Genomic DNA, 72,089 nt, shown 5'->3' on the forward strand with positions numbered 1-72,089 from the left:
GGTCTTCGCCGGTCTGACATAGAAGACGTGGGGCTGCACATTGCAGTTTGGAAATGGAACCTGTAACCCAATAAAGACTCTTTTAACGTGAACGCTGGCTAACGTGGTCCTATGTGAGCTGGGACTGGGTAGCAGCCCTGACAGCCATGATAACTGAGGCTGATCATCTGGAGTGAACCATAATGCTTACCCCCATCCTATGCTGTATTTTGCTATGGTTGTTGGGAGTGGGGGGGAAAGGGCTATTCTTATACCTTGAAATACTGTTAACTTTCACAATAGGTTTATACAGCTCTGGGATCTTCCTCTCGATCATTGGTCTGAGGTTCTCTTTCAACTTCTTGTAGTTCCTTTTTCAATTCTTGTTGATATTCCCTTTGGTCAGCAGTAAGCAGGCACTTATTTTTCCCCATTGCTTCACCACATCTGTTCCCAAAAAATGAAGAAAACAATTCACACTGATAAATTTCACCACGGTATTGGACCATAAAGTTTTGTTTTTGTCTGGCACCAAGCGTGACTTAGGTGGGGCAAGTGAAGGAAAAGCCATCAAAATTTAGAGGGTGGATGTGGAATTCAACTTGTTCAAATGCTTTCAATTTCCATTTTCCTCCTTCTTTAATTACCAATTCACCATATGTACCCCAATTACCTCTCATATTAATTTTCTTAACACTCATTACCTCCAGCGGAGATAGCCAATAAGGGACTTTTGGCTCCAATATATTTTTGTATCTATCCCATACTTCTATTAAAGAACTCCTGAAAATGTGGTTTCCCGCTCAGGCTTGTGCGATTTTGAATATGACACCTGAAGCTGGAGGATGCCCCACGGTGATTGGTGGAGCTGCAGTTTGCAGTGCTAATCAGCTTGAAGCATGCTACAAGTCTTTCATAACATTATTGATATAAGTAAAGAAACATCTCATGTGGGAAAAATAGACACAATGTTTCCTTAAGAATTAAAAATTCCAGCACTCTCCATATGCAGCAGAATGAGGTGGCCAAATGGACCATACTACTTCAAGATACAGGTGGGGAATAACACTTCTATGCGTAAAAACCAAAGCCTAGCACATCATAGAGAAGGTACTTGTCAATTAAAAAAGCTAGCCTTTCCCCTGCTTTGCTGGCTTTCTAGTTGCAGGGAACTTTTAGTGTGTGAAAGCAATTTTCCATAAACTCTTGCAGTTTATTGGACAGTTTCAGATGTCTTTGTGTTGTTGTAAACAAAATCTGCCCTTATTCCTTTATTGGAGAACCTTGTAGGTTCTCCATCGGCAGGAGAAAATAACAGAGGCCAACCAGAGAATATTGAGAAGCAAAGCAGCTAGTAAGCCTGATCTTTATTAAACTGTTGCAACAGGGTGCTCCTCTCACACGCAGGAGAGGGGAGGAGGACCGCGAACAGTGTGTGCTTGCCATTTTGAAATTCCCTGCCCTGGAGCTCAAGACCACCCCCACAAACATCATACCTACATCACAGAAAAGGGAAATTTCTACAATAGAAATTTGAATGTTGTTTTTCCTGTCTGCCAAGTTATCTGATAATGCCTTATCTGATTGCCTTTCCTGGTAGTCTGGCCATTCCTTTGAGATGGTAATTACCCAATTCCTGAGACAATGGGAAGCAAAGACAGACCACTGAATACATAACAGTGAAAATACATTATTCCTTTCCACTTGGGATAATCTTGCCATAAATGCCCAAAACTAGCCTGACTAAGGAGTAGTGGAGAGGTATACTTCTGAATATTCAATAATTCTATCAGATTGAGGTCTGCTGCTTCACATCAACAAGCTGAAAGGATTTACTCTATGACTTTATACTTTCCTTAATGGCAAATATTAAGTAGGGTAGACAAATTGCAGTATTGAACTACTGTAGTTCCCATGCCAATATTGTGTTGTTTAGTCGTTTAGTCGTGTCCGGCTCTTCGTGACCCCATGGACCAGAGCACCCCAGGCACTCCTGTCTTTCGCCATTTAAAATTCCTTCTTGCTCCCTGTCAGTGGAGGCTCATCCTTAAGGGGGACTGGGGCACTGCTCCACCAAGCTCAATTGCTTCTCTGCTGTCCTCCAACAGCCTGCTTCTTTCTTACATCCTCTCTAGGGTTGGCATGAGCAGTGAGCTCTTTCCTCCTCAGTCTCAGGCTGCCTTTGCAGAACTCAACGAGGGGAGAGGGGCATGCCCCACATGTCCAGGGGAGGAGAGGGGCAGGGAAGCTGCTGCTCAGGCTCCTTGAGTGCGCCAGGTCAGACGTGACCCGGAGGCGGAGCTGCTGCTGTGACTGGGAGCGAGGTGCACTGCGGCCACCCACCCTCCTGCTCTCTTCCCTGGGTCAGGCCTAACATAAGGACAGAACTCTGGCCAGCAGAAGCAAAGCAGCTTAGGTCAGCTCCTTCTCACACAGAGCCAGGCACCAATGAGGGAGCCTGCTTTAGGGGCACCTGTTTGTGCCCCCTGCCACAAATTTGTGCCCCCACGGCCCACACATGCTACACTGTAGTTGGCTTCATCCATGGGCGTAGCCAGCATTTTTGTTAGTGGGGGCAGGCCTTTTGTTAGGGGCTCAGAACCTCAGTTAGCTATGTATTTTTATTTATTTTTATTTAGTTGGCCCCCCTTGGCCACATCCATGGCTCCATCTATCATAACATTTTGGAAATGCCCTGACCCACCCACCCCAACACTGATGTTGATTTTCTGAGATATCAGGCGCTCAAGCACAAGATTCCACCTAAACATTAGGAAGAACTTCCTGACAGTAAGAGCTGTTTGACAGTGGAATTTGCTGCCAAGGAGTGTGGTGGAGTCTCCTTCTTTGGAGGTCTTTAAGCAGAGGCTTGACAACCATATGTCAGGAGTGCTCTGATGGTGTTTCCTGCTTGGCAGGGGGTTGGACTCGATGGCCCTTGTGGTCTCTTCCAACTCTATGATTCTATGATTCTAAGTCAAACATAAAGAATCGCTGCTGTTTCTTTTTGTGTAGCCTGTTTAGACTGGAAATTTGCCTCAGTTTTTTATTCTCTAAGGAAGGTTCTGTAAAGTGCAGGATAATGTAGTAGCTCACAGCATGGCAGGATGATCCCAAGAAGCTCAGTTAGTTGGGGACATGGGCATAACCAGGGGGTGAAGCGGCCACCCCTAAATCAAGTAAATAAATAAAAATACAGAGAGTCTGATATTCCAGATGCAATCACACCTCTTCCTTAGGGCAGCCTCCTATTCATTTATTTCTTGTTGAAAGATAAAGAAGTGTTTTGCAGAAACTAGCAACAACCTTATATATCAAGAAGACACATGTAGTTCATAGTAACTGTCTTTCAGGGCAGTTTGTCTAGGAACAAAATCAAGTGTTGCTATGAACAGTGACTAGTCACTAGAATAATAAAATGAAAGCTGGAGGTGGGGTTCGGGGTGGGGTTAGTCTTTCTTTAAACAAACATGTAAGTATGGATGCCAAGCAGAAGAAGAAGTAAGACAAGCGTTTCTGTGGGGGAGGGAGTTTATTGACTGCTCAGATATAAGACTCACAACATCATTTTATAACCAAAGAAAGTGCCTTTATGTGACCATTAAAACAAATCAACTGGAATTAATGGTATATTCACAGAAAGCCTTTAGCAGAATCATTTCCTGTCCTCGGAATCCAGCTGGAAGTGTTGGGCGAGCCGACTGCATAATCAAAAAGGCCAGTAAGTTACTGTGAGACAAACAGAGGAAGCTGTGTTCCTTTTCAAATCTGTCTGTCAACAGTCACACACACCAAGCAAAAGCCACCTATAACAGACGTTTTCCTTGATAAATGGGAGAACTGTCTGATAATCAACAACCATATCATTTTATCCAGTAGTATTAGTTTGATCTGACGGAAACTGCACATTTCCCGAGAAGCACTGAAAGAATGCTTCATTTAACTACAAAACCCCAAATCTGGGATCCCATCACAACTGATGTTTGGTAAAAGTTTTGCAGCAAAACCCCCACATTTTGTAACACCCCATAGAGTAATTGATACATCAAACCGGGGTTCATAATTAATATCCAAAACCCAACATTGTCCGGTTCACTCCAAACTGGTGCCAAAGTCTGGCAAAAGTTTTGTAGCATTTTGCCAGACATTGTAGAATTTTTTTAGCATTTTGCCCGACAAACCAAGTAAGTGACAGGGGTCATAAGGTCACCCCAAGACCCAACATTGCCTGATTCACTCCAAATCAAGGCCAAAGTCTGGCAAAATGTTTGCAGTAAAAACCACATGTTTTGCAGTGCCCCCCAAACGGAGTGGTTCCTAGCACATCAGGAGGAAGAGTCAAGACAACCAAAAGTGGTTGTATTTATTAAATATAACAACTTGAGGATCAGCAAAACTAGTCAGATTCGACCAATGTAACCAAATCAAATTACTGGTAAGTCTGGGCAGGTGTGCTTGTTCACCTCCACCCACAAACACGCAAGTGCTCAAACAGAGCTCTTTGCAGATCCTTAAGAATCATGTCACAACCCAAATCAGAAAGATGCATACCACCAGGTCTATACAACTGTGGGGCACAGAACATAATTCTGCCATGAGGGATATAAGCACCCACATTTTCAAACACAAACATTGTTGTAGAATGATTAGCTTTATGCCTTGCCCATCCACCTTCTTAGGAAGGCTGCCCCCACTCCATAAGCACCTCTACAACATTCCAAACCAAACTATGATAAACTCAGGGATGAGGAAGCACAGCTGATATTTAGTGATCTCAACTGAATTTACCTCACCAGATTGTTATCCCCAAGATGGATGACCAGAATATCAGGGTTAGGGTTAGGGCTAGGGCAGGGGATAGGTGGACGTTCAGGGTTAGGGTTAGTGCCTGGGGTTTTTCCCCCCATGCTTTTTAAGCTTCTAATGATATTGCTTCATTTTTATGAGACTGGATAATTCCAAAAAGTAAGCAAACTACCTGAAACGTAGCAAAACTAAGAGAAATGTGAAAACCAAAAGTGAGATACCAGAAACCCAACAAGGAAGGAATTCATGAAAAAGGAAAATTGCCAGACAGAGACTTTAATCAAATCATTACCAAATTCACCAGAATCCCAAAACCAATTGAAAAGAAGCAGAAATGTGAGAAGCAGAAGAAATACCACCAGAAACCCCCCAAAAGAGGGGGAAAGTAAATTGCGCAGAAACCCCAAAGCCAGTTAAACCCTAGTTTTGCATGGTGTGGGGGTGATTTTGCTTTTCCCTGAGATGTTTACTGCGTGAGTTTCTTGAATTTCTATTCAATTGGTTTTCTCATCTTTGGTGGATGCGGTTTGTTTCTGTTGTTTCTGGTTTGTTTTTGGGATTATGTTGGATTTTTTCTGTGGTTTTCGTTTCATAGATTCTTTTATATAAATTACAATTGTGAAATATACTCAGAGTCTTGTATGTATTTCATGCTCTTTATTGCCCCCCCCCCAACCTCAGGCTTTTATATACATTATTTACACAATGAGTCCCGTCTGACTGGCTAACTCTGCTTCCCTCCTGGAGCCTGATTGGCCTGCAGGAAAAGACCAATCAGTTGTTGCCTTCTAGGATCCAAGGTTAGTACATAACAGATTGGGTGCTGGATTTATGGTGAGTTTGCTTCATTTCTAGGTTTTTTGGGTTTTGCACCTTTGAGAATATTAATTTGTATGAGATCTGATAATCCCAAGAATAAAAGGAAAACCACCAGAAATGAAGCAAAACCACCAGAAATGTCTAATGACCATTCCAACAATGACGTCAACCACTAAAAACACAAAAACCTACTGAAAAGAAGCAGAAGAACCATGTAAAAGCAACATCAATGGAAACTGACAAAGAAGCCAACCAACCCCAAACAAAGCAGATTCACCAGAAACCCCCAAAGCATTCAAAAGTATTACCACCAGAATGCAAAAACAAGAAAACTTCTCAAAAGAAGCAATAAAGCAAAAGTCCAAAAAACAAGCTAAACCAATGGAAAAGAAATGAAGCCAGCTGCAAACGAAGCACATTCACCAGAAACCCAAGACTAAGTGAAAACTAGTATGCTGTGTTGGTTAATTTCTGTTGCTTGAAGTGCTTTTGGACTCCCACAAATTGCATGCTTGTTGAGTTTCTGGTTTTGCTTTTTAAAAACTGATTTCCAGTTTCTTGTGGCATTGCTTTGTAATTGGTGGCTTTACTGCTTTTTTGTTTTCTGCTGATTTGTTTAATTTGGGGTGGTTTTGCTTGTTTTTTGCATTTAATTGTTTTGCTTCTTTTACTTTGAATGGTTCTGCGGTTTTGGGTGAGATTGTTTCTTTTCCATTGATTTGGCTTGGTTTTCATGTCTCCTGGTTTTGCCTCATTTTGGGAATATTTCTTGGTTTTTGTGCTTCTGGTGGTATGTCTTCAATTTTTTGGCATAACCAAGCCAAAACACCAGAAACACAAATCATAAAGAAGCAGAGCTACCAGAAATCCAAAGCAAATTAATCAGAAATCCAAACAACCTATGAAGATGATGCAATACCAAAAGAAACACAAAAGCCAATTAAAAAACTGCTAAATGAAGCAACACCACAAGAAACAAAGAAAGCCTCATGACCTACGAAATGAAGCAATAACACAAAACACCACAAAAAGAAGCAAAGCGTTTAGGATTAGGTTTGGGTAAAGGTTAGGGTTACAGTGAGAGTTGGGTTTGAGTTGGATTAGGATTAGGAGTTAAAGTTGGGGTTGAGTTACGGTAAGAGAAGAACAGCAGAAGGAGAAATATAATTTTATTACTTAGGGTTAGGGTTAAATTAGGCTTAGGTTTAGACTGAGGCTTAGGTTTGGGTTAAGTTTAGGGTTAGAGTGAGGATTAGGTTTGAGTGAGGGTGAGCATTCGGGTTAAGGTTTGGTATTGGGTTGGATGTGAGTTAGGGTAAGAGAAGAACAGCAGCAGGAGCAATATAATTTTATTATTTATACTCCACCCAAGTCACTTGTGGCCGCTTTCAATAAAAGGTAAAAACATGAGCGCACTCCAAGTGAATGCTCATGAATGTAGAAACTCTTACTTCCCATAGAATTCCCAAAGAAGACCTGGGAATTGTAGCTCTGAGCTTCTTTGCAGAGGGTTGGACTAGATGACCCTTGGGTTCCCCTTCCATCTCTACTAGGATGCTCCCTGTCTCACTCTCACTCACTCACTCACTCACTCACACACACACTCCTCCTCTCCTTTTCCTGGCAGTTTCACCTTTTTCTGCACTCCTAGCTCGGAAGGGCAGAAGAGGCTGTGCTACCGCCATGTTGGGCGAGAGCAGGGATACCGGAAGGAGGTGCCACCGTAGGAGAGGCAAGAGGACAGGAAGGGGAGGGAAACGGGCGGAAGAGCCTGTGCTGCCGCCATCTTGGGCGAGGGCAGGGATACCGGAAGGAGGTGCCACCGTAGGAGAGGCAAGAGGACAGGAAGGGGAGAGAAACGGGCGGAAGAGGCTGTGCTGCCGCCATCTTGGGAGAGGGCAGGGGTACCGGAAGGAGGTGCCACCGGAGGAGAGGCAAGAGGACAGGAAGGGGAGGGAAACGGGCGGAAGAGCCTGTGCTGCCGCCATCTTGGGCGAGGGCAGGGGTACCGGAAGGAGGTGCCACCGTAGGAGAGGCAAGAGGACAGGAAGGGGAGAGAAACGGGCGGAAGAGGCTGTGCTGCCGCCATCTTGGGAGAGGGCAGGGGTACCGGAAGGAGGTGCCACCGGAGGAGAGGCAAGAGGACAGGAAGGGGAGGGAAACGGGCGGAAGAGCCTGTGCTGCCGCCATCTTGGGCGAGGGCAGGGGTACCGGAAGGAGGTGCCACCGTAGGAGAGGCAAGAGGACAGGAAGGGGAGAGAAACGGGCGGAAGAGGCTGTGCTGCCGCCATCTTGGGAGAGGGCAGGGGTACCGGAAGGAGGTGCCACCGTAGGAGAGGCAAGAGGACAGGAAGGGGAGGGAAAAGGGCGGAAGAGCCTGTGCTGCCGCCATCTTGGGCGAGGGCAGGGGTACCGGAAGGAGGTGCCACCGGAGGAGAGGCAAGAGGACAGGAAGGGGAGGGAAACGGGCGGAAGAGCCTGTGCTGCCGCCATCTTGGGCGAGGGCAGGGGTACCGGAAGGAGGTGCCACCGGAGGAGAGGCAAGAGGACAGGAAGGGGAGGGAAACGGGCGGAAGAGCCTGTGTTGCCGCCATCTTGGGCGAGGGCAGGGGTACCGGAAGGAGGTGCCACCGTAGGAGAGGCAAGAGGACAGGAAGGGGAGGGAAACGGGCGGAAGAGCCTGTGCTGCCGCCATCTTGGGCGAGGGCAGGGGTACCGGAAGGAGGTGCCACCGGAGGAGAGGCAAGAGGACAGGAAGGGGAGGGAAACCGGCGGAAGAGCCTGTGCTGCCGCCATCTTGGGCGAGGGCAGGGGTACCGGAAGGAGGTGCCACCGGAGGAGAGGCAAGAGGACAGGAAGGGGAGGGAAACGGGCGGAAGAGGCGCTGCGACGTTGGGCCAGCCGAGACGTGCCGAGCCAGGCTGGCCCTCTCTCTCTCTCCCGCCCACTCTCTCTCGACCCCGCTCTCCCCAGGGGGCAGCCCCGCCCCCCGCCCCGCCCTCACCTGCCTTTCTCCCCCCGTGGCCTTCCTCTCGTGCCCCTTGGCGGAGGGATGGGGCGGGGGGGCCGCGGAAGTTTATATACAAGAATATACATACCTAGATATCGGTGTCCGTTTGTAAATATATAAAAATAAAACGTATATATGTATATGTGTGTGTATATATGCGGTGCTTCTTTTCTAAAAAAAATGATTGGGGGTACTCTCATTTTGACTCAAGAAAATCGCCATTTTTTAGTTCAAACCGGGAAAAATAAATACAGTAAATGGACAAAAGTACATTTACAAAATGTTTTATGCATTCCTCGGTGCCCCCCCCCCCAGAAATTAGCGTGGTGTTTTTTGGGTGTGCACCAGAATCACCTAACCAAAGCAAAAAGGTGTTCTGGGTTCAATCTACGTAAAAAGAAGATGATAACGCTCTCATTGGGCTTATTTCAAATTGGTGTTTTCTGGGTTAGAATGCACATTCAACCAAACATCGCAGAGTGAAATGTTTGCTATCAAAGAACACTTTGCGATTTTTGGTTGAATGTGCATTGTAACTCCAAAAACACTTATTTGAAATAAGCCCAATCAGAGCGTTTTCATCTTCTTCCTATGTAGATGGAATCCAGAAGACCTTTCTGCTTTGGTAGTGTGATTCTGGTGCAAACCCAAAAAACACCACGCTAATTCCAACTATATGATTCTATGATTTTATGAATTGAAATAATCCCAATCGAAGCTTATTCGTCTTCTTTCTACGGATAAGGAATCGGAAATATGCCGTTTTGTTCTCATTACATACACTTTGCGATTTCTGGGTAAATGTGCATAACTCCAAAGAACACGACTTTGAAATAAGCGAAATCCAAGATTCTTCTTTCAATGTAGATGGAACCGAAAACAACCTGTTTTGCGTTGTTTATGCTTATGACACTTCGCTTTGCAGCTTGTGGGAGAATGAACACCGAAAGAGCAATCCAAGCTTATTTGTCCTCTTTCTATTGAGATTAACTAAAACACCTATGCTTGATTTGGGCTGATAACAAACATTTCACTCTGCGATTTTTGGTTGAATGTGCATTCTAACCCAGAAAACACCAATTTGAAATAAGCCCAATGAGAGCGTTATCATCTTCTTTTTATGTAGATTGAACCCAGAACACCTTTTTGCTTTGGTTAGGTGATTCTGGTGCACACCTTAAAAACACCACGCTAATTCCAACTCTATTCTATGATTCTATATGAATTGAAATAAGCTCAATCGAAGCTTATTCGTCTTCTTTCTACTCATATGGAAGCGGAAATATTTCGTTTTGTTATTTTGGTCTCATTACATACACTGCGATTTCTGGGTAAATGTGCATTAACTCCAAAGAACACGATTTTGAAATAAGCGAAATCCAAGATTTTTCTTTCTATGTAGATGGAAACCAAAACAACCTGTTTTGCGTTGTTTATGCTTATGACACTTCGCTTTGCAGCTTGTGGGAGAATGAACACTGAAAGAGCAATCCAAGCTTATTTGTCCTCTTTCTATTGAGATTAACTAAAACACCTATGCTTGATTTGGGCTGCTAACAAACATTTCGCTCTGTGATTTTTGGTTGAATGTGCATTCTAACCCCAAAAACAGCTATTTGAAATAAGCCCAATCAGAGCGTTTTCATCTTCTTTCTACTTGGATGGAACGCAAAACCCCTTTTACTTTGTTTGGGGGTGATTCTGGTGCTCACCCAAAAAACACCATGTAAATTCCAACTATGATTCTATGATTCTATGGATTGAAATAAGCCCAATCGAAGCTTATTCGTCTTCTTTCTACGCATATGTACGCGGAAATATGGCATTTTGATATTTTGGTGTCATTACATACACTTTGCGATTTCTGGATAAAAGTGTATTAATACCAAAGAACACGACTGAAATAAGCGCAAACCAAGATATGGTATCCAAAACAACCTGTTTTGCTTTGTTTATGCTTATGACACTTCGATTTGCAGTTTGTGGGTATATGAACTGAAATGCAATCCAAGCATTCGTCCTCTTTCGATTGAGATTAATTTAAACAACCTATGTTTGATTTTGGCTGATAATAAACATTTCACTGCGATTTTGGGTTGAATGTACATTCTTTTTGCTTTGGTTGTGTGATTCTAGTGCAAACCCAAAAAACACCATGCAAATTCAAATAAGCCCTCTCGAAGCTTATTCGACTTCTGCAAGAAGCATATGGAATAGGAAATATGGTGTTTCTTTATTTTGGTCGCATTACATTCACTGTGATTTTTGAGTAAATGTGCATTAACACCAAAGAACACTACTTTTTAATAAGCGAAATCCAAGATTCTTCTTTTATGCAGATGTTAGCCAAAAGACTAACTGATTGTGTGATTCTGGTGCACACCCAAAAAACACCACGCTAATTCCCACTATGATTCTATGATTCTATGAATTGAAATAAGCCCAATCGAAGCTTATTCGTCTTCTTGCTACGCAAATTGAAGCGGAAATAGGGCGTTTTGTTATTTTGGTCTCATTACATACACTTTGCTATTTCAGGGTAAATGTGCATTAACACCAAAGAACACGACTTTGAAATCCAAGATTCTTCTTTCTATGTATATGGAACCGAAAACAACCTGTTTTGCTTTCTTTAGGCTTATTAGACTTTGCTTTGTTATTTGTGGGTGAATGAACACCGAAAAAGCAATCCAAGCTTATTCGTCCTCTTTCTATTGAGATTAACTAAAACACCTATGCTTGATTTGGGCTGATACATTTGGGCTGATACATAACAAACATTTCACTCTGCGATTTTTGGTTGAATGTGCATTCTAACCCAGAAAACACCAATTTGAAATAAGCCCAATGAGAGCGTTATCATCTTCTGTTTATGTAGATTGAACCCAGAACACCTTTTTGCTTTGGTTAGGTGATTCTGGTGCACACCCAAAAAACATTACGCTAATTCCAACTATGATTCTATGATTTTATGAATTGAAATAATCCCAATCGAAGCTTATTCGTCTTCTTTCTACGGATAAGGAATCGGAAATATGCCGTTTTGTTCTCATTACATACACTTTGCGATTTCTGGGTAAATGTGCATAACTCCAAAGAACACGACTTTGAAATAAGCGAAATCCAAGATTCTTCTTTCAATGTAGATGGAACCGAAAACAACCTGTTTTGCGTTGTTTATGCTTATGACACTTCGCTTTGCAGCTTGTGGGAGAATGAACACCGAAAGAGCAATCCAAGCTTATTTGTCCTCTTTCTATTGAGATTAACTAAAACACCTATGCTTGATTTGGGCTGATAACAAACATTTCACTCTGCGATTTTTGGTTGAATGTGCATTCTAACCCAGAAAACACCAATTTGAAATAAGCCCAATGAGAGCGTTATCATCTTCTTTTTATGTAGATTGAACCCAGAACACCTTTTTGCTTTGGTTAGGTGATTCTGGTGCACACCTTAAAAACACCACGCTAATTCCAACTCTATTCTATGATTCTATATGAATTGAAATAAGCTCAATCGAAGCTTATTCGTCTTCTTTCTACTCATATGGAAGCGGAAATATTTCGTTTTGTTATTTTGGTCTCATTACATACACTGCGATTTCTGGGTAAATGTGCATTAACTCCAAAGAACACGATTTTGAAATAAGCGAAATCCAAGATTTTTCTTTCTATGTAGATGGAAACCAAAACAACCTGTTTTGCGTTGTTTATGCTAATGACACTTCGCTTTGCAGCTTGTGGGAGAATGAACACTGAAAGAGCAATCCAAGCTTATTTGTCCTCTTTCTATTGAGATTAACTAAAACACCTATGCTTGATTTGGGCTGCTAACAAACATTTCGCTCTGTGATTTTTGGTTGAATGTGCATTCTAACCCCAAAAACAGCTATTTGAAATAAGCCCAATCAGAGCGTTTTCATCTTCTTTCTACTTGGATGGAACGCAAAACCCCTTTTACTTTGTTTGGGGGTGATTCTGGTGCTCACCCAAAAAACACCATGTAAATTCCAACTATGATTCTATGATTCTATGGATTGAAATAAGCCCAATCGAAGCTTATTCGTCTTCTTTCTACGCATATGTACGCGGAAATATGGCATTTTGATATTTTGGTGTCATTACATACACTTTGCGATTTCTGGATAAAAGTGTATTAATACCAAAGAACACGACTGAAATAAGCGCAAACCAAGATATGGTATCCAAAACAACCTGTTTTGCTTTGTTTATGCTTATGACACTTCGATTTGCAGTTTGTGGGTATATGAACTGAAATGCAATCCAAGCATTCGTCCTCTTTCGATTGAGATTAATTTAAACAACCTATGTTTGATTTTGGCTGATAATAAACATTTCACTGCGATTTTGGGTTGAATGTACATTCTTTTTGCTTTGGTTGTGTGATTCTAGTGCAAACCCAAAAAACACCATGCAAATTCAAATAAGCCCTCTCGAAGCTTATTCGACTTCTGCAAGAAGCATATGGAATAGGAAATATGGTGTTTCTTTATTTTGGTCGCATTACATTCACTGTGATTTTTGAGTAAATGTGCATTAACACCAAAGAACACTACTTTTTAATAAGCGAAATCCAAGATTCTTCTTTTATGCAGATGTTAGCCAAAAGACTAACTGATTGTGTGATTCTGGTGCACACCCAAAAAACACCACGCTAATTCCCACTATGATTCTATGATTCTATGAATTGAAATAAGCCCAATCGAAGCTTATTCGTCTTCTTGCTACGCAAATTGAAGCGGAAATAGGGCGTTTTGTTATTTTGGTCTCATTACATACACTTTGCTATTTCAGGGTAAATGTGCATTAACACCAAAGAACACGACTTTGAAATCCAAGATTCTTCTTTCTATGTAGATGGAACCGAAAACAACCTGTTTTGCTTTCTTTAGGCTTATTAGACTTTGCTTTGTTATTTGTGGGTGAATGAACACCGAAAAAGCAATCCAAGCTTATTCGTCCTCTTTCTATTGAGATTAACTAAAACACCTATGCTTGATTTGGGCTGATACATTTGGGCTGATACATAACAAACATTTCACTCTGCGATTTTTGGTTGAATGTGCATTCTAACCCAGAAAACACCAATTTGAAATAAGCCCAATGAGAGCGTTATCATCTTCTGTTTATGTAGATTGAACCCAGAACACCTTTTTGCTTTGGTTAGGTGATTCTGGTGCACACCCAAAAAACATTACGCTAATTCCAACTATGATTCTATGATTCTATGGATTGAAATAAGCCTAATCGAAGCTTATTCGTCTTCTTTCTACGCATATGGACGCGGAGATATGGCGTTTTGATATTTTGCTCTCATTACATACACTGCGATTTCTGGGTAAATGAGCATTAACTCCAAAGAACATGATTTTGAAATAAGCGAAATCCAAGATTCTTCTTTCTATGTAGATGGAAACCGAAACAACTTGTTTTTCGTTGTTTATGCTTATGACACTTCGCTTTGCAGCTTGTGGGAGAATGAACACTGAAAGAGCAATCCAAGCTTATTTGTCCTCTTTCTATTGAGATTAACTAAAACACCTATGCTTGATTTGGGCTGATAACACACATTTCGCTCAGTGATATTTGGTTGAATGTGCATCTAACCCAAAAAACACCAATTTGAAATAACCCCAATGAGAGCGTTATCATCTTCTTTTTATTTAGATGGAACCCAAAACACCTTTTTGCTTTGGTTAGGTGATTCTGGTGCACACCCAAAAATCACCACACAAATTCCAACTATGATTCTATGATTCTATTGATTGAAATAAGCCCAATCGAAGCTTATTTGTCTTCTTTCTACGCATATGGACGCGGAAATATGGCGTTTTGTTATTTTGGTCTCATTACATCCACTTTGCGATTTCTGGGTAAATGCGCATTAACACCAAAGAACACGACTTTGAAATCCAAGATTCTTCTTTCTATGTAGATGGAACCGAAAACAACCTGTTTTGCTTTCTTTAGGCTTATTACACTTTGCTTTGTTATTTGTGGGTGAATGAACACCGAAAAAGCAATCCAAACTTATTCGTCCTCTTTCTATTGAGATTAACTGAAACACCTATGCTTGATTTGGGCTGATACATAACAAACATTTCACTCTGCGATTTTTTGATTGAATGTGCATTCTAACCCAGAAAACACCAATTTGAAATAAGCCCAATGAGAGCGTTATCATCTTCTGTTTATGTAGATTGAACCCAGAACACCTTTTTGCTTTGGTTAGGTGATTCTGGTGCACACCCAAAAAACACCACGCTAATTCCAACTCTATGATTCTATGATTCTATGAATTGAAAGAAGCTCAATCGAAGCTTATTCGTCTTCTTTCTACTCATATGGAAGCGGAAATATTTCGTTTTGTTATTTTGGTCTCATTACATACACTGCGATTTCTGGGTAAATGTGCATTAACTCCAAAGAACACGATTTTGAAATAAGCGAAATCCAAGATTTTTCATTCTATGTAGATGGAAACCGAAACAACCTGTTTTGTGTTGTTTATGCGTTGTTTAATACGAGAGTTCTGAGGCAGATCCTGAGGGTGACCCCTCCGGGGAACGCGTTTCCAAAGTGTCGGTTCCTCGTCCGAGTCGAACCCCATGAACGTGCTGGCGGAAAGCATGGGTGTGAAAAGCATGGGTGTTGGATTTCGCTTATTTCAAAGTCGTGTTCTTCAATCCATAGAATCATAGAATCATAGTTGGAATTTACATGGTGTTTTTTGGGTGAGCACCAGAAACACCCCCAAACAAAGCAAAAAGGTGTTTTTTTTCATCCACGTAAAAAGGTGTTATTTGTTCCATCCACGTAGAAAGAAGATGAAAACGCTCTGATTGGGCTTATTTCAAATAGCTGTTTTTGGGGTTAGAATGCACATTCAACCAAAAATCACAGAGCGAAATGTTTGCGTAGCAAGAAGACGAATAAGCTTCGATTGGGCTTATTTCAATTCATAGAATCATAGAGTTGGAATTAGCGTGGTGTTTTTTGGGTGTGCACCAGAATCACACAAACAAAGCAAAAAGGTCTTTTGGCTAACATCTGCATAAAAGAAGAATCTTGGATTTCGCTTATTAAAAAGTAGGGTTCTTTGGTGTTAATGCACATTTACCCAAAAATCACAAAGTGAATGTAATGCGACCAAAATAAAGAAACACCATATTTCCGCTTCCACATGCGTAGAAAGACGACGAATAAGCTTCGAGAGGGCTTATTTGAATTTGCATGGTGTTTTTTGGGTGTATACCAGAATCACCCCCAAACAAAGCAATAAGGTATTTTGCGTTCCATCTACGTAGGAAGAAGAATCTTGGATTTTGCTTATTTGAAATTCGTGTTCGTTGGTATTAATGCACTTTTACCCAGAAATCGCAAAGTGTATGTAATGAGACCAAAATATCAAAACGCCATATTTCCGCGTCCATATGCGTAGAAAGAAGACAAATAAGCTTCGATTGGCTTATTTCAATCCATAGAATCATAGAATCATAGTTGGAATTTACATGGTGTTTTTTGGGTGAGCACCAGAATCACCCCCAAACAAAGCAGAAAGATGTTTTTTTTCATCCACGTAAAAAGGTGTTATTTGTTCCATCCACGTAGAAAGAAGATGATTCTATGATTCTATTGATTGAAATAAGCCCAATCGAAGCTGATTCGTCTTCTCTCTGCGCAAATGGAAGCGGAAATATGGCGTTTTGTTATTTTGGTCTCATTACATACACTGCGATTTCTGGGTAAATTTGCATTAATACCAAAGAACAAGATTTTGAAATAAGCGAAATCCAAGATTTTTCTTTCTATGTAGATGGAAACCAAAACAACCTGTTTTGCGTTGTTTATGCTTATGACACTTCGCTTTGCAGCTTGTGGGAGAATGAACACCGAAAGAGCAATCCAAGCTTATTTGTCCTCTTTCTTTTGAGATTAACTAAAACACCTATGCTTGATTTGGGCTGATAACAAACATTTCGCACTGTGATTTTTGGTTGAATGTGCATTCTAACCCCAAAAACAGCTATTTGAAATAAGCCCAATCAGAGCGTTTTCATCTTCCTTCTACGTGGATGGAACGCAAAACACCTTTTTGCTTTGTTTGGGGGTGATTCTGGTGCTCACCCAAAAAACACCATGTAAATTCCAACTATAATTCTATGATTCTATGGATTGAAATAAGCCCAATCGAAGCTTATTCGTCTTCTTTCTACGCATATGGACGCGGAGATATGGCGTTTTGATATTTTGTTCTCTACATACACTGCGATTTCTGGGTAAAAGTGCATTAATACCAAAGAACAATAAAATAAGCGAAATCCAAGATTCTTCTTTCTATGTAAAGCCAAAGACTTTCTATGTAAAGCCAAAGACCTTTCTGCTTTGGTTGTGTGATTCTGGTGCAAACCCACACTGCGATTTCTGGGTAAAAGTGCATTAATACCAAAGAACAATAAAATAAGCGAAATCCAAGATTCTTCTTTCTATGTAAAGCCAAAGACTTTCTATGTAAAGCCAAAGACCTTTCTGCTTTGGTTGTGTGATTCTGGTGCAAACCCAAAAAACAACATGTAAATTCCAACTATGATTCTATGATTCTATGGATTGAAATAAGCCTAATCGAAGCTTATTCGTCTTCTTTCTACGCATATGGACGCGGAGATATGGCGTTTTGATATTTTGCTCTCATTACATACACTGCGATTTCTGGGTAAATGAGCATTGTCAGAGCTGCCACCAGGTCCCAGCTCACACAGGACCACGCTAGCCAACGTTCACTTTATAAGAGTCTTTATTGAGTTACAAGTTTCATGTCCGAACTGCAGCGTGCAGCTCTACACCTTCCATTCTAGGTCGACGAAGTCTCGTCTGACTCTCCGCCCCCTGTGCACCAGCTTAATACCCTAGCCTTGCTCCACCTCCTACGCCTCTCCCTGCGTCTCTGGGTCCCACTGCTCCTCCTAGTCTCCTCCCTCCTAGACTCCTCCGACGCTGAAGACCCCCCACTTCCTTCCTCCTCCTTTCGGCGGGCTTTGGGACCCGGCTCCCTCTCCGGGCTGCTTGCTGCGCCAGCTTCCTCTGCATTTGAACTTGGCGCGCGCGCCCAACTCCCTGCCTTCCTCTTAACCGTTGCCTCGCTCTCTGAGGAGGGCGTGACCACCCCTGACTCGTGCCCTCCCTCCTGCTGACAGCCTCCGGAACTCGATGCCTGGCTACCTTCTTCCCTGCTGCTCTCAGTCTTGAGCGTGGGTCCCGACTTCCAGCTGCTGCCGCTCTCAGTTATGAGCGTGGGTCCCGACTTCCAGCTGCTGCTCTCTGAATCTCCTCTGTTCCCTTCCTCCTGGGGTGTCCCCCCGGATCCCCCCCTTGCTCTGCTCACTGGGGCTCCCTTTTGGGAGTCCTCTGACTCACTGCTTAGGCTTGGAGATCTCGGGTCGTCATCATCACTCATTCTCCCTTCGGATTCCTCCCCCTCGCTCTCTGTTTCCTTCCTTCTCTGCGTCTCTGCTCCTGAACCCCTGACAAGCATTAACTCCAAAGAACATGATTTTGAAATAAGCGAAATCCAAGATTCTTCTTTCTATGTAGATGGAAACCGAAACAACTTGTTTTGCGTTGTTTATGCTTATGACACTTCGCTTTGCAGCTTGCGGGAGAATGAACACCGAAAGAGCAATCCAAGCTTATTTGGCCTCTTTCTATTGAGATTAACTAAAACACCTATGCTTGATTTGGGCTGATAACAAACATTTCGCTCTGTGATTTTTGGTTGAATGTGCATTCTAACCCCAAAAACAGCTATTTGAAATAAGCCCAATCAGAGCGTTTTCATCTTCTTTCTACGTGGATGGAACAAATAACACCTTTTACGTGGATGAAAAAAAAACACCTTTTTGCTTTGTTTGGGGGTGTTTCTGGTGCTCACCCAAAAAACACCATGTAAATTCCAACTATGATTCTATGATTCTATGGATTGAAGAACACGACTTTGAAATAAGCGAAATCCAACACCCATGCTTTTCACACCCATGCTTTCCGCCAGCAAGTTCATGGGGTTCGATTCGGACGAGGAACCGACACTGGAAACGCGTTCCCCGGAGGGGTCACCCTCAGGATCTGCCTCAGAACTCTCGTATTAAACAACGCATAAACAACACAAAACAGGTTGTTTCGGTTTCCATCTACATAGAATGAAAAATCTTGGATTTCGCGTATTTCAAAATCGTGTTCTTTGGAGCTAATGCACATTTACCCAGAAATCGCAGTGTATGTAATGAGACCAAAATAACAAAACGAAATATTTCCGCTTCCATATGAGTAGAAAGAAGTCGAATATGCTTCGATTGAGCTTCTTTCAATTCATAGAATCATAGAATCATAGAGTTGGAATTAGCGTGGTGTTTTTTGGGTGTGCACCAGAATCACCTAACCAAAGCAAAAAGGTGTTCTGGGTTCAATCTACATAAACAGAAGATGATAACGCTCTCATTGGGCTTATTTCAAATTGGTGTTTTCTGGGTTAGAATGCACATTCAATCAAAAATCGCAGAGTGAAATGTTTGTTATGTATCAGCCCAAATGTATCAGCCCAAATCAAGCATAGGTGTTTCAGTTAATCTCAATAGAAAGAGGACGAATAAGTTTGGATTGCTTTTTCGGTGTTCATTCACCCACAAATAACAAAGCAAAGTGTAATAAGCCTAAAGAAAGCAAAACAGGTTGTTTTCGGTTCCATCTACATAGAAAGAAGAATCTTGGATTTCAAAGTCGTGTTCTTTGGTGTTAATGCGCATTTACCCAGAAATCGCAAAGTGTATGTAATGAGACCAAAATAACAAAACGCCATATTGCCGCGTCCATATGCGTAGAAAGAAGACAAATAAGCTTCGATTGGGCTTATTTCAATCAATAGAATCATAGAATCATAGAGTTGGAATTTGTGTGGTGATTTTTGGGTGTGCACCAGAATCACCTAACCAAAGCAAAAAGGTGTTTTGGGTTCCATCTAAATAAAAAGAAGATGATAACGCTCTCATTGGGGTTATTTCAAATTGGTGTTTTTTGGGTTAGATGCACATTCAACCAAATATCACTGAGCGAAATGTGTGTTATCAGCCCAAATCAAGCATAGGTGTTTTAGTTAATCTCAATAGAAAAAGAACAAATAAGCTTGGATTGCTCTTTCAGTGTTCATTCTCCCACAAGCTGCAAAGCGAAGTGTCATAAGCATAAACAACGCAAAACAGGTTTCGGTTTCCATCTACATAGAATGAAAAATCTTGGATTTCGCTTATTTCAGAATCGTGTTCTTTGTAGTTAATGCACATTTACCTAGAAATCGCAGTGTATGTAATGCGACCAAAATAACAAAACGAAATATTTCCGCTTCCATATGAGTAGAAAGAAGACGAATAAGCTTCGATTGAGCTTCTTTCAATTCATAGAATCATAGAATCATAGAGTTGGAATTAGCGTGATGTTTTTTGGGTGTGCACCAGAATCACCTAACCAAAGCAAAAAGGTGTTCTGGGTTCAATCTACATAAACAGAAGATGATAACGCTCTCATTGGGCTTATTTCAAATTGGTGTTTTCTGGGTTAGAATGCACATGTAACCAAAAATTGCAGTGTGAAATGTTTGTTATCAGCCCAAATCAAGCATAGGTGTTTTAGTTAATCTCAATAGAAAGAGGACGAATAAGTTTGGATTGCTTTTTCGGTGTTCATTCACCCACAAATAACAAAGCAAAGTGTAAAAAGCCTAAAGAAAGCAAAACAGGTTGTTTTCGGATCCATCTACATAGAAAGAAGAATCTTCGATTTCAAAGTCGTGTTCTTTGGTGTTAATGCACATTTACCCTGAAATAGCAAAGTGTATGTAATGAGACCAAAATAACAAAACGCCATATTTCCGCGTCCATATGCGTAGAAAGAAGACAAATAAGCTTCGATTGGCTTATTTCAATCCATAGAATCATAGAATCATAGTTGGAATTTACATGGTGTTTTTAGGGTGAGCACCAGAATCACCCCCAAACAAAGCAGAAAGGTGTTTTTTTTCATCCACGTAAAAAGGTGTTATTTGATCCATCCACGTAGAAAGAAGATGAAAACGCTCTGATTGGACTTATTTCAAATAGCTGTTTTTGGGGTTAGAATGCACATTCAACCAAAAATCACAGAGGAAATGTTTGTTATCAGCCCAAATCAAGCATAGGTGTTTTAGTTAATCTCAAAAGAAAGAGGACAAATAAGCTTGGATTGCTCTTTCGGTGTTCATTCGCCCACAACCTGCAAAGCGAAGTGTCATAAGCATAAACAACGCAAAACAGGTTCTTTCGGATTCCATCTACATAGATTGAAAAATCTTGGATTTCGCTTATTTCAAAATCATGTTCTTTGGAGTTAATGCTCATTTACCCAGCAATCGCAGTATGTAATGAGAACAAAACGGCATATTTCCGATTCCTTATCCGTAGAAAGAAGACGAATGGTTCGATTGCGATTATTTCAATTCATAAAATCATAGAATCATATAGTTGGAATTAGCGTGGTGTTTTTTGGGTTTGCACCAGAATCACACTACCAAAGGAGAAAGGTCTTCTGGATTCCATCTACATAGGAAGAAGATGAAAACGCTCTGATTGGGCTTATTTCAAATAAGTGTTTTTGGAGTTACAATGCACATTCAACCAAAAATCGCAAAGTGTTCTTTGATAACAAACATTTCACTCTGCGATGCATTACATTGCGATTTCTGGGTAAATGTGCATTAATTACAAAGAACACGATTCTGAAATAAGCGAAATCCAAGATTTTTCATTCTATGTAGATGGAAACCGAAACCTGTTTTGCGTTGTTTATGCTTATGACACTTCGCTTTGCAGCTTGTGGGAGAATGAACACTGAAAGAGCAATCCAAGCTTATTTGTCCTCTTTCTATTGAGATTAACTAAAACACCTATGCTTGATTTGGGCTGCTAACACACATTTCGCTCAGTGATATTTGGTTGAATGTGCATCTAACCCAAAAAACACCAATTTGAAATAACCCCAATGAGAGCGTTATCATCTTCTTTTTATTTAGATGGAACCCAAAACACCTTTTTGCTTTGGTTAGGTGATTCTGGTGCACACCCAAAAATCACCACGCAAATTCCAACTCTGATTCTATGATTCTATGAATTGAAATAAGCCCAATCGAAGCTTATTCGTCTTCTCTCTACGCAAATGGAAGCGGAATATGGCGTTTTGTTATTTTGGTCTCATTACATACACTGCGATTTCAGGGTAAATGTGCATTAATACCAAAGAACAAGATTTTGAAATAAGCGAAATCCAAGATTTTTCTTTCTATGTAGATGGAAACCAAAACAACTTGTTTTGCGTTGTTTATGCTTATGACACTTCGCTTTGCAGCTTGTGGGAGAATGAACACCGAAAGAGCAATCCAAGCTTATTTGTCCTCTTTCTTTTGAGATTAACTAAAACACCTATGCTTGATTTGGGCTGATAACAAACATTTCGCACTGTGATTTTTGGTTGAATGTGCATTCTAACCCCAAAAACAGCTATTTGAAATAAGCCCAATCAGAGCGTTTTCATCTTCTTTCTACGTGGATGGAACGCAAAACACCTTTTTGCTTTGTTTGGGGGTGATTCTGGTGCTCACCCAAAAAACACCATGTAAATTCCAACTATAATTCTATGATTCTATGGATTGAAATAAGCCCAATCGAAGCTTATTCGTCTTCTTTCTACGCATATGGACGCGGAGATATGGCGTTTTGATATTTTGGTCTCTACATACACTGCGATTTCTGGGTAAAAGTGCATTAATACCAAAGAACAATAAAATAAGCGAAATCCAAGATTCTTCTTTCTATGTAGATGGAAGCCAAAGACCTTTCTGCTTTGGTTGTGTGGTTCTGGTGCAAACCCAAAAAACAACATGTAAATTCCAACTATGATTCTATGATTCTATAGATTGAAATAAGCCTAATCGAAGCTTATTCGTCTTCTTTCTACGCATATGGACGCGGAGATATGGCGTTTTGATATTTTGCTCTCATTACATACACTGCGATTTCTGGGTAAATGAGCATTAACTCCAAAGAACATGATTTTGAAATAAGCGAAATCCAAGATTCTTCTTTCTATGTAGATGGAAACCGAAACAACTTGTTTTGCGTTGTTTATGCTTATGACACTTCGCTTTGCAGCTTGTGGGAGAATGAACACCGAAAGAGCAATCCAAGCCTATTTGTCCTCTTTCTATTGAGATTAACTAAAACACCTATGCTTGATTTGGGCTGATAACAAACATTTCGCTCTGTGATTTTTGGTTGAATGTGCATTCTAACCCCAAAAACAGCTATTTGAAATAAGCCCAATCAGAGCGTTTTCATCTTCTTTCTACGTGGATGGAACAAATAACACCTTTTTACGTGGATGAAAAAAACACCTTTTTGCTTTGTTTGGGGGTGTTTCTGGTGCTCACCCAAAAAACTCCATGATTCTATGATTCTATGGATTGAAGAACACGACTTTGAAATAAGCGAAATCCAACACCCATGCTTTTCACACCCATGCTTTCCGCCAGCACGTTCATGGGGTTCGACTCGGACGAGGAACCGACACTGGAAACGCGTTCCCCGGAGGGGTCACCCTCGGGATCTGCCTCAGAACTCTCGTATTAAACAACGCATAAACAACGCAAAACAGGTTGTTTCGGTTTCCATCTACATAGAATGAAAAATCTTGGATTTCGCTTATTTCAAAATCGTGTTCTTTGGAGCTAATGCACATTTACCCAGAAATCGCAGTGCATGTAATGGGACAACAAGTTGTTTCGGTTTCCATCTACATAGAAAGAAGAATCTTGGATTTCGCTTATTTCAAAATCGTGTTCTTTGGAGTTAATGCACATTTACCCAGAAATCGCAGTGTATGTAATGAGACCAAAATAACAAAACGAAATATTTCCGCTTCCATATGAGTAGAAAGAAGACGAATAAGCTTCGATTGAGCTTCTTTCAATTCATAGAATCATAGAATCATAGAGTTGGAATTAGCGTGGTGTTTTTTGGGTGTGCACGAGAATCACCTAACCAAAGCAAAAAGGTGTTCTGGGTTCAATCTACATAAACAGAAGATGATAACGCTCTCATTGGGTTTATTTCAAATTGGTGTTTTCTGGGTTAGAATGCACATTCAATCAAAAATCGCAGAGTGAAATGTTTGTTATGTATCAGCCCAAATGTATCAGCCCAAATCAAGCATAGGTGTTTCAGTTAATCTCAATAGAAAGAGGACGAATAAGTTTGGATTGCTTTTTCGGTGTTCATTCACCCACAAATAACAAAGCAAAGTGTAATAAGCCTAAAGAAAGCAAAACAGGTTGTTTTCGGTTCCTGCTACATAGAAAGAAGAATCTTGGATTTCAAAGTCGTGTTCTTTGGTGTTAATGCGCATTTACCCAGAAATCGCAAAGTGTATGTAATGAGACCAAAATAACAAAACGCCATATTTCCGCGTCCATATGCGTAGAAAGAAGACAAATAAGCTTCGATTGGGCTTATTTCAATCAATAGAATCATAGAATCATAGTTGGAATTTGTGTGTTGATTTTTGGGTGTGTACCAGAATCACCTAACCAAAGCAAAAAGGTGTTTTGGGTTCCATCTAAATAAAAAGAAGATGATAACGCTCTCATTGGGGTTATTTCAAATTGGTGTTTTTTGGGTTAGATGCACATTCAACCAAATATCACTGAGCGAAATGTGTGTTATCAGCCCAAATCAAGCATAGGTGTTTTAGTTAATCTCAATAGAAAAAGAACAAATAAGCTTGGATTGCTCTTTCAGTGTTCATTCTACCACAAGCTGCAAAGCGAAGTGTCATAAGCATAAACAACGCAAAACAGGTTCTTTCGGATTCCATCTACATAGATTGAAAAATCTTGGATTTCGCTTATTTCAAAATCATGTTCTTTGGAGTTAATGCTCATTTACCCAGCAATCGCAGTATGTAATGAGAACAAAACGGCATATTTCCGATTCCTTATCCGTAGAAAGAAGACGAATGGTTCGATTGGGATTATTTCAATTCATAAAATCATAGAATCATATAGTTGGAATTAGCGTGGTGTTTTTTGGGTTTGCACCAGAATCACACTACCAAAGGAGAAAGGTCTTCTGGATTCCATCTACATAGGAAGAAGATGAAACCGCTCTGATTGGGCTTATTTCAAATAAGTGTTTTTGGAGTTACAATGCACATTCAACCAAAAATCGCAAAGTGTTCTTTGATAACAAACATTTCACTCTGCGATGCATTACATACACTGCGATTTCTGGGTAAATGTGCATTAATTTCAAAGAACACGATTCTGAAATAAGCGAAATCCAAGATTTTTCATTCTATGTAGATGGAAACCGAAACCTGTTTTGCGTTGTTTATGCTTATGACACTTCGCTTTGCAGCTTGTGGGAGAATGAACACTGAAAGAGCAATCCAAGCTTATTTGTCCTCTTTCTATTGAGATTAACTAAAACACCTATGCTTGATTTGGGCTGATAACACACATTTCGCTCAGTGATATTTGGTTGAATGTGCATCTAACCCAAAAAACACCAATTTGAAATAACCCCAATGAGAGCGTTATCATCTTCTTTTTATTTAGATGGAACCCAAAACACCTTTTTGCTTTGGTTAGGTGATTCTGGTGCACACCCAAAAATCACCACGCAAATTCCAACTCTGATTCTATGATTCTATGAATTGAAATAAGCCCAATCGAAGCTTATTCGTCTTCTCTCTACGCAAATGGAAGCGGAATATGGCGTTTTGTTATTTTGGTCTCATTACATACACTGCGATTTCAGGGTAAATGTGCATTAATACCAAAGAACAAGATTTTGAAATAAGCGAAATCCAAGATTTTTCTTTCTATGTAGATGGAAACCAAAACAACTTGTTTTGCGTTGTTTATGCTTATGACACTTCGCTTTGCAGCTTGTGGGAGAATGAACACCGAAAGAGCAATCCAAGCTTATTTGTCCTCTTTCTTTTGAGATTAACTAAAACACCTATGCTTGATTTGGGCTGATAACAAACATTTCGCACTGTGATTTTTGGTTGAATGTGCATTCTAACCCCAAAAACAGCTATTTGAAATAAGCCCAATCAGAGCGTTTTCATCTTCTTTCTACGTGGATGGAACGCAAAACACCTTTTTGCTTTGTTTGGGGGTGATTCTGGTGCTCACCCAAAAAACACCATGTAAATTCCAACTATAATTCTATGATTCTATGGATTGAAATAAGCCCAATCGAAGCTTATTCGTCTTCTTTCTACGCATATGGACGCGGAGATATGGCGTTTTGATATTTTGGTCTCTACATACACTGCGATTTCTGGGTAAAAGTGCATTAATACCAAAGAACAATAAAATAAGCGAAATCCAAGATTCTTCTTTCTATGTAGATGGAAGCCAAAGACCTTTCTGCTTTGGTTGTGTGGTTCTGGTGCAAACCCAAAAAACAACATGTAAATTCCAACTATGATTCTATGATTCTATAGATTGAAATAAGCCTAATCGAAGCTTATTCGTCTTCTTTCTACGCATATGGACGCGGAGATATGGCGTTTTGATATTTTGCTCTCATTACATACACTGCGATTTCTGGGTAAATGAGCATTAACTCCAAAGAACATGATTTTGAAATAAGCGAAATCCAAGATTCTTCTTTCTATGTAGATGGAAACCGAAACAACTTGTTTTGCGTTGTTTATGCTTATGACACTTCGCTTTGCAGCTTGTGGGAGAATGAACACCGAAAGAGCAATCCAAGCTTATTTGTCCTCTTTCTATTGAGATTAACTAAAACACCTATGCTTGATTTGGGCTGATAACAAACATTTCGCTCTGTGATTTTTGGTTGAATGTGCATTCTAACCCCAAAAACAGCTATTTGAAATAAGCCCAATCAGAGCGTTTTCATCTTCTTTCTACGTGGATGGAACAAATAACACCTTTTTACGTGGATGAAAAAAACACCTTTTTGCTTTGTTTGGGGGTGTTTCTGGTGCTCACCCAAAAAACTCCATGATTCTATGATTCTATGGATTGAAGAACACGACTTTGAAATAAGCGAAATCCAACACCCATGCTTTTCACACCCATGCTTTCCGCCAGCACGTTCATGGGGTTCGACTCGGACGAGGAACCGACACTGGAAACGCGTTCCCCGGAGGGGTCACCCTCGGGATCTGCCTCAGAACTCTCGTATTAAACAACGCATAAACAATGCAAAACAGGTTGTTTCGGTTTCCATCTACATAGAATGAAAAATCTTGGATTTCGCTTATTTCAAAATCGTGTTCTTTGGAGCTAATGCACATTTACCCAGAAATCGCAGTGCATGTAATGGGACAACAAGTTGTTTCGGTTTCCATCTACATAGAAAGAAGAATCTTGGATTTCGCTTATTTCAAAATCATGTTCTTTGGAGTTAATGCTCATTTACCCAGAAATCGCAGTGTATGTAATGAGAGCAAAATATCAAAACGCCATATCTCCGCGTCCATATGCGTAGAAAGAAGACGAATAAGCTTCGATTAGGCTTATTTCAATCCATAGAATCATAGAATCATAGTTGGAATTTACATGTTGTTTTTTGGGTTTGCACCAGAATCACACAACCAAAGCAGAAAGGTCTTTGGCTTCCATCTACATAGAAAGAAGAATCTTGGATTTCGCTTATTTTATTGTTGTTTGGTATTAATGCACTTTTACCCAGAAATCGCAGTGTATGTAGAGACCAAAATATCAAAACGCCATATCTCCGCGTCCATATGCGTAGAAAGAAGACGAATAAGCTTCGATTGGGCTTATTTCAATCCATAGAATCATAGAATTATAGTTGGAATTTACATGGTGTTTTTTGGGTGAGCACCAGAATCACCCCCAAACAAAGCAAAAAGGTGTTTTGCGTTCCATCCACGTAGAAAGAAGATGAAAACGCTCTGATTGGGCTTATTTCAAATAGCTTTTTTGGGGGTTAGAATGCACATTCAACCAAAAATCACAGTGCGAAATGTTTGTTATCAGCCCAAATCAAGCATAGGTGTTTTAGTTAATCTCAAAAGAAAGAGGACAAATAAGCTTGGATTGCTCTTTCGGTGTTCATTCTCCCACAAGCTGCAAAGCGAAGTGTCATAAGCATAAACAACGCAAAACAGGTTGTTTTGGTTTCCATCTACATAGAAAAATCTTGGATTTCGCTTATTTCAAAATCTTGTTCTTTGGTATTAATGCACATTTACCCTGAAATCGCAGTGTATGTAATGAGACCAAAATAACAAAACGCCATATTCCGCTTCCATTTGCGTAGAGAGAAGACGAATAAGCTTCGATTGGGCTTATTTCAATTCATAGAATCATAGAATTATAGTTGGAATTTGCGTGGTGATTTTTGGGTGTGCACCAGAATCACCTAACCAAAGCAAAAAGGTGTTTTGGGTTCCATCTATATAAAAAGAAGATGATAACGCTCTCATTGGGGTTATTTCAAATTGGTGTTTTTTGGGTTAGATGCACATTCAACCAAATATCACTGAGCGAAATGTGTGTTATCAGCCCAAATCAAGCATAGGTGTTTTAGTTAATCTCAATAGAAAGAGGACAAATAAGCTTGGATTGCTCTTTCAGTGTTCATTCTCCCACAAGCTGCAAAGCGAAGTGTCAAAAATCGCAGAGTGAAATGTTTGTTATCAGCCCAAATCAAGCATAGGTGTTTTAGTTAATCTCAATAGAAAGAGGACAAATAAGCTTGGATTGCTCTTTCGGTGTTCATTCTCCCACAAGCTGCAAAGCGAAGTGTCATAAGCATAAACAACGCAAAACAGGTTGTTTTCGGTTCCATCTACATTGAAAGAAGAATCTTGGATTTCGCTTATTTCAAAGTCGTGTTCTTTGGAGTTATGCACATTTACCCAGAAATCGCAAAGGGAGGAGGCCCAGGGGGGCAGAAGGACCCAGAGACGTAGGGAGAGGCGAAGGAGGTGGAGCAAGGCTAGGGTATTAAGCTGGTGTGCAAGAGGCGGGGACTGAGACGGGTCTTACTGTCAGAGCTGCCACCCAGTCCCAGCTCACATAGGACCAAGTCCGCCAGCGTTCACTTTATAAGAGTCTTTATTAAGTTACAGGTTTCATTTCCGAACTGCAGCGTGCAGCTCTACACCTTCTGCCCTAGGTCGGCGAAGACCCGTCTGAGTCCCCGCCTCTTGCACACCAGCTTAATACCCTAGCCTTGCTCCACCTCCTTCGCCTCTCCCTACGTCTCTGGGTCCTTCTGCCCCCCTGGGCCTCCTCCCTTCTACTCTCCTCTGACGCTGACCCCCCTGATCCTTCTGCCTCCTTGCGGCGGGCTTTAGGACCTGGCTCACTCTCCGGGCTGCTTACTGCTCCAGCTTCCGCTGCATTTGAACTTGGCGCGCGCGCCCAACTCTCTACTTTCCTCTTAACCGTTGCCTCGCTCTCTGAGGAGGGCGTGACCACCCCTGACTCGTGCCCTCCCTCCTGCTGACAGCCTCCGGAACCCGATGCCTGGCTACCTTCCTCCCTGCTGCTCTCAGTCTTGAGCGTGGGTCCCGACTTCCAGCTGCTACTCTCTGAATCTCCTCTGTTCCCTTCCTCCTGGGGTGTCCCCCCGGATCCCCCCCTTGCTCTGCTCACTGGGGCTCCCTTTTGGGAGTCCTCTGACTCACTGCTTAGGCTTGGAGATCTCGGGTCGTCATCATCACTCATTTTCCCTTCGGATTCCTCCCCCTCGCTCTCTGCTTCCTCCCTTCTCTGCGTCTCTGCTCCTGAACCCCTGACAGTATGTAATGAGAACAAAACGGCATATTTCCGATTCCTTATCCGTAGAAAGAAGACGAATAAGCTTCGATTGGGATTATTTCAATTCATAAAATCATAGAATCATATAGTTGGAATTAGCGTGGTGTTTTTTGGGTTTGCACCAGAATCACACTACCAAAGCAGAAAGGTCTTCTGGATTCCATCTACATAGGAAGAAGATGAAAACGCTCTGATTGGGCTTATTTCAAATAAGTGTTTTTGGAGTTACAATGCACATTCAACCAAAAATCGCAAAGTGTTCTTTGATAGCAAACATTTCACTCTGCGATGTTTGGTTGAATGTGCATTCTAACCCAGAAAACACCAATTTGAAATAAGCCCAATGAGAGCGTTATCATCTTCTTTTTACGTAGATTGAACCCAGAACACCTTTTTGCTTTGGTTAGGTGATTCTGGTGCACACCCAAAAAACACCACGCTAATTTCTGGGGGGGGGGCACCGAGGAATGCATAAAACATTTTGTAAATGTACTTTTGTCCATTTACTGTATTTATTTTTCCCGGTTTGAACTAAAAAATGGCGATTTTCTTGAGTCAAAATGAGAGTACCCCCAATCATTTTTTTTAGAAAAGAAGCACCGCATATATACACACACATATACATATACCCGTTTTATTTTTATATATTTACAAACGGACACCGATATCTAGGTATGTATATTCTTGTATATAAACTTCCGCGGCCCCCCCGCCCCATCCCTCCGCCAAGGGGCACGAGAGGAAGGCCACGGGGGGAGAAAGGCAGGTGAGGGCGGGGCGGGGGGCGGGGCTGCCCCCTGGGGAGAGCGGGGTCGAGAGAGAGTGGGCGGGAGAAAGAGAGAGGGCCAGCCTGGCTCGGCACGTCTCGGCTGGCCCAACGTCGCAGCGCCTCTTCCGCCCGTTTCCCTCCCCTTCCTGTCCTCTTGCCTCTCCTCCGGTGGCACCTCCTTCCGGTACCCCTGCCCTCGCCCAAGATGGCGGCAGCACAGGCTCTTCCGCCCGTTTCCCTCCCCTTCCTGTCCTCTTGCCTCTCCTCCGGTGGCACCTCCTTCCGGTACCCCTGCCCTCGCCCAAGATGGCGGCAGCACAGCCTCTTCCGCCCGTTTCTCTCCCCTTCCTGTCCTCTTGCCTCTCCTCCGGTGGCACCTCCTTCCGGTACCCCTGCCCTCGCCCAAGATGGCGGCAACACAGGCTCTTCCGCCCGTTTCCCTCCCCTTCCTGTCCTCTTGCCTCTCCTCCGGTGGCACCTCCTTCCGGTACCCCTGCCCTCGCCCAAGATGGCGGCAACACAGGCTCTTCCGCCCGTTTCCCTCCCCTTCCTGTCCTCTTGCCTCTCCTACGGTGGCACCTCCTTCCGGTATCCCTGCTCTCGCCCAACATGGCGGTAGCACAGCCTCTTCTGCCCTTCCGAGCTAGGAGTGCAGAAAAAGGTGAAACTGCCAGGAAAAGGAGAGGAGGAGTGTGTGTGTGAGTGAGTGAGTGAGTGAGTGAGAGTGAGACAGGGAGCATCCTAGTAGAGATGGAAGGGGAACCCAAGGGTCATCTAGTCCAACCCTCTGCAAAGAAGCTCAGAGCTACAATTCCCAGGTCTTCTTTGGGAATTCTATGGGAAGTAAGAGTTTCTACATTCATGAGCATTCACTTGGAGTGCGCTCATGTTTTTACCTTTTATTGAAAGCGGCCACAAGTGACTTGGGTGGAGTATAAATAATAAAATTATATTGCTCCTGCTGCTGTTCTTCTCTTACCCTAACTCACATCCAACCCAATACCAAACCTTAACCCGAATGCTCACCCTCACTCAAACCTAATCCTCACTCTAACCCTAAACTTAACCCAAACCTAAGCCTCAGTCTAAACCTAAGCCTAATTTAACCCTAACCCTAAGTAATAAAATTATATTTCTCCTTCTGCTGTTCTTCTCTTACCGTAACTCAACCCCAACTTTAACTCCTAATCCTAATCCAACTCAAACCCAACTCTCACTGTAACCCTAACCTTTACCCAAACCTAATCCTAAACGCTTTGCTTCTTTTTGTGGTGTTTTGTGTTATTGCTTCATTTCGTAGGTCATGAGGCTTTCTTTGTTTCTTGTGGTGTTGCTTCATTTAGCAGTTTTTTAATTGGCTTTTGTGTTTCTTTTGGTATTGCATCATCTTCATAGGTTGTTTGGATTTCTGATTAATTTGCTTTGGATTTCTGGTAGCTCTGCTTCTTTATGATTTGTTTCTGTGTTTCTGGTATTTTGGCTTGGTTATGCCAAAAAATTGAAGACATACCACCAGAAGCACAAAAACCAAGAAATATTCCCAAAATGAGGCAAAACCAGGAGACATGAAAACCAAGCCAAATCAATGGAAAAGAAACAATCTCACCCAAAACCGCAGAACCATTCAAAGTAAAAGAAGCAAAACAATTAAATGCAAAAAACAAGCAAAACCACCCCAAATTAAACAAATCAGCAGAAAACAAAAAAGCAGTAAAGCCACCAATTACAAAGCAATGCCACAAGAAACTGGAAATCAGTTTTTAAAAAGCAAAACCAGAAACTCAACAAGCATGCAATTTGTGGGAGTCCAAAAGCACTTCAAGCAACAGAAATTAACCAACACAGCATACTAGTTTTCACTTAGTCTTGGGTTTCTGGTGAATGTGCTTCGTTTGCAGCTGGCTTCATTTCTTTTCCATTGGTTTAGCTTGTTTTTTGGACTTTTGCTTTATTGCTTCTTTTGAGAAGTTTTCTTGTTTTTGCATTCTGGTGGTAATACTTTTGAATGCTTTGGGGGTTTCTGGTGAATCTGCTTTGTTTGGGGTTGGTTGGCTTCTTTGTCAGTTTCCATTGATGTTGCTTTTACATGGTTCTTCTGCTTCTTTTCAGTAGGTTTTTGTGTTTTTAGTGGTTGACTTCATTGTTGGAATGGTCATTAGACATTTCTGGTGGTTTTGCTTCATTTCTGGTGGTTTTCCTTTTATTCTTGGGATTATCAGATCTCATACAAATTAATATTCTCAAAGGTGCAAAACCCAAAAAACCTAGAAATGAAGCAAACTCACCATAAATCCAGCACCCAATCTGTTATGTACTAACCTTGGATCCTAGAAGGCAACAACTGATTGGTCTTTTCCTGCAGGCCAATCAGGCTCCAGGAGGGAAGCAGAGTTAGCCAGTCAGACGGGACTCATTGTGTAAATAATGTATATAAAAGCCTGAGGTTGGGGGGGGGGGCAATAAAGAGCATGAAATACATACAAGACTCTGAGTATATTTCACAATTGCAATTTATATAAAAGAATCTATGAAACGAAAACCACAGAAAAAATCCAACATAATCCCAAAAACAAACCAGAAACAACAGAAACAAACCGCATCCACCAAAGATGAGAAAACCAATTGAATAGAAATTCAAGAAACTCACGCAGTAAACATCTCAGGGAAAAGCAAAATCACCCCCACACCATGCAAAACTAGGGTTTAACTGGCTTTGGGGTTTCTGCGCAATTTACTTTCCCCCTCTTTTGGGGGGTTTCTGGTGGTATTTCTTCTGCTTCTCACATTTCTGCTTCTTTTCAATTGGTTTTGGGATTCTGGTGAATTTGGTAATGATTTGATTAAAGTCTCTGTCTGGCAATTTTCCTTTTTCATGAATTCCTTCCTTGTTGGGTTTCTGGTATCTCACTTTTGGTTTTCACATTTCTCTTAGTTTTGCTACGTTTCAGGTAGTTTGCTTACTTTTTGGAATTATCCAGTCTCATAAAAATGAAGCAATATCATTAGAAGCTTAAAAAGCATGGGGGGAAAAACCCCAGGCACTAACCCTAACCCTGAACGTCCACCTATCCCCTGCCCTAGCCCTAACCCTAACCCTGATATTCTGGTCATCCATCTTGGGGATAACAATCTGGTGAGGTAAATTCAGTTGAGATCACTAAATATCAGCTGTGCTTCCTCATCCCTGAGTTTATCATAGTTTGGTTTGGAATGTTGTAGAGGTGCTTATGGAGTGGGGGCAGCCTTCCTAAGAAGGTGGATGGGCAAGGCATAAAGCTAATCATTCTACAACAATGTTTGTGTTTGAAAATGTGGGTGCTTATATCCCTCATGGCAGAATTATGTTCTGTGCCCCACAGTTGTATAGACCTGGTGGTATGCATCTTTCTGATTTGGGTTGTGACATGATTCTTAAGGATCTGCAAAGAGCTCTGTTTGAGCACTTGCGTGTTTGTGGGTGGAGGTGAACAAGCACACCTGCCCAGACTTACCAGTAATTTGATTTGGTTACATTGGTCGAATCTGACTAGTTTTGCTGATCCTCAAGTTGTTATATTTAATAAATACAACCACTTTTGGTTGTCTTGACTCTTCCTCCTGATGTGCTAGGAACCACTCCGTTTGGGGGGCACTGCAAAACATGTGGTTTTTACTGCAAACATTTTGCCAGACTTTGGCCTTGATTTGGAGTGAATCAGGCAATGTTGGGTCTTGGGGTGACCTTATGACCCCTGTCACTTACTTGGTTTGTCGGGCAAAATGCTAAAAAAATTCTACAATGTCTGGCAAAATGCTACAAAACTTTTGCCAGACTTTGGCACCAGTTTGGAGTGAACCGGACAATGTTGGGTTTTGGATATTAATTATGAACCCCGGTTTGATGTATCAATTACTCTATGGGGTGTTACAAAATGTGGGGGTTTTGCTGCAAAACTTTTACCAAACATCAGTTGTGATGGGATCCCAGATTTGGGGTTTTGTAGTTAAATGAAGCATTCTTTCAGTGCTTCTCGGGAAATGTGCAGTTTCCGTCAGATCAAACTAATACTACTGGATAAAATGATATGGTTGTTGATTATCAGACAGTTCTCCCATTTATCAAGGAAAACGTCTGTTATAGGTGGCTTTTGCTTGGTGTGTGTGACTGTTGACAGACAGATTTGAAAAGGAACACAGCTTCCTCTGTTTGTCTCACAGTAACTTACTGGCCTTTTTGATTATGCAGTCGGCTCGCCCAACACTTCCAGCTGGATTCCGAGGACAGGAAATGATTCTGCTAAAGGCTTTCTGTGAATATACCATTAATTCCAGTTGATTTGTTTTAATGGTCACATAAAGGCACTTTCTTTGGTTATAAAATGATGTTGTGAGTCTTATATCTGAGCAGTCAATAAACTCCCTCCCCCACAGAAACGCTTGTCTTACTTCTTCTTCTGCTTGGCATCCATACTTACATGTTTGTTTAAAGAAAGACTAACCCCACCCCGAACCCCACCTCCAGCTTTCATTTTATTATTCTAGTGACTAGTCACTGTTCATAGCAACACTTGATTTTGTTCCTAGACAAACTGCCCTGAAAGACAGTTACTATGAACTACATGTGTCTTCTTGATATATAAGGTTGTTGCTAGTTTCTGCAAAACACTTCTTTATCTTTCAACAAGAAATAAATGAATAGGAGGCTGCCCTAAGGAAGAGGTGTGATTGCATCTGGAATATCAGACTCTCTGTATTTTTATTTATTTACTTGATTTAGGGGTGGCCGCTTCACCCCCTGGTTATGCCCATGTCCCCAACTAACTGAGCTTCTTGGGATCATCCTGCCATGCTGTGAGCTACTACATTATCCTGCACTTTACAGAACCTTCCTTAGAGAATAAAAAACTGAGGCAAATTTCCAGTCTAAACAGGCTACACAAAAAGAAACAGCAGCGATTCTTTATGTTTGACTTAGAATCATAGAATCATAGAGTTGGAAGAGACCACAAGGGCCATCGAGTCCAACCCCCTGCCAAGCAGGAAACACCATCAGAGCACTCCTGACATATGGTTGTCAAGCCTCTGCTTAAAGACCTCCAAAGAAGGAGACTCCACCACACTCCTTGGCAGCAAATTCCACTGTCAAACAGCTCTTACTGTCAGGAAGTTCTTCCTAATGTTTAGGTGGAATCTTGTGCTTGAGCGCCTGATATCTCAGAAAATCAACATCAGTGTTGGGGTGGGTGGGTCAGGGCATTTCCAAAATGTTATGATAGATGGAGCCATGGATGTGGCCAAGGGGGGCCAACTAAATAAAAATAAATAAAAATACATAGCTAACTGAGGTTCTGAGCCCCTAACAAAAGGCCTGCCCCCACTAACAAAAATGCTGGCTACGCCCATGGATGAAGCCAACTACAGTGTAGCATGTGTGGGCCGTGGGGGCACAAATTTGTGGCAGGGGGCACAAACAGGTGCCCCTAAAGCAGGCTCCCTCATTGGTGCCTGGCTCTGTGTGAGAAGGAGCTGACCTAAGCTGCTTTGCTTCTGCTGGCCAGAGTTCTGTCCTTATGTTAGGCCTGACCCAGGGAAGAGAGCAGGAGGGTGGGTGGCCGCAGTGCACCTCGCTCCCAGTCACAGCAGCAGCTCCGCCTCCGGGTCACGTCTGACCTGGCGCACTCAAGGAGCCTGAGCAGCAGCTTCCCTGCCCCTCTCCTCCCCTGGACATGTGGGGCATGCCCCTCTCCCCTCGTTGAGTTCTGCAAAGGCAGCCTGAGACTGAGGAGGAAAGAGCTCACTGCTCATGCCAACCCTAGAGAGGATGTAAGAAAGAAGCAGGCTGTTGGAGGACAGCAGAGAAGCAATTGAGCTTGGTGGAGCAGTGCCCCAGTCCCCCTTAAGGATGAGCCTCCACTGACAGGGAGCAAGAAGGAATTTTAAATGGCGAAAGACAGGAGTGCCTGGGGTGCTCTGGTCCATGGGGTCACGAAGAGCCGGACACGACTAAACGACTAAACAACACAATATTGGCATGGGAACTACAGTAGTTCAATACTGCAATTTGTCTACCCTACTTAATATTTGCCATTAAGGAAAGTATAAAGTCATAGAGTAAATCCTTTCAGCTTGTTGATGTGAAGCAGCAGACCTCAATCTGATAGAATTATTGAATATTCAGAAGTATACCTCTCCACTACTCCTTAGTCAGGCTAGTTTTGGGCATTTATGGCAAGATTATCCCAAGTGGAAAGGAATAATGTATTTTCACTGTTATGTATTCAGTGGTCTGTCTTTGCTTCCCATTGTCTCAGGAATTGGGTAATTACCATCTCAAAGGAATGGCCAGACTACCAGGAAAGGCAATCAGATAAGGCATTATCAGATAACTTGGCAGACAGGAAAAACAACATTCAAATTTCTATTGTAGAAATTTCCCTTTTCTGTGATGTAGGTATGATGTTTGTGGGGGTGGTCTTGAGCTCCAGGGCAGGGAATTTCAAAATGGCAAGCACACATTGTTCGCGGTCCTCCTCCCCTCTCCTGCGTGTGAGAGGAGCACCCTGTTGCAACAGTTTAATAAAGATCAGGCTTACTAGCTGCTTTGCTTCTCAATATTCTCTGGTTGGCCTCTGTTATTTTCTCCTGCCGATGGAGAACCTACAAGGTTCTCCAATAAAGGAATAAGGGCAGATTTTGTTTACAACAACACAAAGACATCTGAAACTGTCCAATAAACTGCAAGAGTTTATGGAAAATTGCTTTCACACACTAAAAGTTCCCTGCAACTAGAAAGCCAGCAAAGCAGGGGAAAGGCTAGCTTTTTTAATTGACAAGTACCTTCTCTATGATGTGCTAGGCTTTGGTTTTTACGCATAGAAGTGTTATTCCCCACCTGTATCTTGAAGTAGTATGGTCCATTTGGCCACCTCATTCTGCTGCATATGGAGAGTGCTGGAATTTTTAATTCTTAAGGAAACATTGTGTCTATTTTTCCCACATGAGATGTTTCTTTACTTATATCAATAATGTTATGAAAGACTTGTAGCATGCTTCAAGCTGATTAGCACTGCAAACTGCAGCTCCACCAATCACCGTGGGGCATCCTCCAGCTTCAGGTGTCATATTCAAAATCGCACAAGCCTGAGCGGGAAACCACATTTTCAGGAGTTCTTTAATAGAAGTATGGGATAGATACAAAAATATATTGGAGCCAAAAGTCCCTTATTGGCTATCTCCGCTGGAGGTAATGAGTGTTAAGAAAATTAATATGAGAGGTAATTGGGGTACATATGGTGAATTGGTAATTAAAGAAGGAGGAAAATGGAAATTGAAAGCATTTGAACAAGTTGAATTCCACATCCACCCTCTAAATTTTGATGGCTTTTCCTTCACTTGCCCCACCTAAGTCACGCTTGGTGCCAGACAAAAACAAAACTTTATGGTCCAATACCGTGGTGAAATTTATCAGTGTGAATTGTTTTCTTCATTTTTTGGGAACAGATGTGGTGAAGCAATGGGGAAAAATAAGTGCCTGCTTACTGCTGACCAAAGGGAATATCAACAAGAATTGAAAAAGGAACTACAAGAAGTTGAAAGAGAACCTCAGACCAATGATCGAGAGGAAGATCCCAGAGCTGTATAAACCTATTGTGAAAGTTAACAGTATTTCAAGGTATAAGAATAGCCCTTTCCCCCCCACTCCCAACAACCATAGCAAAATACAGCATAGGATGGGGGTAAGCATTATGGTTCACTCCAGATGATCAGCCTCAGTTATCATGGCTGTCAGGGCTGCTACCCAGTCCCAGCTCACATAGGACCACGTTAGCCAGCGTTCACGTTAAAAGAGTCTTTATTGGGTTACAGGTTCCATTTCCAAACTGCAATGTGCAGCCCCACGTCTTCTATGTCAGACCGGCGAAGACCCGTCTGAGTCTCCGCCTCTAGCACACCAGCTTAATACCCTAGCCTTGCTCCACCTCCTGCGCCTTTCCCTCCGTCTCTGGGTCCTTCTGCCCCCCGTGGTCTCTTCTTTCCTACTCTCTTCTGACGCGGACCCCCCTGACCCTTCCGCCTCCTTGCGGCGGGCTTTGGGACCTGGCTCACTCTCCGGGCTGCTTACTGCGCCAGCTTCCGCTGCATTTGAACTTGGCGCGCGCGCCCAACTCTCTACCTTCCTCTTGATCGTTTCGTTGCTCCCGGAGGTGGGCGTGACTACTCCTGACTCATGCCCTCCCTCCTGCTGAAAGCCTCCGGAACCCGATGTCTGGTCCCCTTTCTCCCCGCTGCTCCCGGCTGGGCACGTGGGTCCCGATCTCCAACTGCTGCTCTCTGATCCCTCTCTGGACCCTTCTTCCTGGGGTGTCCCCCTGCTTCCCCCCCTTGCTCTGACCGCTGGCGCTCCCTTCTGGGAATCCTCGGACTCACTGGACAGGCTCGGTGATCTCGGGTCGTCATCCCCACTCATCCTTCCTTCGTATTCCTCCCCCTCGCTCTCTGTCTCCTCCCTTCTCTGCGTCTCTGCTCCTGAACCCCTGACATCCATCCCCCCTCGAAGCCCCCCCTTCCCCCCTCCCCGCTTTCAGGTGTGGGTGCTGGGTGCTCCATCATCACGGGAGTGAATGCCGGATACAGTTCGCTCCCCGTCGCTGGCCGCCAACTGAAGACCTCCGAGTCTTCCTCCTCGCGTTCGTCAACGTTGATCTGCTCCGTCTCCATTTCAGTGCCGCCGTGCTCGAACCCAAGATCCTCCCCGAACACGTCCATGTCAGTCTCTGCGTCGGTCGCTCGTCCTGGCATCTCCAACCACCTCCGGCGCCACTGCTCCTCTGGTCGATCGTCCCACCAATACGAGGTGTCTGACACCGAACCCTCCGGTGACCCCTCTGGGGAACGGGTGCCCGGTGCGGGCTCCCCGTCCGAGTCGAATCCATGGAACGTGCTTGTCAGGGGTTCAGGAGCAGAGGCGAGGGCAAGGGAGGAAACAGAGAGCGAGGGGGAGGAGGCAGAAGAAAGGATGAGTGACGACGACGACCCGAGATCTCCGAGTCTGTCCAGTGAATCAGAAGATTCACAAAGAGGAGCACCAGTGGCAAGGGCAAGGGGGGAGACTAGGGGGACACCCCAGGAAGAAAGAGCCAGAGGGGACTCAGAGGGGAGCAGTTGGAGATCGGGACCTACGTCACTGCCAGAGAGTAGGGAAGAGGAAGAGCGCCTGGGAACTAGCGCTGGCAGCTCACAACAGGAGGGAGGGCACGAGTCAGGAGTGGCCACACCTTCATCGGGGAGCGAAGTGACGGTTAGACGGAAAGTGGAAGGTTGGGCGCGCGCGCCAAGTTCAAATGCACAGGAAGGTGGCGCAGTAGGCAGCCCGGAAAGAGAGCCAGGTCCTAAAGCCCGGCGCAAGGAGACAGGGGAGTCAGGGGGGTCAGCGTCAGAAGAATCCCGGAAGGGAGAGACCCAGGGGGGCAGAGGGACCCAGAGGAGAACTGTCAGGCGGAAAAGGTGGAGCAGGGCTAGGATATTAAGTTGGTGCGCAAGGGGCGGAGACTCAGAAGGAGCTTCGCCGACCTAAGCATAAGGCGTAGGGTTGCACGCAGCAGCTCAAGAATGGAGACTGTAACTCAATAAAGACTTTTAATCAACAACCGCTGGCTAGCGTGATCCTCTGTGAGCTAGGATCTGGAAGTAACCCTGACAGTAAGCTCCTTCTCTTCAAATTGTGGACATCCACGACCTCGCGGAGAGGAGGGAAAGCGGGTGCCTACAAGAAAGCTCACGAACGGTAGACAATATGACGGCCGAACAGCAAATAACGGAACTCAGAGACGCGGTTTCACGACTGACTGCCGAGGCGGTGGCGTCCAGGAAGAGAGAGGAGGACGCAACGGCCGCCCACAGGGATCTCCAGGTCAGGTTGGACGTGCTTACGAAGCAGGGGCAACAGACACCCAAATCAGAGGGGATTGGGTTGGGGAGACGCACAGGCAGTCTGGTCTCGCACTTCGATGGGAATTTACAACAGTACCCCAATTTTAGAGCAGACGTAATGTGTGCACTACAACTACTGCACAAAGACTTTAGAGATGAACAAGAGAAAGTGGGGTTCATCATGTCCCATTTGCATGGAGACGCTAAAGCATGGCTGCGCAATTTGTGGAGGGATAAGGATCCTGCGCTCCAAAATGCGGACGCCTTTATTAAAGCGATGGATGGCTGTTTTTTATCAAGCATTGACGTGGATCTTGCCCGAAGGGAGGTGCACGGACTAAGACAAGGGAGGGCCAGCGTACGGCAATATCATGCCCGCTTTTTCGCTTTGGTCAGTGCCCTGGAATGGGACAGAGATTCGGCTCCCGTCAGAGATCTTTTTTGGGAGGGCTTGAACAGCTCAGTGAAAGATGAGATTGCGAGGGGGGAGAGACCCCGGACCACGCAGGAGATCGTTCAGAGGGCGCTGGCGGTGGGAGTGCGGCTGGAAGAATGTCCGTGGAGCAGGGACGAAGGGCGCAGCGGGCGCGAACCAGCCAGGGGCTCCTCCTTCCTTCCCAGAGAAGCAGCGCGTGCGCAATCCACGCCCCCAACAGGGGGAGGGGTGGAACCGATGGAGGTTGGGAGTGCAAGGGCTCAGTCAGCAGCCAGAGCCCTAGCACCGGCAGCAGTGAAAGCGAAGCCTCCTAGAGGGAACAGGAAGTGTTACATCTGCGAGGATCCAGGCCATTTGGCGAAAGAGTGTCCCCGGAGGCTCCACAAGCACACTGCAGCCTCAGCAATGGTGACTGCAGCAACGCAGCAAGGAGAACCACAGCAGGGAAACGACGATGTCTGGCTGGAAGAGGAGGCACTGGGGCCCAGCCAGACGTGTCAGTGAAGCAGTCCCCAGAGATTTTACCGCCCATGGACCCCCTCCCGCCCAAGCCAGTAGTGAGGCTCACCGCATCGCTCCAGCTACCCAATGGAATCACCATGGACGTGCCAATCACCGTCGACTCGGGCAGCAATGCAGACTTCATAGGGCAGGACTTTGTCGACCGGCACGCTATACAGTTGCTGCCTGCCGCGCTGCCACTGCAGGTTGTCACGGTGGATGGCAGGGAGCTGTTAGGGGGGCAAGTAGTGAAGCAGACGCCACCTATGGTGCTGCGGCTTGGAAATCACAAGGAGATTATCAGCTTCAACGTCACTCAACTCTCAGACACGCCTATCGTATTGGGCATGAGTTGGCTGGACAGGCACAGCCCGACGCTGGCTTGGTACCAGAGGCAGCTGACCTTCGGTTCTTCCTTTTGTGCTGAACACTGCATCATGCCCCAGCAAGAAGGGGAGCAAGAGGAGTCACAGCTGCTGCTCGGCACGCTGCAAGCGATTCCCCACAAGTACGCAGAATTTTTGGAGGTTTTCTGCGAGAAGGAGGCAGACAAGCTACCCCCCCACAGACCATATGACTGCAAGATTGACCTGCTGCCGGGGGCGGCGCTGCCCAAAGGGAAGCTGTATTCCATGTCTGAAGACGAACTGCAGGAACTCAAGGAGTTCATTGATCATAATTTGAAACGCGGTTTCATCCGAGAGTCCCAGGCAGCGGGGGGCAGTCCTGTATTCTTTGTGAAGAAGCGAGACACGCCCCAGAAAAGGCTCGTGGTGGACTACCGCATTTTGAACAGTGTCACCAAGCCGTCGGACTTCCCCATGCCCCGAATCGACGACCTCCTCGCGAAAGTACGCAAGGGCAGCGTGTTCACCAAGTTGGACCTGCGAGGGGCGTACAACCTGATTCGCATGCGGGAAGGAGATGAGTGGAAGACAGCCATGTTCACACCCCTGGGCACCTAGGAATATAGAGTTATGCCTTTCGGATTGCAAAATGGCTCCCACGTTTTTCAAGCTTTCATGCATCACGTGTTGGCGGGGCTCCTCTACAAGACGTGCGTCTGTTTCTTGGATGACATCCTGATCTTTTCGGAATCGCAGCAGGAGCATGACAGACACGTCAGGGAAGTGCTGAGCAGGCTCCAGCAACATAGGCTTTACGCCAAGCTGGAGAAGTGCCAATTCGACGTGACGGAGGTGGATTTCCTGGGATACAGGTTGTCTGACAAGGGGCTCGCCATGGACAGCGCCAAGGTTCGAGCGGTGTTGGATTGGAAAAGCCCACGCAACCGGAAGGAGGTCCAACGATTTGTCGGCTTCGCGAACTTCTATCGCAAGTTCATCAAAGGCTTCGCTATGCAGACTGCAGCCATTACAGACACGCTCAGTTCCAAGAAAAAGAAGTTCATCTGGACAGCGCAGGCGGAGCAGTCCTTTCAGGCACTCAAGCGTCTTTTCGCCTCGGAGGAACAGCTGCTTCATGTCGATCCTAGCAGGCCGATGAGAGTTGAAACAGACACCTCGGACAGGGCCGTCGGAGCAGTCCTGCTGCAGAAGGACCCGCAGGGGGTTTGGAGGCCCGGAGCGTTTTACTCCAGGAAGCTCAGCAAGTCCGAACAGAATTACACCATCTGGGACAGGGAGTTGCTGGCTATTCATGCAGCGTTCAAAGCATGGAGGCACTTCCTGATTGGAGCCAAGCACACGGTGCAGGTCTGCACGGACCACAAGAATCTGGAGCACTGGCGCACGGCACAGTTCCTGAACCAGAGGCAGATACGTTGGGCTGAGTTCTTTGCGAATTTCGACTTCCGAATAGAGTATGTCCCGGGGGACACCAACATCATGGCGGACGCGCTATCCCGTAAGCCACAGTATCTGGAGGACGCCACGCCAGCGGCCGCCATGCACATCTTCGCGCCAACAGTGTGGGCGTGCGCTGCGGCGACAGTGGACCTGGAGGCGGTGCGACAAGCGTTGCAGAATGACTCTTTCGCGCAAGCAAAGATGGCTGAGATGCGAAGGGGCACGGCAGCGACCAACGGGTTCCAGCTGAGAGATGGATTGCTCATCCGCAAAGGGGCCATCTACGTGCCGGGAGACGAACTTCGCGCCAAGGTACTGCATCAGCTGCACGACGCGCCCACTGCCGGGCACTTTGGCAAGGAGAAGACGGTGGAATTAGTCGCCAGGGATTTCTGGTGGCCCGGAATGAGAGGGGAGGTCGCGGACTACGTGGCGAGGTGCGACACCTGCCAGAGGGCCAAACCAGTGCACAGACCGCCGGCCGGACTGTTGGAACCGCTGCAAACTCCGGTCGAGCAATGGGAGAGAGTCGCCCTGGACTTCGTCACGGATCTGCCCAGCTCGAGGGGCAAGACGGCCGTGCTGGTGGTGGTGGACTTGTTCTCCAAGAGGGCGCATTTCATCCCGTGTGCGAAGGTGGCCACGGCGGAACAAACCGCCAAACTGTTCATAGACCACGTGTTCAAGGTTCACGGTCTGCCACGGTCTATTCTGTCCGACCGCGGGCGGCAGTTCATCTCGAACTTCTGGCAGAAGCTGATGGGCTTCCTAAACGTCAAGATCAACCTGGCGTCGGCGAGACACCCGCAGACCAACGGGCAAGCGGAGCGGGTCAATGCCATCATGCAGCAGTACCTGAGATGCTATGCGAATCAACAGCCTGCGACGTGGGTGGATTACCTGCCGCTCGCCGAGTTCGCCTACAACAACACGAAGCACGTGTCCACGGGGGTCACGCCGTTCTTCGCCAACAACGGGAGGCACCCCAGAACCTTCCCGGGACTGGAAAGACTGGTGGAGGGGGAGCCGCAGACAGCAGATGCGTTCGCGTCGGAGTTGCAAGAGGTTCACGATCAGCTGCGGCGGCACCTGGAGCTGGCCAAACACGCATACAAGGTGCAGGCAGACAAACACAGAAGGGTTGGCGAAGAGATCCAGGTGGGAGACTGGGTCTGGTTAGCAGCCCACGCAGTGCCGGCCAGGTCGTTGGCCAAGAAGAAACTAGGGCATAAGCAACTGGGGCCCTACCAAGTCGAAGAGCAGGTCAACCCGGTGGCTTTCAGGCTGGCGCTTCCGGAGGGTTCCAGAATGCATCCGGTGTTCCACAGATCGGTGCTCACTCCCTACAAGGCACCGCACAGGTTTCAGGAACCCGGCACGGCGCCGAGTCCGCTCCGAGAGGGAACCAGGCAACGGGGAGTGGCACAGGAGGTGCGCCTCAACGAAGTCACGGAGATTTTGGACTCCAGATGGGGGGAAGAGGGGGTAGAATACCTTCTCGCTAAGGAGGGCACCCCGGCCAATGCCAACAGCTGGGTGCCGGGCTACGCTCTAGATGAACCTCTGCTCAAGGAAGAGTTTCATGCCCTCTTTCCCCATAGGCCAATGCCGGCGGACTTTTTCGACGACTGGCTTTTCACGCCCACGCTTTCAGCCAGCACGTTCCGGGGGTTCGACTCGGATGAGGAACCGACATGAGACGCCCGTTCCCCGGAGGGGTCACCCTCGGGATCTGCCTCAGAACCCTCGTATTGGTGGGATGATCGACCAGAGGAGCAGTGGCGCAGGAAGTGGCTGGAGGGTCCAGGACGAGCTACGCCTACAGAAGGAAGCGAGGGAGAGACCGACATGGACTTTTTCGGGGACAACCAGGGTCTCGAGCACGGCGGCACGGAGATGGAAGCAGAGGTGACCGTCGTTGACGAGAGCAGGGAGGAAGAACCGGGAGTCTGCGGATGGAGGCCGGCCACGGGAAGCGAACTGTACCCGACATTCGTCCCTTTGACATTGCAGCACCCAGTTCCCGCACCGGAGGGAGGGGAGGGGGGAAGGGGGGGCTTTGAGGGGGGGATGGATGTCAGGGGTTCAGGAGCAGAGGCGAGGGCAAGGGAGGAAACAGAGAGCGAGGGGGAGGAGGCAGAAGAAAGGATGAGTGACGACGACGACCCGAGATCTCCGAGTCTGTCCAGTGAATCAGAAGATTCACAAAGAGGAGCACCAGTGGCAAGGGCAAGGGGGGAGACTAGGGGGACACCCCAGGAAGAAAGAGCCAGAGGGGACTCAGAGGGGAGCAGTTGGAGATCGGGACCTACGTCACCGCCAGAGAGTAGGGAAGAGGAAGAGCGCCTGGGAACTAGCGCTGGCAGCTCACAACAGGAGGGAGGGCACGAGTCAGGAGTGGCCACACCTTCATCGGGGAGCGAAGTGACGGTTAGACGGAAAGTGGAAGGTTGGGCGCGCGCGCCAAGTTCAAATGCACAGGAAGGTGGCGCAGTAGGCAGCCCGGAAAGAGAGCCAGGTCCTAAAGCCCGGCGCAAGGAGACAGGGGAGTCAGGGGGGTCAGCGTCAGAAGAATCCCGGAAGGGAGAGACCCAGGGGGGCAGAGGGACCCAGAGGAGAACTGTCAGGCGGAAAAGGTGGAGCAGGGCTAGGATATTAAGTTGGTGCGCAAGGGGCGGAGACTCAGAAGGAGCTTCGCCGACCTAAGCATAAGGCGTAGGGTTGCACGCAGCAGCTCAAGAATGGAGACTGTAACTCAATAAAGACTTTTAATCAACAACCGCTGGCTAGCGTGATCCTCTGTGAGCTAGGATCTGGAAGTAACCCTGACAGTAAGCTCCTTCTCTTCAAATTGTGGACATCCACGACCTCGCGGAGAGGAGGGAAAGCGGGTGCCTACAAGAAAGCTCACGAACGGTAGACAATATGACGGCCGAACAGCAAATAACGGAACTCAGAGACGCGGTTTCACGACTGACTGCCGAGGCGGTGGCGTCCAGGAAGAGAGAGGAGGACGCAACGGCCGCCCACAGGGATCTCCAGGTCAGGTTGGACGTGCTTACGAAGCAGGGGCAACAGACACCCAAATCAGAGGGGATTGGGTTGGGGAGACGCACAGGCAGTCTGGTCTCGCACTTCGATGGGAATTTACAACAGTACCCCAATTTTAGAGCAGACGTAATGTGTGCACTACAACTACTGCACAAAGACTTTAGAGATGAACAAGAGAAAGTGGGGTTCATCATGTCCCATTTGCATGGAGACGCTAAAGCATGGCTGCGCAATTTGTGGAGGGATAAGGATCCTGCGCTCCAAAATGCGGACGCCTTTATTAAAGCGATGGATGGCTGTTTTTTATCAAGCATTGACGTGGATCTTGCCCGAAGGGAGGTGCACGGACTAAGACAAGGGAGGGCCAGCGTACGGCAATATCATGCCCGCTTTTTCGCTTTGGTCAGTGCCCTGGAATGGGACAGAGATTCGGCTCCCGTCAGAGACCTTTTTTGGGAGGGCTTGAACAGCTCGGTGAAAGATGAGATTGCGAGGGGGGAGAGACCCCGGACCACGCAGGAGATCGTTCAGAGGGCGCTGGCGGTGGGAGTGCGGCTGGAAGAACGTCCGTGGAGCAGGGACGAAGGGCGCAGCGGGCGCGAACCAGCCAGGGGCTCCTCCTTCCTTCCCAGAGAAGCAGCGCGTGCGCAATCCACGCCCCCAACAGGGGGAGGGGTGGAACCGATGGAGGTTGGGAGTGCAAGGGCTCAGTCAGCAGCCAGAGCCCTAGCACCGGCAGCAGTGAAAGCGAAGCCTCCTAGAGGGAACAGGAAGTGTTACATCTGCGAGGATCCAGGCCATTTGGCGAAAGAGTGTCCCCGGAGGCTCCACAAGCACACTGCAGCCTCAGCAATGGTGACTGCAGCAACGCAGCAAGGAGAACCACAGCAGGGAAACGACGATGTCTGGCTGGAAGAGGAGGCACTGGGGCCCAGCCAGACGTGTCAGTGAAGCAGTCCCCAGAGATTTTACCGCCCATGGACCCCCTCCCGCCCAAGCCAGTAGTGAGGCTCACCGCATCGCTCCAGCTACCCAATGGAATCACCATGGACGTGCCAATCACCGTCGACTCGGGAAGCAATGCAGACTTCATAGGGCAGGACTTTGTCGACCGGCACGCTATACAGTTGCTGCCTGCCGCGCTGCCACTGCAGGTTGTCACGGTGGATGGCAGGGAGCTGTTAGGGGGGCAAGTGGTGAAGCAGACGCCACCTATGGTGCTGCGGCTTGGAAATCACAAGGAGATTATCAGCTTCAACGTCACTCAACTCTCAGACACGCCTATCGTATTGGGCATGAGTTGGCTGGACAGGCACAGCCCGACGCTGGCTTGGTACCAGAGGCAGCTGACCTTCGGTTCTTCCTTTTGTGCTGAACACTGCATCATGCCCCAGCAAGAAGGGGAGCAAGAGGAGTCACAGCTGCTGCTCGGCACGCTGCAAGCGATTCCCCACAAGTACGCAGAATTTTTGGAGGTTTTCTGCGAGAAGGAGGCAGACAAGCTACCCCCCCACAGACCATATGACTGCAAGATTGACCTGCTGCCGGGGGCGGCGCTGCCCAAAGGGAAGCTGTATTCCATGTCTGAAGACGAACTGCAGGAACTCAAGGAGTTCATTGATCATAATTTGAAACGCGGTTTCATCCGAGAGTCCCAGGCAGCGGGGGGCAGTCCTGTATTCTTTGTGAAGAAGCGAGACACGCCCCAGAAAAGGCTCGTGGTGGACTACCGCATTTTGAACAGTGTCACCAAGCCGTCGGACTTCCCCATGCCCCGAATCGACGACCTCCTCGCGAAAGTACGCAAGGGCAGCGTGTTCACCAAGTTGGACCTGCGAGGGGCGTACAACCTGATTCGCATGCGGGAAGGAGATGAGTGGAAGACAGCCATGTTCACACCCCTGGGCACCTACGAATATAGAGTTATGCCTTTTGGATTGCAAAATGGCTCCCACGTTTTTCCCACGTTTTTCAAGCTTTCATGCATCACGTGTTGGCGGGGCTCCTCTACAAGACGTGCGTCTGTTTCTTGGATGACATCCTGATCTTTTCGGAATCGCAGCAGGAGCATGACAGACACGTCAGGGAAGTGCTGAGCAGGCTCCAGCAACATAGGCTTTACGCCAAGCTGGAGAAGTGCCAATTCGACGTGACGGAGGTGGATTTCCTGGGATACAGGTTGTCTGACAAGGGGCTCGCCGTGGACAGCGCCAAGGTTCGAGCGGTGTTGGATTGGAAAAGCCCACGCAACCGGAAGGAGGTCCAACGATTTGTCGGCTTCGCGAACTTCTATCGCAAGTTCATCAAAGGCTTCGCTATGCAGACTGCAGCCATTACAGACACGCTCAGTTCCAAGAAAAAGAAGTTCATCTGGACAGCGCATCGGTCTGCTGGGGTCGATATGCAGCAGTTGCTCTTCCGACGCGAAGAGACGCTTGAGTGCTTGAAAGGACTGCTCCGCCTGCTCCGTCCAGATGAATTTCTTTTTCTTGGAGCTTAGCGTGTCCGTAATAGCCGCCGTCTGCATCGCGAACCCCTTGATAAACTTACGATAGAAGTTGGCGAAGCCCACAAACCGCTGGACCTCCTTCCGGTTGCGCGGGCTCTTCCAATCCAACACCGCGCGAACCTTGGCGCTGTCCATGGCTAGCCCCTTGTCCGACAACTTGTAGCCCAAGAAATCCACCTCCGTCGTGTCGAACTGGCACTTCTCCAGTTTGGCGTACAGTCTATGCTGCTGCAGCCTCTTCAGCACCTCCCGAACGTCTTGGTCATGTGCTTGCTGCGATTCGGAGAATATCAGGATGTCATCCAGGAAGCAGACGCACTTCTTGTAGAGGAGTCCCGCCAACACATGATGCATGAAAGCTTGAAAACAGTGAGAACCGTTTTGCAATCCAAACGGCATCACTCTGTATTCGTAGGTGCCTAGGGGCGTGAACATGGCTGTCTTCCACTCATCGCCTTCCCTCATGCGGATGAGATTGTACGCCCCTCGCAGGTCCAACTTGGTGAACACGCGTCCCTTGCGCACCGTCGCTAGGAGGTCGTCAATCCTGGCCATGGGGAAATCAGAGGGCTTGGTCATCTTGTTCAAGAGGCGAAAATCAACTACAAGTCTTTTTTGGGGCGTGTCTTTCTTCTTCACGAAGAAAACAGGACTGCCCCCTACTGCCTTGGACTCTCGGATGAAACCGCGCTCCAAATTGTGATCTATGAACTGTTTGAGTTCCTGTAGTTCGTCCTCAGACATGGAATACAGCTTCCCTTTCGGCAGCGTCGCCCCTGGTAGGAGGTCAATCTTGCAGTCATACTGCCTGTGAGGGGGTAGCTTGTCTGCCTCCTTCTCGCAGAAGACCTCCAGAAAGTCTGCGTATTTGTGGGGGACTGCTTGCAACGTTCCCAACTGCAGCTGTGATTCCTCCTCCTCTCCCTCCTGTCTGGGCAGGATGCAGTGCTCGGCACAATAAGAAGAGCCGAAGATCAGCTGTCGCTGGTACCAAGCCAGTGTCGGACTGTGCCTGTCCAGCCAACTCATGCCCAACACAATGGGCGTGTCCGACAGTCGGGTGACATTAAAACTGATGACTTCCCTGTGGTTACCAAGTCGCATCACCATTGGCGGCGTCTGCTTCACCACCTGCCCCCCCAGCAACTCTCTGCCATCCACTGTGACGACTTGCAGGGGCAGAGTGGCAGGCAGTAGCTGTATAGCGTGCTGCTCCACAAAATCCTGCGCTATAAAGTCTGCATTGCTTCCAGAGTCCACAGAAAGTGGCACGTCTATAGTGACGCCATTGGGTAGCTGGAGAGATGCGGTGAGCTGCACTACTGGTTTGGGTGGGAGGGGGTCTGTGGGTTGCAAGATCGCTGGGGACTGCTTCACTGATTCGTCTGGCTGGGCCCCAGTGCCTCTGCCTCCAGCCAGACATCGTCGTTTCCCTGCTGGGGTTCGCTGTGCTGCGTGGCTGCTATCACCGTTGCGGAGGCTGCAGTGTGCTTGGAGTTCCTCTGGGGACACTCTCTCGCCAAGTGTTGAGGGCTGTCGCAGATGTAACACTTCCAGTTCCCTCTAGGAGGCTTAGTCTTGACTGCTCCCGGTGCTGGGGCTCTGGTAGCTGACTGAGCCCTGGCGCCTCCCACCTTCATAGGTTCCACTCCCCCTCCTGGCGGAGGTGTGGATTGCGCACGCGCTGCTTCCCTGGGAACGAAGGAGAAACCTCTCGCTGCTTCGCGCCCTCCACGTCCTTCGTCTCTGCACCATGGACGTTCTTCCAGCCTCACCCCCACAGTCAGCGCCCTTTGGACCACCTCCTGCGTGCTCCGGGGCCTCTCCCCCCTCGCAATTTCGTCCTTAACAGCACTGCTCAGACCCTCCCAGAACAGGTCTCTGACTGGAGGTGAATCCCGGTCCCATTCCAAGGCACTGACCAGCGCAAAAAAGCGGGCGTGATACTGCCGTACGCTCGCCCTCCCTTGTCTCAGTCCATGTATCTCCCGTCGAGCAAGATCCACGTCAATGGTAGATAAAAAACACGCATCCATCGCTTTGATAAAGGCATCTGCACTCTGAAGCGCCGGATCTTTATCCCTCCACAAATTGCGCAGCCACGCTTTAGCATCCCCATGCAAATGGGACAGTATAAACCCCACTTTCTCTTCCTCATCTCTAAAGTCTTTTGCCAGCAGTTGCAGTGCGCACATTACGTCTGCTCGAAAATTGGGGTACTGTTGCAAATTCCCATCGAAGTGAGCCACAAGCCCTCCTGCTCTCCGTGCCAACCCAACCCCCTCCGGTCTGGGTCCCGGTTGCCCTTGCTTAACCAACGCTTCAAACCTGGCGTGGAGATCTCTGTAGGCGGCCGCAGCATCCTGCTCCCTTTTCTTGGATGCCAGTACCTCTGCGTTCAATTGGGTCACTGCCTGTTGCAGCGCTGAAATTTTTTCTGCTTCCGTCATCTCTGCCAACCTTTGTGAGCTTGCTCCCAAACACCAATTTCCTCCTCTCGCTGCTTCTGCCTCCGCTGCGAGGTTTCAGGTGTCCGAAGCTATGTAGAGACGGGTCTTACTGTCAGGGCTGCTACCCAGTCCCAGCTCACATAGGACCACGTTAGCCAGCGTTCACGTTAAAAGAGTCTTTATTGGGTTACAGGTTCCATTTCCAAACTGCAATGTGCAGCCCCACGTCTTCTATGTCAGACCGGCGAAGACCCGTCTGAGTCTCCGCCTCTAGCACACCAGCTTAATACCCTAGCCTTGCTCCACCTCCTGCGCCTTTCCCTCCGTCTCTGGGTCCTTCTGCCCCCCGTGGTCTCTTCTTTCCTACTCTCTTCTGACGCGGACCCCCCTGACCCTTCCGCCTCCTTGCGGCGGGCTTTGGGACCTGGCTCACTCTCCGGGCTGCTTACTGCGCCAGCTTCCGCTGCATTTGAACTTGGCGCGCGCGCCCAACTCTCTACCTTCCTCTTGATCGTCTCGTCGCTCCCGGAGGTGGGCGTGACTACTCCTGACTCATGCCCTCCCTCCTGCTGAAAGCCTCCGGAACCCGATGTCTGGTCCCCTTTCTCCCCGTTGCTCCCGGCTGGGCACGTGGGTCCCGATCTCCAACTGCTGCTCTCTGATCCCTCTCTGGACCCTTCTTCCTGGGGTGTCCCCCTGCTTCCCCCCCTTGCTCTGACTGCTGGCGCTCCCTTCTGGGAATCCTCGGACTCACTGGACAGGCTCGGTGATCTCGGGTCGTCATCCCCACTCATCCTTCCTTCGTATTCCTCCCCCTCGCTTTGTGTCTCCTCCCTTCTCTGCGTCTCTGCTCCTGAACCCCTGACAATGGCCAATGGTCATTTTCTTCTTATTTATTTTAGGGGCTTATTCTAGTTTTAGGAAATATGAAAATCTGCTTCCACAGAACAGTTAAGAGCAGCTTCATGAAAAGGAGCTATCTACTTGCAGTGGATCAAATAGTAGAGGATATGCAAATGTTGTTTGAAGTCGAAAGATTTCCCTTCTTTCTGTACTCAACAATCACATCTTCTAAGGGAGGGGATATTGAAACTACTTGCAGAAAAACAGATATTTTATTATAAATTGACATGGATATTTGCACGCACAGAGAAAACAGCTTTGTGTTTTCTCTAAATTCTAAAGGCCAGTTCACAATATTGCATTGTCAACACAATGTTCCCTGTATGTATGTATGGGTATCTATGAAACTTCATCTGTGGATGTTTGACCATACCAAGCTCAAGGAAATGTTCCTGAATGCAACCCAAAGCCCCTTCTGCGCAATCATGAATTTGCATCAATGTTACATATAAGCACATTCACCAAGCAGCAGATACGAACAGTTAACCAAAACAAATCAACCCATTTTTAAAGCACATTTCTATTGCATTTATTGTGATAAGAAACTTACAGACATTTGTATCTACATTCCAACTTATATAAAATTATTGTTGTTTGAATGGGAATAATCTTATTGCTTGATGAAAAGTACTGCAATGGATCTGGTAATAACTTTTCTCATAGAAGTGGATGCCATTATGCTTTTTAACAAGTAAGATAAATTTGCATGAGGATAAAGCAATGCTCTGTAATATTTAAATCTCATTCGATGGAGGCCACACAAATGCAAAATGGAGACCACTCAAGTGAGAACAATAAAACTCCATTTACTGCAGAAGTTATATTTCTTCCTATGGGCTACAGGGATTCATTCTAGTTAGAATATTTTATTATTGTAATTATAATTGTTATTTAAAAGTAGCACTATATTTCTTCTAATACTTGAAATACAGTGTTGGTTCCTGACTTTTATTTTTGCTTCATGTTGGGTGGGTCTCATTTCCCTTCAGTTCAGTGTTCATGAGAGGCAAGGTAAAAACTTTGCAAATTTGTATACATATATGTATATGGTCTAAGCCACTGAGCCTCTTGGGCTTGCTGATCAGAAGGTCGGTAATTCGAATCCCTGTGACAGGGTGAGCTCCCATTGCTCGGTCCTAGCTCCTGCCAACCGAGCAGTTCGAAAGCACTCCAAAAAGTGCAAGTAGATAAATAGGTACCACTCCGGTGGGAAGGTAAACAGCGTTTCCATGAGTTGCTCTGGTTTTGCCAGAAGTGACTTAGTCATGCTGGCCACATGACCCAGAAAAACTGTCTGCATATATCATGGGAATTGGGGTTGCTTGTGTGTAAAACTCCAGCCGTTCCCAACTGCTTTGGGTGGTTGCGTCTTTCCCTGGCTGAGCAGCCCTTTTGCGCTGCTGCTCAGTCGCTGGCAGAATCCGTCAGTGGGTGTCTCCTAAATTTCCTCCAGCATAAGAATTCCTTAACGGACAACCTTCGCCTCGCCTCTCTGTGCGGAAGCCTTCTGCGCAGAGTGGGCGTGCCAAGCGGTGGTCCTCCACTCTCCTCACTGACTTCACTGGAAGAGTCTCAGAGCCTCCCCTCCGAAGTGCTCTCTGCCTCTCCCTTCTTCCTGGTGTCACCTGGACTTCTTTCCCCAGAGGATGTTCTCTCTCTTCCCTTACTAGTTCCCTCTCCTGCAGAATCTGGGAGCCTAGCCTCTCCACTCTGCTCCAATGTCAGTTCCCTGACAGCATACAAACACCGGCTCCCTCGGCCTATAAAGCGAGATGAGTTCCACAACCCCAGAGTCGTCTGTGACTGGACTTAACTGTCAGGGGTCCTTTACCTTTTTTATGTATATGGTACTGTGAAATGGTACTGTATTGTGGGAACTTTTAGCACTTAGCAGTTCTTTTGTTCTTAAATGGCCTAAAATTAATCTATGAAATAGAAAAATGTAAATAAATATTAACAGGGGAAAGAACATTTTATTTAGAGTTCAAACATCACTGTTTTTCTCTCTTCCAAACACCATGCTAGAAAAAGTTAGAATTAAAAATTAATCTGCAAAGCGTTGTTTTAAGTGATCCTGAGTGTACATTATGGAGATAACCCAGTGTTAAATAGATTTATAATTGTTAGGAAGCTGATATTCCTATTAACATCACGTATATTTAATTGCTTCTTTGGAGTTAGTTGTAAAAATTGATTCTTTATTTTTGTGGTGTGTGCACAGGAAGTTTTAAGAAAAGGCAAGGCTTGTGTGCACCATTTGCTTTAATTGCCTAAGACCTGGGGCCCTGAGACCTCCATTGGTCTTGGGACAATATAAAGTCTTGACATGTCACTCTGCTTCTCCTTCCAAAAATAGAATTGTTAAGTAAGTGATGCCAGTGAGACAGTTGGGAAAGGGGGATAAGTACAGGTAAGGTCTGAAACAAGAACAGGAATTGGGGGAGTATGGACATCTTTATGGCTGCTATATAACCTAGCCAGCTTAAGTTTAGGTTAGGGTTGCCATATTTAGAAGAGCAAATACAGGACAATTTGCTAGTGGGGTGGGTGGGTGGAAAAGTGCATGTGCTGGGGTCACCAGGCACTGGAGTGACATCGGAGGGAAGAACGCAGCAAAATTTGCATGCCAAATGGGGGGGGGCATATAGAAAGAAAGAAAGAAAACTGCCAGTTTAATAGTTTTGTTCAATATTAATAAGTTGTTTATTTTAAGAGCGGGGGAAGGATTTAGATACCTACCATAGTGAGGATCTGAAGACACATGTAAAAGAGGGGGAAGTGTTGCAGCTCACTACTTCTGCAAGCAAAAGATCCCAGATTCAATCCCCAGCATCTCTTGGTAGGACTGGTAATGATTTTTGCCTGAAAAGCTTCTGCCAGTAAGTGTTGGCAATTTTGATCTAGATGGACTAATGGTTCTGATATGCTTCCTATATTCTAAGAACCGACAATGGATTCCAAAACTGTGGCATGTGCTGTTGTTGCAGAATCCTAGTTTTGTAATTTGAATGACTGCTAAAAATACCAGAAAATTAAAGTTTGGTTCAATTGCTGGCCTTACCCTTTCCCCTTACTTAAGATGGGCTGTTCACTTTTTTTAAAAAAATAATGCTTTTAAAGCTCTGTATGTTTATCTTTTAAACCATTAGCCCCACTATAAGATTATGCTTTGCCAAAACTGGTTGTGCCTACTTGGGACACCTGTTCTCGCTGCTTCATCAATTTTGTTCAGATTTTATTTTTAGGGTCTCAGACCCACCTCTAACGGGGGGAACAAGTGTATTGGAGGAAAGGCTGTAGCCAGGGTTGCCAACTTGAATAAAATTTGAGGGGCAGGTCAGCCCCCCCTACTTTATCATTGATGACATGACATGGTGCATGCACATACTAGCTGTGGAATCTAGACTGTAATGTTTTAATTCATCTCGCCTCTTGTTCAGATCAGATATGAAACAAAAAGCCCTCTCCATGAGAAGACTTGATTAGTCAAACGAAGCAGGGAGAAATTAGAGAACTGGGCCAAAACAAACAAGATGAACTTTAACAGGGAGAAATGTAAAGTATTGCACTTGGGCAAAAAAAATGAGAGGCACAAATACAAGATGGGTGACACCTGGCTTGAGAGCAGTACATGTGAAAGGGATCTAGGAGTCTTGGTTGACCACAAACTTGACATGAGCCAACAGTGTGACGCGGCAGCTAAAAAAGCCAATGCAATTCTGGGCTGCATCAATAGGAGTATAGCATCTAGGATAAGGGAACTAATAGTGCCACTGTATTCTGCTCTGGTCAGACCTCACCTGGAGTACTGTGTCCAGTTCTGGGCACCACAGTTCAAGAAGGACACTGACAAACTGGACCGTGTCCAGAGGAGGGCAACCAAAATGGTCAAAGGCCTGGAAACGATGCCTTATGAGGAACGACTAAGGGAGCTGGGCATGTTTAGCCTGGAGAAGAGGAGGTTAAGGGGTGATATGATAGCCATGTTCAAATATATAAAAGGATGTCACGTAGAGGAGGGAGAAAGGTTGTTTTCTGCTGCTCCAGAGAAGCGGACACGGAGCAATGGATCCAAACTACAAGAAAGAAGATTCCACCTAAACATTAGGAAGAACTTTCTGACAGTAAGAGCTGTTTGACAGTGGAATTTGCTGCCCAGGAGTGTGGTGGAGTCTCCTCCTTTGGAGGTCTTTAAGCAGAGGCTTGACAACCATATGTCAGGAGTGCTCTGATGGTGTTTCCTGCTTGGCAGAGGGTTGGACTCGATGGCCCTTGTGGTTTCTTCCAACTCTATGATCCTATGAATCCACAACCTGATTGGTCTACAGGAGAATTCCGGAATTAGCCAATCACGTGCAGCCCATTGTGTAAATAATGTATATAAAGCAGATACTTTGAGGGGATTTTCATTCCCTCCTCACCACTATGAGCTGAATAAAGAGCATGAAATCCACTCTGAGTATATTTCACTGGCGACGAAGGTGGGATCCTGCTGAGCTGACCACCACACACAGCACTGCAGCACCGCCACCTTCCGCACCGCTGCCTCGCACCATGTAGCCAGGCTTCAGCTCTGGGACCCAAGGAACTCAGAATGGCAACCGACAGCAGCTTCTCGCCGTTCAACCCAGCATCCGGAGACTGGGAAGCGTATGTGTCAGGGCTGCTACAAGATCTTAGCTCACAGAGGATCACGCTAGCCAGCGATCACTTTGTAAAAGTCTTTATTGAGTTACATTTTCCATTCTCAAGCGGCTGCGTGCAGCTCTACGTCTTAATGTTAGACCGGCGAAGCTCCGTCTGAGTCTCCGCCCCCTGTACACCAGCTAAGTACCCTAGCCTTACTCCACCTTTTCCGCCTGACCGTTCTTCTCTGGGTCCCTCTGCCCCCCGTGGTCTCTTCCTTTCGGGACGCTTCTGACGCTGACCCCCCGGACCCTTCTGTCTCCTTGCGGCGGGCTTTAGGACCTGGCTCCCTTTCCGGGCTGCTTACTGCGCCACCTTCCTGTGTATTTGAACTTGGCGCGCGCGCCCAACCTTCCACTTTCCTCCTGACCGTTTCCTCGCTCCCCGATGGAGGTGTGGCCACTCCTGACTCATGTCCTCCCTCCTGCTGCGAGCTGCCAGAACTCGGTACCTGGCGCCCTTCCTCCCCACTGCGTTCTGCTGGTGATGCTGGCCCCGATTTCCAACTGCTGCTCTCTGAGCCCCCTCTGGACCCTTCTTCCTGGGGTGCCCCCCTAAGCTCCCCCCTTGCCCTTGCCACTGGCGCTCCTTCCTGTGAATCTTCTGATTCACTGGAAAGACTAGGAGATCTCAGGTCGTCGTCATCACTCATCTTTTCTTCTGCCTCCTCCCCCTCGCTCTCTGTTTCCTCCCTTGCCCTCGTCTCTGCTCCTGAACCCCTGACATCTATCCCCCCCTCGAAGCCCCCCTTCCCCCCTCCCCTCCTTCCGGTGCGGGAGCTGGGTGCTGCAGTGTCCCGGGGACGAATGTCGGATACAGTTCGCTTCCCGTGGCGGGCCTGCAACTGAAGACTTCCGGTTCTTCCTCCCTGCGCTCGTCGACAACGGTCACCTCTGCCTCCATCTCTGTGCCGCCGTGCTCGAACCCAAAATCCTCCCCGTACATGTCCGCGTCCGTCTCCGCCTCAGGCGTTCCCGGGTCCGTCGCTCGGCTTGGACCCTCTAGCCACTTCCTGCGCCACTGCTCCTCTGGTCTATCGTCCCACCAATACGAGGGTTCTGAGGAAGATTCCGCTGTCGAGCCCTCCGGGGAACGAGTGTCCATTGTCGGTTCCTCATCCGAGTCGAACCCCCGAAACGTGCTGGCTGAAAGCGTCGGTGTGAAAAGCCGATCGTCGAAAAAGTCTGCTGGCATGGGCCTGTGTGGGAAGAGGGCATGAAACTCGTCTTTGAGCAGAGGTTCCTCCAAAGCGTAGCCCGGCACCCAGCTGTTGGCACTGGCTGGGGTGCCCTCTCTGGCGAGAAGGTATTCTACTCCCTCTTCCCCCCATCTCGAGTCCAAAATCTCTGTGACTTCGTTGATGGGCTTCTCCTGTGGCCCTCCCCTCTGCTCGCCATTCCCGGTTCCTGGAACCTGTGAGGTGTCTTGTAGGGAGTGAGCACCGATCTGTGGAACACCGGATGCATCCTGGAACCTTCCGGAAGCGTCAGCCTGAAGGCTACCGGGTTGACCTGCTCTTCGACTTGGTAGGGTCCCAGCTGTTTATGTCCTAGTTTCTTCGCTAACGACCTGGCCGGCACTGCGTGGGCTGCCAACCATACCCAGTCGCCCACGCGGATCTCTTCACCAACCCTCCTGTGTTTGTCCGCTTGCACCTTGTATGCGTGCTTAGCCAGCTCCAGGTGCCGCCGAAGCTGATCGTGGACCTCCTGCAACTCCGACGCGAACGCGTCTGCTGTCTGCGGCTCCCCCTCTCCCATTCTTTCCAGTCCCGGGAAGGTTCTGGGGTGTCTTCCGTTGTTGGCGAAGAACGGCGTCACCCCCGTCGACACGTGCTTCGTGTTGTTGTAGGCGAACTCGGCGAGAGGCAGGTAATCCACCCACGTCGCGGGCTGTTGATTTGCATAACACCTCAGATACTGCTGCATGATGGCATTGACCCGCTCCGCTTGTCCGTTGGTCTGCGGGTGTCTAGCCGAAGCCAGGTTGATTTTGACGTTCAGGAAGCCCATCAGCTTCTGCCAGAAATTCGAGATGAACTGTCGCCCCCGGTCGGACAGAATAGACCGCGGCAGACCGTGGACCTTGAACACGTGATCTATGAACAGTTTGGCCGTTTGTTCCGCCGTGGCCACCTTCGCACACGGAATGAAATGTGCCATCTTGGAGAACAAGTCCACCACTACTAGCACAGCCGTTTTGCCCCTCGAGCTGGGCAGATCCGTGACGAAGTCCAGGGCTACTCTCTCCCATGGTTCGAACGGAGTTTGCAGCGGTTCCAGCAGTCCGGCCGGCGGTCTGTGCACTGGTTTGGCCCTCTGGCAGGTGTCGCACCTCGCCACATAGTCCGCGACTTCCCCCCTCATTCCGGGCCACCAGAAGTCTCTGGCGACTAATTCCACCGTCTTCTCCTTGCCAAAGTGCCCGGCAGTGGGCGCGTCGTGCAGCTGCTGCAGTACCTTGGCGCGAAGTTCGTCTCCCGGCACGTAGATGGCCCCTTTACGGATGAGCAAGCCATCTCGCACTTGGAACTCGTCGGTTGCAGCCGTACCCCTGTGCACCTCTGCCATCTTTGCTTGCGCGAAGGAGTCATCCTGCAACGCTCGTCGCACCGCATCCAGGTTAACTGTCGCCGAAGCGCACGCCCACACGGTCGGTGCGAAGATGTGCATGGCGGCCGCTGGCGCCGCCTCCTCTAGATACTGTGGTTTACGGGATAGGGCATCCGCCATGACGTTGGTGTCTCCTGGGACATACTCTATTCGGAAGTCGAAGTCCGCAAAGAACTCAGCCCAACGTATCTGCCTCTGGTTCAGGAACTGCGCCGTGCGCCAGTGCTCCAGATTCTTGTGGTCCGTGCAGACCTGTACCGTGTGCTTGGCGCCGATCAGGAAGTGCCTCCACGCCTTGAATGCTGCATGAATGGCCAGCAACTCCCTGTCCCAGATGGTGTAGTTCTGTTCAGACTTGCTGAGCTTCCTGGAGTAGAACGCTGCCGGTCTCCAAGCCCCCTGCGGGTCTTTCTGCAGCAGGACAGCTCCCACGGCCCTGTCAGACGCGTCCGTCTCCACCCTCATCGGCCTGCTGGGGTCGACATGCAGCAGCTGCTCTTCCGACGCGAAGAGACGCTTGAGTGCCTGAAAGGACCGCTCCGCCTGTTCCGTCCAGATGAATTTCTTCTTCTTGGAACTGAGCGTGTCTGTGATGGCCGCCGTTTGCATAGCAAACCCCCTGATAAACTTGCGATAGAAGTTCGCAAAGCCGACAAACCGCTGGACCTCCTTCCGGTTGCGCGGGCTTTTCCAATCCAACACCGCGCGAACCTTGGCGCTGTCCATGGCGAGCCCCTTGTCTGACAACTTGTAGCCCAGGAAATCCACCTCCGTCACGTCGAACTGGCACTTTTCCAGCTTGGCGTACAGCCTATGCTTCTTTAGCCTGCTCAGCACTTCCTTGACGTTGCTGTAGTGATCCTGCTGGGACTCAGAAAATATCAGGATGTCATCTAAGAAGCAGACACACGTCTTGTAGAGGAGCCCCGCTAACAGGTGATGCATGAAAGCTTGAAAACAGTGGGTGCCATTTTGTAGTACAAAAGGCATAACTCTGTATTCGTAGGTGCCTAGGGGCGTGAACATGGCTGTCTTGCACTAATCTCCTTCCCGCATGCGAATGAGGTTGTACGCCCCTTGCAGGTCCAACTTGGTGAACACGCGGCCCTTGCGTACCGTCGCGAGGAGGTCGTCGATCCTGGGCATGGGGAAGTCCGATGGCTTGGTCATGCTGTTTAAGGTCCGATAGTCCACAACGAGCCTTTTCTGGGGCGTGTCCCGCTTCTTAACAAAGAATACAGGACTGCCCCCCGCTGCCTTGGACTCCCGGATGAAACCGCGCTCCAAATTATGCTCTATGAATTCTTTGAGTTCCTGTAGTTCATCCTCAGACATGGAATACAGCTTCCCTTTTGGTAGCGCTGCCCCTGGCAGTAGGTCAATCTTGCAGTCATGTGGTCTGTGAGGGGGAAGCCTGTCCGCCTCCTTCTCGCAGAAAACCTCCAAAAATCCAGCGTATTTGTCGGGGATTGCTTGCAGCGTCCCCAGCTGCAGCTGTGTCTCCTCCTCTTCTGCCTCCTGCCGGGGCAGAATGCAGTGTTCAGCGCAATATGATGAGCCGAAGACCAGCTGCCGCTGGTACCAAGCCAACGTCGGACTGTGTCTGTCCAGCCAACTCATGCCCAAGACAATAGGCGTGTCCGACAGTCTGGTGACATTAAAACTGATGACTTCCCTGTGATTTCCAAGTCGCATCACCATTGGTGGCGTTTGCTTCACCACCTGCCCCCCTAGCAGCTCCCTGCCATCCACTGTGACGACCTGCAGGGGCAGCGTGGCAGGCAGCAGCTGTATAGCGTGCTTATCAACAAAGTCCTGCCCTATAAAGTCAGCATTGCTTCCTGAGTCAACGGTGATTGGCACGTCCAGAATGAGGCCATTGGTTAGCTGGAGCGATGCAGTGAGCTGCACTACCGGTTTGGGTGGGAGGGGATCCATGGGCTGCAAAATCTCTGGGGACTGCTTCACTGACTTGTCTGGCTGGGCCCCAGTGCCTCTGTCTCCAGCCAGACTCCGTCGTTTCCCTGCTGTGATTCTCCGTGCTGAGGAGCTGCAGTCACTGTTGCAGAGGCTGCATTGAGCTTGTGGATCCTCTGGGGACACTCTTTCGCCATATGCTGCGGACTTTCGCAGATGTAACACTTCCGGTCCCCTCTAGGAGGCTTCGCTTTGACTGCTCCCGGTGCTAGGGCTCTGGTTGCTGACTGAGCCCTGGCACCGCCAACCTCCATAGGTTCCACTCCCCCTCCTGGCGGAGGTGTGGATTGCGCACGCACAGCTTCCCTGGGAATGAGGGAGAACCCTCTCGCTGGTTCGCGCCCTCCACGCCCTTCGTCCCTGCTCCATGGACGTTCCTCCAGCCGCACCCCAACAGCCAGCGCCCTCTGAACGATCTCCTGCGTGGTCCGGGGTCTCTCCCCCCTTGCAATTTCGTCCTTAACTGCGCTGTTCAATCCTTCCCAAAAACAGGTCTCTGACTGGAGCCGAATCTCTGTCCCATTCCAGGGCACTGACCAATGCAAAAAAGCGGGCGTGGTACTGTCTTACACTGGCCCTCCCTTGCTTCAGCCCATGCACCTCTCTCCTGGCAAGATCCACGTCTATGCTTGATAAAAAGCACCCATCCATCGCTTTAATAAAGGCATCCGCATTTTGGAGTGCTGGATCCTTATCCCTCCACAAATTGCGCAGCCATGCTTTAGCATCTCCATGCAAATGGGACATGATGAATCCCACCTTCTCTTGCTCATCTCTAAAGTCTTTGTTCAGCAGTTGCAGTGCACACTTTACATCTGCTCTAAAGTTGGGGTACTGTTGCAAATTCCCATCGAAGTGAGAGACCAGACCGCCTGTTCGTCTCCCCAACCCAATCCCCTCCGGTTTGGGTGTCAGTTGCCCTTGCTTCGTAAGCATTTCCAACCTGACCTGGAGATCCCTGTAGGCGGCAGCTGCGTCTTCCTCTCTCTTCCTGGATGCAAGCGCCTCGGCATTCAGTCGTGTCACTGCTTCTCTGAGTTCCGCTATCTGCTGTTCGGCCGTCATATTGCCTGCCGTTCGTGAGCTCGCAAGTAGGCACCCGCTTTCTCTCCTCTCCGCGAGGCCGTAGATGCCCACAATTTGGGGACGGAGCTTACTGTCAGGGCTGCTACAAGATCCTAGCTCACAGAGGATCACGCTAGCCAGCGATCACTTTGTAAAAGTCTTTATTGAGTTACAGTTTCCATTCTCAAGCGGCTGCGTGCAGCTCTACATCTTAATGTTAGATCGGCGAAGCTCCGTCTGAGTCTCCGCCCCCTGTACACCAGCTAAGTACCCTAGCCTTACTCCACCTTTTCCGCCTGACCGTTCTTCTCTGGGTCCCTCTGCCCCCCGTGGTCTCTTCCTTTCGGGATGCTTCTGACGCTGACCCCCCGGACCCTTCTGTCTCCTTGCGCCGGGCTTTAGGACCTGGCTCCCTTTCCGGGCTGCTTACTGCGCCACCTTCCTGTGTATTTGAACTTGGCGCGCGCGCCCAACCTTCCACTTTCCTCTTGACCGTTTCCTCGCTCCCCGATGGAGGTGTGGCCACTCCTGACTCATGTCCTCCCTCCTGCTGCGAGCTGCCAGAACTCGGTACCTGGCACCCTTCCTCCCCACTGCGTTCTGCTGGTGATGCTGGCCCCGATTTCCAACTGCTGCTCTCTGAGCCCCCTCTGGACCCTTCTTCCTGGGGTGCCCCCCTAAGCCCCCTCCTTGCCCTTGCCACTGGCGCTCCTTCCCGTGAATATTCTGATTCACTGGAAAAACTAGGAGATCTCAGGTCGTCGTCATCACTCATCTTTTCTTCTGCCTCCTCCCCCTCGCTCTCTGTTTCCTCCCTTGCCCTCGTCTCTGCTCCTGAACCCCTGACAGTATGCCTCCCGTTTAACCTTCCTCCTAGAAGCCAAAGGGGTCACCGACGAAGATGCCAAGAAGAGGGCGATATTCTTCAGCGTCTGTGGAGAGGAGATATTTGAAATCGCCCAGGCTCTCCTTGCACCTGAAGACGGCGCTACCGTTCCTTACAAAACAATAATGGAACGGCTGAAGGGGCATTTTTCACCGCAGCCCTCAGTGGTGGCTTGTCGAAATGCCTTCTACGCAAAGCGGCAAGCCCCTGGGGAAACCATAACTGGGTTTGTGACCTCTCTCCGCCAAGCCGCCCAGTTCTGCAACTTCTCAGAATTGGAGAACATGCTTCGTGACCGCCTCGTCGGTGGCCTAAAGGATGAGACGCTGCAACGACGCCTCTACGCTAAGAAGGACCTAACGTTCCAGGTCGCCCTGGAGGAGGCCCTGGTAACAGAAGCTGCCGAGAGGTCGACGCAAGAGGCATGGCCAAGCCTGTCGTCCCAACCAAGGGTCCACCACGAAGACCTCACCGACGACTCAGGATCTGACAGGGAGGAGGTGCACCGAGTACAGCAGCACACTCAAGCAGCGCACAGACGACGGCTGCCTTGACGAGAAGGAGGGAACTGCGCGAGCTGCGGCGAGAGCCACGAGAGGAGGACCTGCTGTTTCCGCAACGCAGAGTGCAGGCAGTGCGGAAAATTGGGGCACATCGCTCGGGTATGTCGGGCTCAGCCCACCCGATGCCAGGCATCAGATGACCGATCCAAGAACCCCAGGTCCCAGGGCCCAACACACCAAGGCAACTCGACGGAGCTCACGGACTTCCAGGTATACCAGTTGCCCCACCCCAACGTAGAGAAAATTTATGTAGAGGTACAGATAGAGGGGGCCCCATGCCGCATGGAGCTTGACACGGGTTCAACTCTATCCATAATCTCGGCAAGGACCTTAAGGAAACTGTGTCCTACTGGGGGTCCCAAACTCAGGCCGGCCCCATTCACCCTCCGGGTCTTCCAGAAATGTAAGGTCCCCACAATGGGGGTGGGGACCTTCAGGGTGCAATATCGAGGGCGGACGCGGCAACTGGACTTGCTCGTGGTCATTAGCTTACTGGGATTGGCATGGTTTGGACCACTGGGGCTAGCCGTCACCGGGGTGAACCACACTAGCTTATAAGTGGACGTGGACACCATCTGCAAAGAATTTCCGGGGGTTTTCAATGGGAAATTGGGACAGTATATGGGGCCCCCCATTGCTCTACAGCTTGACCCCGCAGTACGACCTGTCAGGCTCAAGGCTCGCCGGGTCCCGTTTGCCCTGAAACCCCGTATAGACGAGGAATTGGACCGGCTCGTGGAGCAAGGGGTGCTGGAGCCTGTACCTAATGCCCCCGGGAAACCCCAATCATCACACCCGTCAAGCCTAATGGTTCGGTCCGCATCTGCGCAGACTACAAATGTACCATAAACAAGGCCCTCACGGCCCACGCATACCCAGTGCCAGTGGTCAGCCATGTCCTTGCCACCCTGGCTGGGTCAAATTTTTTTGGCAAGCTGGACTTGGCCCAAGCATATCAACAGCTGCCAGTAGATGAGGCCACAGCAGAGGCACAGACGATTGTGACGCATAGAAGAGCGTTCAGGGTAAAGTGGCTGCAATTCAGTGTCAGCGTGGCACCAGGCATATTCCAGAATCTAATGGACTCTCTCCTTAAAGGGATTCCTGGCGTCACCCCCTTCTTCGATGATGTGTTGATTGCTGGGCCCACACCAGAGGAGTTTGAGGACCGCCTCCGCACCGTTCTGCACCGTTTCCAGACGGCGGGTCTCAAGGTGAAGCGGGAAAAATGTCTACTAGGAGTGCCTCAGGTGGACTTTCTGGGATTTATGGTGGACGCAGAAGGGGTCCACCCAACTGGGGACAAGGTACAGGCCATTTGTGATGCCCCAGGGCCCAAGAGCAAGACTGAACTTCAGGCCTTCTTGGGACTATTGAACTTTTACCATTCCTTCCTTCCCCACAAGGTGGCGGTCTTGGAGCCCCTACACAGACTCCTGGACAAGCGGGCCCCTTGGGTGTGGGGCCAGTGCCAGGAGGCCGCATTCCAGGCAGTCAAGGACTTGCTTGTCTCAAACTCTGTCTTGGCACACTTCGACGAGAGGCTGCCAGTGGTGCTAGAATGCGACGCCTCACTGTATGGCATCAGCACTGTCCTGAGACACCAACTCCTGGATGGAAGAGAGGTACCGGTGGCATACTTTCCCCAGACATTCAACGCAACCGAGCGGAACTACTCGCAAATCGACAAGGAGGGTTTGGCAATCGTGAAGGGAGTAAAAAAATTCCATGATTTCTTGTACGGGTGGCCCTTTACCGTGGTGACTGACCATAAGCCGTTGCTTGGCTTGTTTGCCCCCGAAAAGCAGACCCCCCCAAGTGCTGTCTCCTCGTGTCCTCAGGTGGTCAATTTTCCTTGCCAGCTACCAGTATGCAATGATTCACCGCCCTGGGAAGGCGATGGGCCATGCGGACGCCCTCAGCAGGCTACCACTACCGGAAACAGGCCCCGACCCAGCACCTGCACAAGAGGTTATGAGCCTGGAGCTGCTTCCTGACCGCCCCATTCAGGCACAAGAAGTTGCACACCATTCCAAGAAAGATAGGGTCATTTCCCGGGTCCTGGACTGGGTGTGGAGGGGATGGCCCAGCAGCAGCCCCAGGCCAGAATTTGCCGGCTACACAACCCACAAACATGAACTGTCGGCCCACAAGGGGTGCCTGTTATGGGGAAGCAGGGCAGCGACACTGGCACGGCTTCAGATTGGCTGCAGGAAGTTCCTGCAGCCAATCCAGAGCCTCGCTGTCTGCACGCTGAGGTAAACCTGGTGCAGCCATGGATGGAGAGGGTGGGTGGCAGGCGGGCAGCAGGAAATACGCATACATAAATTAAACTGGATATATGATTCCAGTTACAGATGGGTAGCCGTGTTGGTCTGCCATAGTCAAAATAAAAAAATTCCTTCCTGTAGCACCTTAAAGACCAACTAAGTTAGTTCTTGGTATAAGCTTTCGTGTGCATGCACACTTCTTCAGATACACTTCTTCTTCTGAAGAAGTGTGCATGCACACGAAAGCTTATACCAAGAACTAACTTAGTTGGTCTTTAAGGTGCTACAGGAAGGAATTTTTTTATTTTGGATATATGATTGTTTAACATGACTGAGAATCGATCAGCCAGGGACTGAAGACTTTGAGAGTTTACGATCAGAATGTGGAAAATATGAAAACAACAAGAGGGAAGAAATATAACTATCTGAGATGAGTTCTTCAGAGGTCCAGAATATGGGAAGTCCATGTGAAATTTAATAATTAACAATTCAGATTGTAATTTGGTTGTTTTTTAATTTAATTTTAATTTTTGAATTGGATTATGATTTGATTTGTTATAAATTGGAGGTTCTTAATGGAAAATTAATAAAAATAAATTTAAAAATAAATAAATTCAGTGATTTGGATGTTTGGAGTCACTAAGGCCATTGGTATGAAATTTTCCACTCCCCTTTCTAGCAGGGAAGAGGGAGAGTCCGGTGGCATTTACCAGTCTTTTGGGGCCTGTTAAAGACATTCCTCTTTCAACAAGCCTTTTAGGTTGAGATTTTTTATCCCAGTTAGTATCTCATAGAATCATAGAATTATAGAGTTGGAAGAGACCACAAGGGCCATCGAGTCCAACCCCCTGCCAAGCAGGAAACACCATCAGAGCACTCCTGACATATAGTTGTCAAGCCTCTGCTTAATGAGCTGTTCGACAGTGGAATTTGCTGCCAAGGAGTGTGGTGGAGTCTCCTACTTTGGAGGTCTTTAAGCAGAGGCTTGACAACCATATGTCAGGAGTGCTCTGATGGTGTTTCCTGCTTGGCAGGGGGTTGGACTCGATGGCCCTTGTGGTCTCTTCCAACTCTATGATTCTATGATTCTATGATCACAGCATTCCTTTCTAGATGCTCACAGACTGTTTGCTTAATGATCTGCTCCAGAATCTTCCCTGGTATTGATGTCAGACTGACTGGGCGGTAATTATTTGGGTCCTCTCTTTTCCCCTTTTTGAAAATAGGGACAACATTTGCCCTCCTCCAGTCTGCCGGGACTTCGCCTGTTCTCCAGGAATTCTCAAAGATGACTGCCAGTGGTTCTGAGATCACATCTGCCAGTTCTTTTAATACTCTTGGATGCAGTTCATCTGGCCCTGGAGACTTGAATACATCTAAACTAGCCAAATATTCTTGTACTATCTCCTTAGTTATTCTGGGCTGTGTTTCCTTTGCTGAATCATTTGCTCCAAATTCTTCAGGTCGGGCATTGTTTTCTTTATCGGAGAAGACTGAGGCAAAGAAGGCATTGAGTAGTTCAGCCCTTTCTGTGTCCCCTGTTTGCATTTCACCATCTTCTCCTCTGAGTGACCCCACAGTTTCTTTGTTCTTCCTTTTGCTACGAACATACCCATAAAAGCCTTTTTTGTTGCTTTTAACCTCTCTAGCAAGCCTGAGTTCATTCTGTGCTTTAGCTTTTCTGACTTTGTGTCTACATGTGCTGGCTATTTGTTTGAATTCCTCTTTGGTGGTTTCCCCCCTTTTCCATTTTTTGTACACATCCTTTTTTAATCTTAATTCAGTTAAAAGTTCTTTAGATAGCCACCCTGGCTTCTTTAGGCACCTTCCATGTTTCCGTCTCATTGGTATTGCCTGACGTTGTGCTTTTAGTATCTCCCTCTTAACAAACTCCCAGCCATCATGAACTCCCTTTCCTTTTAGTATTGTTGTCCATGGGATCTCACCCAGCACTTCCCTAAGTTTTATGAAGTCGGCTTTCTTAAAGTCAAGAAATTGAGTCCTAGTATGCTTGGCTGCTCCTTTCCGCTGTATAGTAAACTTCAGAAGAGCATGATCACTCGCGCCTAATGATCCTTCCACTTCTACCCCACTAACCAGGTCATCAACATTGGTTAGGACCAGATCTAAAATGGCTGTTCCTCTTGTTGCTTCTCCCACTTTCTGGACAATGAAGTTGTCTACTCCTTAGCATTTTCTTCTCCTGAAGATATCCCACAAAGCAGCAGGGGGTTAGGATTAAAGTTTTCCTTCTCCTAAATGGGCTACTTTCCCAAGTGGACTCTCACTTCCCTCTGCAGCATGTGCAGAAACTGCCTTCTGGACCATTGGACCCAATCCACTGGAGCCTGTCTTCGCATGCAGACGGAAGTCCCAACTCACCAAGATTAGGGTTGCTAAGGACTTGTAAAATGGTCACCATCCCTCTGCAGCCAGAGGGTATGCAAAGACATGCACCTTCTTGCTCCCATGAGAGCTGCTAAAATGGAAGATGCTGGATTTGTATCCAGAGTAGGGATGCTGTCCCACTTTGGTTGTCAGTTTGCTGAACTGCCAGCTGATTATGGTCTGCTGCACTTCTCACTTCATTATATTTTGCTATTCCCATTTCAGTCTCACTCATCGTCAAATATAATGTTGTTGTTTTCAAAAAACCCTGCCCAATGAGTGTCTGATTCTATCTTAATTGTCCATCAAGCAGGCATATTGCCTCATGCTTTCGTAGGCCTGAGGAGATGGTTCCTCCTTCTGCTTGCAGTTGAATCCACACACACCAGCTACTGTGGAAGGTGAAAAACTGAACCCAATTTAACTTCAAACTTTGAGTGCTGTTATTGATCTTCTAGTTACCCTGTCTGAAGTTAACCACCCCAAACTGATGGCTCCACGATTGCCACAGCAGCAGACTTTTTATGATTTTGAGACCTTCCTTCCTCTCCCCACGCCACCACAGTCAGTTTTTCAGTGAGATGCTTTTCATATTTATTGTGAAGCAAATAAGTAAGGCACATATCAATGTTACCCTACCAGATCTTTCCTTTCTCTCGTCTGCGTGTGCAGAGCAGTGGCAGCTTCTCGGCTCTCCCAGCTCCATCTCGGATCGGCGACTGAGGGTGGAACCATGCAGCTCTTCCTTCTTGCTCAGAATCTGCACACCCTTGAGGTGTCTGGCAAGAAACAGCAGCTCACCATAACGCCCATGTTGAGCCCTTGGAGGACATTGTGCCTGAGGATCAGGTGGCCCTCCTTGATAAGACACCCCCCCCCCGGGTAGATGATGGGCAGTGTGGCATCAGTGAGGTCACAACTCTAGAGGTTGCTGCATGCATGCTGGGTGGTAAGGGCCATGAATCCCTGACTCGTGCTCCCGAAGAATTGATGCTTTTGAATTATGGTGCTGGAGGAGACTCTTGAGAGTCCCATGGACTGCAAGAAGATCAAACCTATCCATTCTTAAGGAAATCAGCCCTGACGTTGAGGCTCCAATACTTTGGCCACCTCATGAGAAGAAATGACTCCCTGGAAAAGACCCTGGTGTTGGGAAAGATTTAGGGCACAAGGCAAAGGAGACGACCTCCCACTTTCCGTTTGACCGTTTCTTCTCTCTCCGATGGAGGTGTGGCCACTCCTGACTCATGTCCTCCCCCCTGCGGCGAGCCGCCTGATCCCGATGCCTGGCGCCCTTCTTCCCCACTGCGCTCTGTTGGGGATGTTGGCCCCGATTTCCAACTGCTGCTCTCTGAACCCCCTTTTGTCCCTTCTTCCTGGGGTGTCCCCCTAAGCTCCCCCCTTGCTCTGGTCACTGGCGCTCCTTTCTGTGAATCTTCCGATTCACTGGAAAGACTCGGAGATCTCGGGTCGTCGTCATCGCTCATCTTTCCTTCGGACTCCTCCCCTTCACTCTTTGTTTCCTCCCTTGCCCTCGCCTCTGCTCCTGAACCCCTGACATCCATCCCCCCCTCGAAGCCCCCCTTTCCCCCTCCCCTCCTTCAGGTGTGGGTGCTGGGTGCTCCATCGTCATGGGGACGAATGCCGGATACAGTTCGCTTCCTGTGGCGGGCATCCAGCTGAAGACTTCCGGTTCTTCCTCCCTGCGTTCGTCGACGACGGTCACCTCCTCTTCCATCTCTGTGCCGCCGTGCTCGAACCCAAGATCCTCCCCGAACACGTCCACGTCAGTCTCTGCGTCGGTCGCTCCCGGGTCCGTCGCTCGAACTGGACCCTCCAGCCACTTCCTGCGCCACTGCTCCTCTGGTCGATCATCCCACCAATACGAGGGTTCTGAGGCAGATCCCGAGGGTGACCCCTCCGGGGAACGCGTTTCCAGTGTCGGTTCCTCGTCCGAGTCGAACCCCATGAACGTGCTGGCGGAAAGCGTGGGTGTGAAAAGCCAGTCGTCGAAAAACTGGGCTGGCATGGGCCTGTGCGGGAAGAGGGCATGAAACTCTTCTTTGAGCAGAGGTTCCTCCAAAGCGTAGCCTGGCACCCAGCTGTTGGCACTGGCTGGGGTGCCCTCTCTGGCGAGAAGGTATTCTACCCCCTCTTCCCCCCATCTAGAGTCCAAAATCTCTGTGACCTCGTTGAGGGGCTCTTCCTGCGGTACTCCCCCCTGCTCGGTCCCCCTCTGGAGCGGACTCGGTGCCGTTCCCGGTTCCTGAAATCTGTGAGGATCCTTGTAGGGAGTGAGCACCGATCTGTGAAACACCGGATGCATCCTGGATCCCTCCGGAAGTGTCAGCCGGAAGGCCACCGGGTTGACCTGTGCCTCGACTTGGTAGGGCCCCAGTTGCTTATGCCCAAGCTTCTTCTTTGCCAATGATATGGCCGGCACTGCGTGGGCTGCCAACCAGACCCAGTCTCCCACTTGGATCTCTTCGCCGACCCGCCTGTGTTTGTCCGCTTGCACCTTGTATGCATGCTTAGCTAGCTCCAGCTACCGCCTGAGCTGATCGTGGACCTCCTGCAACTCCGACGCGAACGCGTCTGCTACCTGTGGCTCCCCCTCCCCCATTCTTTCCAGTCCCGGGAAGGTTCTGGGGTGCCTTCCATTGTTGGCCAAGAACGGCGTCACCCCTGTGGACACGTGCTTCGTGTTGTTGTAGGCGAACTCGGCGAGAGGCAGGTAATCCACCCACGTTGTAGGTTGTTGGTTTGCATAACATCTCAGGTACTGCTGCATGATGGCATTGACTCGCTCCGCTTGGCCATTGGTCTGCGGGTGTCTCGCCGACGCCAGGTTGAACTTGACGTTCAGGAAGCCCATCAGCTTCTGCCAGAAGTTCGAGATGAACTGTCGCCCCCGGTCGGACAGTATAGACCGCGGCAGACCGTGAACCTTGAACACGTGATCTATGAACAGTTTAGCGGTTTGTTCCGCCGTGGCCACCTTCGCACACGGAATGAAATGCGCCGTCTTGGTGAACAAGTCCACCACCACGAGCACCGCTGTCTTACCCCTCGAGCTGGGTAGATCCGTGACAAAGTCCAGGGCCACTCTCTCCCATGATTCGGATGGGGTTTGCAGCGGTTCCAGCAGTCCGGCCGGCGGTCTGTGCACTGGTTTGGCCCTCTGGCAGGTGTCGCACCTCGCCACGTAGTCCGCGACTTCCCCTCGCATTCTGGGCCACCAGAAGTCTCTAGCGACTAATTCCATCGTCTTCTCCTTGCCAAAGTGCCTGGCAGTGGGCGCGTCGTGCAGCTGCTGCAGTACCTTGGCGCGAAGTTCGTCTCCCGGTACGTAGATGGCCCCTTTACGGATGAGCAATCCATCGCGCACCTGGAACTCGTCGGTCGCCGCCGTGCCCCTGTGCACCTCTGCCATCTTTGCTTGTGCAAAGGAGTCATCCTGCAACGCGCGCCTTACCGCATCCAGGTCAACTGTTGCCGAAGCGCACGCCCACACTGTCGGTGCGAAGATGTGCATGGCCGCCGCTGGCGTCGCCTCCTCCAGATACTGCGGTTTACGGGATAGGGCATCCGCCATGACGTTGGTGTCTCCCGGGACATACTCTATGCGGAAGTCGAAGTTCGCAAAGAACTCAGCCCAACGTATCTGCCTCTGGTTCAGGAACTGCGCCGTGCGCCAGTGCTCCAGATTCTTGTGGTCCGTGCAGACCTGCACCGTGTGCTTGGCGCCGATCAGGAAGTGC

The sequence above is a fragment of the Podarcis vaucheri genome (assembly GCF_965113315.1).
Source record: "Podarcis vaucheri genome assembly, chromosome: 8".
In the NCBI taxonomy this organism is placed as follows: domain Eukaryota; kingdom Metazoa; phylum Chordata; class Lepidosauria; order Squamata; family Lacertidae; genus Podarcis; species Podarcis vaucheri.